Source organism: Astatotilapia calliptera, chromosome 23, assembly GCF_900246225.1.
Source record: "Astatotilapia calliptera chromosome 23, fAstCal1.2, whole genome shotgun sequence".
NCBI classification, from domain to species: Eukaryota; Metazoa; Chordata; class Actinopteri; order Cichliformes; family Cichlidae; genus Astatotilapia; species Astatotilapia calliptera.
The window spans coordinates 33914637-33986725 of NC_039323.1; the positions used below are offsets into that span (position 1 = coordinate 33914637).

General features: G+C 40.4%; 2 protein-coding genes and 2 long non-coding RNA genes across 8 annotated transcripts; 2 read left to right on the top strand and 2 right to left on the bottom strand.

Moving 5' to 3' along the window:
* Positions 1–18378: 18378 nt before the first annotated feature.
* On the bottom strand, positions 18379–22498 carry LOC113016459 (uncharacterized). Of its 4 annotated transcripts, none has more exons than XM_026159297.1 (6): positions 22385–22498; positions 20005–20073; positions 19662–19838; positions 19365–19472; positions 19039–19246; positions 18379–18848 (listed from the first exon to the last, which is right to left on the bottom strand). In XM_026159297.1, exons 3-6 carry the CDS (start codon positions 19835–19837, stop codon positions 18384–18386), a joined length of 957 nt encoding a protein of 318 aa, XP_026015082.1. In that variant the 5' UTR covers position 19838; positions 20005–20073; positions 22385–22498; the 3' UTR covers positions 18379–18383. The 4 variants fall into 4 exon arrangements, with proteins under 4 accessions (XP_026015082.1, XP_026015079.1, XP_026015081.1 ...); XM_026159294.1 differs by having other exon boundaries at positions 20005–20076; XM_026159296.1 differs by having other exon boundaries at positions 22371–22498.
* Positions 22499–25445: 2947 nt separating this feature from the next.
* LOC113016916 (uncharacterized) lies at positions 25446–28622 on the bottom strand. Its single transcript, XR_003271330.1, has 3 exons — positions 28209–28622; positions 25913–26059; positions 25446–25574 (listed from the first exon to the last, which is right to left on the bottom strand). It is a non-coding gene; the product is annotated as an uncharacterized LOC113016916 (long non-coding RNA).
* Positions 28623–28627: 5 nt separating this feature from the next.
* Positions 28628–31604, top strand: slitrk1 (SLIT and NTRK like family member 1). Its single transcript, XM_026160105.1, has 2 exons — positions 28628–29153; positions 29294–31604. Exon 2 carries the CDS (start codon positions 29354–29356, stop codon positions 31457–31459), a length of 2106 nt encoding a protein of 701 aa, XP_026015890.1. The 5' UTR covers positions 28628–29153; positions 29294–29353; the 3' UTR covers positions 31460–31604.
* Positions 31605–54853: 23249 nt separating this feature from the next.
* LOC113016580 (uncharacterized) lies at positions 54854–55764 on the top strand. Of its 2 annotated transcripts, XR_003271262.1 has the most exons (3): positions 54854–55323; positions 55408–55538; positions 55621–55764. It is a non-coding gene; the product is annotated as an uncharacterized LOC113016580 (long non-coding RNA). The 2 variants fall into 2 exon arrangements; XR_003271261.1 differs by lacking the exon at positions 54854–55323 and having other exon boundaries at positions 55334–55538.
* The last annotated feature ends 16325 nt before the right edge of the window (positions 55765–72089 follow it).

Consider the following 72089-nt stretch of genomic DNA (forward strand, 5'->3'; position numbering starts at 1 on the left):
TACAGAAAATGTAGCACAAAGTGCTTTACATAGTTAAAAGCAGCCCACCCCACCCTTCAACTCACTCCCCACACTCTCATTAACATAAATGATGTGAATACACACATATCCCCCCCCCCCCCCCCCCCCCCCACACACACACACACACACACGCACACTTAAAGAGTAAGAATTGGGCTGGATTCACATGAGCCAAGTGAGGAAACACTATAACAGGGAGCCATCTGCACCGGGAGCCGGTCACAGACCGCAGCCTCCAGGCTGGGCACACAGCAGGAGGGAGGTAAAGGAGCCCCCCAGCCAGGCTGAGAGGACCCCAGAGACCCAGCAGCCACGGTCGATCACAGCCCTGGTGCAGAGAGCCCCCTCCGAGGAAACACTGGAGATATGACACAATAGGCTATATACAGGGTAAAATGATAAAATAAATAAGAACGGGATACAATATAAATATAAATATAAATAGAGTAAGGAGATTAAAAAATGAATAAGAATAAAATCAATAAATATTAGGTAAAGCCTAAATTAATAATAAAATAACAGGATAGAATAAATAAGCATAAAATAAATAAACGCTAAGTAAAAGCTAAATTAAAAAGGTGGAACATGTACGTTCTCTGCGGCCCTGAGCTCCTCCGGCAGGCTGTTCCACAGACGAGGACCATACCACTGAAAAGCTGCCTCTCCGTGAGTATGTGTCCTGACTTTAGGGACAATCAAAAGGCCAGTACCAGAGGACCTCAGGGTCCACGAGGGTTCATATGGTAAAAGCAGATCTGAGAGATAAGAAGGCCCAAGACCATTAAGACATTTAAAAACCAATAAAAGAACTTTAAAATCGATCCTGAAACACACGGGGAGCCAATGCAGCGATTCTAAAACCGGTGTATTGTGGGCCCGCCCTCTGGTCTTCGTCAGCACACGAGCTGCCGAGTTTTGCAAAAGTTGTAAAGTTGAAATATTCTTCTTAGGAAGCAGGGCATTACAGTAATCAATGCGACTGGTAATAAAAGCATGCATCAGCATCTCTGTGTTGGCCCGAGAGAGAATAGGGCGGACTCTGGCTATATTTTTTAGATGATAAAATCCAATTTTGGTTACATGTTTAATATGTGGGATAAAACCAAGCTCAGAGTCAAAAATAACACCCAGGTTTTTCACTTGTAGCGAAGGACATAGTGAAAATGCCTCTAATTTAGACAAGAGTTTCTCTCTCTGAGCCTCGGGACCGACGATTAAAACTTCAGTTTTGTCCTGGTTAGGCTGTAAAAAGTTTTCTGCCATCCAAGATCTTATATCTAAAATACAGTTAAAAAGGGCATCCATTGGTCTGGTGTTATCAGGAGACACAGAGATGTACAGCTGAGTGTCATCAGCATAACTGTGAAAGTTCACTCCATGCCTCCTGATGACACCGCCGAGAGGGAGCATATACAAATTAAAAAGTACAGGGCCTAGAACCGACCCTTGAGGCACACCACATGTCATTTTATGGATCTTAGAGGAGCATGTATCCATACTCACCATAAAAGTTCTGTCAGAGAGATAGGAAGTGAACCAGTTGTGTACAGCACCAGAGAGGCCCACCATGTGTTTCAGTCTGTTTAAAAGAATAGCGTGGTCTACTGTATCAAAGGCTGCGCTTAGATCCAGTAGCACCAGGACTGAGAGCTTTTGGGAGTCCCAGTTACATCTAAGATCATTTAAAACCTTTAGGAGAGCCGTCTCTGTGCTGTGGTTCACCCTAAATCCAGACTGGAATATCTCCAGGATCTGTCTATCATTTAGAAAATCATTAATCTGAGTAAAAACAAGTTTTTCTAAGTATTTAAGTGAAGTTATTAAGAATCTTTTAAAACGTTTTAATTATATTGTTTTTTTTTTGTCAAAATTATATCACTGAGTTTTGAAAATGACTAAAGAGACAAATAAAGGACAAGTCCTTGTCTCTGATTGGCTATTCTCCCTACAATCATACATGTGATTTAACATGTAATCACTTGAGAGCTGCTTTTAAAGGTCACTCCACCAATTAGCTCTGGAAAGGAGTGAGTCGCTTGATAATGTGTCTCATTCATCTGTTTCAGAATCTTTTTCTGTCTCCTTACTTCCATCTAAAAACAGTTGGCTAAACGAATAAAAATAGAAAAGTGCTACAACCCTGAGGTCAGGCATTCATAATTCATGTGTCAGTGTCTGAGATGTGATCACATTTTTGCAATTCTTCAGCAAATGTCCGACTGGGGCACTGAGGCTGTCAGGATCATCAAAACCTCAGATGGGAAACAAATATCCTGTTGGACAGGATTTTGTCAGGGATCACAAATCGTCTCTATGAAGCTGCGGCTCGGTGCTTGTTCACATTTGACTTTCGGGTCAAAGTGAATCCAAGTCAGAACTGATCTAATTGCTGACATGATAAACAATTTACTGATGAAGACATAAAACAAACTTTAGCGCTTATTTTGATCCCTTATCTATTGAGTAGGGGTTCTCCGTAACATTACTTGAAAACAAAAATCCTTTAGGCAGAGAAAAAAAAATCCTTTTGATCTTTGACAATCATTTTATGCCTATAGTTAAAAATTTATACTTGAATCTTAGGCTGCAAAATCACCCCCATGATGAATCTGCTATCTTTTGGTGCATTGTGGACATTTTCTGTCACCAGCCAGCTAATTCAGACAAACATCTACTAAACACTTGTCCTATCCGGTTATAACTGGCTCTTAGGCACCAATTTATCATGAATGGCTTATGGAACTAAGGAGCACTTCTTTTCATATGATTTCCTGCCAATTACCAAGAGATCAGGGCTGCTCACTGACTCTTACTGAATTTCTGTTCCAAGAGGGGGAGAGGAAAAAAAGAGACACTGATTCAGCAGAGATGAACTGGCTACCATGGTAACAAGCCACGGTGGCATTAATTGTGGCATCTTAAAACATAGAACCGGGGCTCTGTCACTTAGAAGAACTGTCGCTTGTTTCACCTTGTCACCAAATGAATGGATTTTTGATGGCTTATTTTAACCTTATAGGGTAATGTGTTTAAAGTTTAATTGGTAAAAAATGTATTTTGAAGAGAGAGGGAGAGGGAGAGAAAGAGAGGGGCAAGCGGGTAGAAATACATAGGCTGGTCTGACTTCACTGCCAGACATTTAAAAGGCCACAGAAGCAGGCGCATCACTTTCTAAATAACAGAAAGCAAAAAATAAGATTAAGGCTGTGGTTTTGATCGTAAATGTTTATGTAGGCAGATATATAAAAGACAAAAAACTGAGAAGCAGCTATCACTCAGGGTGACTGAGAAAAAAAGCAATAAAGGGTAGTAAATCAGAATTTCCTGACATGGTAATGTATTCATTCTCTAAACATTCTCCACTTCCCTACAGTTTCGTACTTGATGTGACGCATGATACAGCAGTATGGCTGAGAGGTTGAAAGAAATATTATTTTCCAGTGTAACACTGTAATTACACATTTTTTGTGGGATTTTTTCACTTCCTTAAAAAAAGAAAGAAAATAACATGAAAAATTGTCTACTTGAAAAATAAAATCTTTAGTATTTTCTGTAGAACCACAACTTTTACACTGGGAGGAGGAGACTGAGGTGAATAAAACAAAACAACAAACAATCTAACATAGAATATAACATACAAATATTAGATCACACTGGTATCTCACAGACAATATGCAATGCAACAACAAAATAGGAGATGTATGTAGGGGTAATATTTTTGTTTTTAAGATGTTTGGCCATAGATTTCATTAAGTAATAATAATTAGCTTGTGTCGTCTTTTTATTGGTCTATCTAACCAATAGATTTTCTTTCTTTCTTTTTTGTGAATCCCAAAAAATCTTTGCAGCGGATCATGTTCCTAGATTTCTAATCCTTGTGTAAGCAATGGATCCCTTATGTAGGTAATCAGTTTTCCTATTAAGTTCCTATTAAGTGCTGATGCTTTCATTATAAGATTATTAAAATGAATCAACTTTCTGCCACTTATAATGCAACATTGCATTCAATGGAAGACTTGCAGATGACAATGCAACTTTTTCTGTAATTACTGAGAGTTATGCATCACTAATTGTTGCCCTTCAATTTGTAACAACAAGAAATGCACAAGATCTTCTTGATTAAATATTTCTAGTATAATTATGAATGAAATTATGATATTGATGTAACTTTAAAAACTCATTGAAGGATATTAAAGAAATTCAAGGATTCAAGCATTATACAAAGTTGATTATTTGTGTTCCTTAGTAGGTAATTTGATGGTGAAATTAGAACTCTGTGTTTTCAGTCACTGGGATGAAAATCTGGCACGGGTGAACATCTGATGAACAACAATGCATGGCCTGACTGCAAGGAGAAAGCCAATGATCCATGCTGCTAAAGATGAGCCAGAAGGCAGTTTGCTTGTGGGCGGATGTGACAAAAATAGAAACCTTGGTTTTAAATGAGAAAACATTCAAAAGCGTTCTAGTGAAAGAACCTTATTCCATGACATGGTGGTGGTACTATCATGGTTTGGGCCTGTTTTAGTGCTTGTGTCAAAAAACAGTGTTTACATGCATCTTCCTCCAAAAGGATGTGTATATTGTAATACTCATATTTCTGAAGAATACATTAACAGTACGGAGTATATGCTATGTTTGTCTCATTTTACAAATATAAATAAATAAATAAACACACACACACACACACACACACACACACACACACACACACACACACACATATATATATATATATATATATATATATACATACATATATATATATATATATATATATATATATATATATATATATATATATATATATATTATATATATTAGGGATGCACCGATACCGGTATCGGGTATCGGCCTCGATACCACATTTTCTAAAGTACTCCTACTCGTTAAAAGTCACCCGATACCGAGGACCGATACCACGGTCTGAGACCTGTCTATGTAAGGGTTAATCACAGGTGCCGAGTGCCTGCCCCCAGGCCCCGAGTGCCCACCCCCAGGCCCCGGCTGCAGCTCAGAGCGGGGAGAAAGCGAGGCGAGACATATCAGCTGTGTGGAGCTATTTCAAAGTGAACGAAGGCGTGAAAACAAAGGTGGACTGCAAATTGTGCTCAGCGAAATTGTCCAGAGGAGGCTCGAAAGGTAGTGCATTTAACACAAGCAATTTAATCAAGCACCTAAAATCCCAACACAGCAACGAGTACAAAGAGTTTGCCCACGCTTATTTACCCATGCTTATTAGCACAGAGGAGCATAGCTGATGCTATAGCAGTGGGACGGAAAATAGTTGGGCATTTTAAACATTCCGCCTTAGCCTACTCCCGCCTCGAGGACATTCAGAGACAGCTCAACCAGCCAATAAAGAGACTGCAGCAGGACGTACAGACGCGCTGGAACAGCACGTATTACATGCTCCAGTCCCTCATTGAGCAAAAACGAGTGCTGGGCGTGTATGTGTCGGAGCATGAACTCCCTGACTATCTCACCGCTCACCAATGGGCTCTTATGGAGACGACTGTTGCCATCCTCGCCCCCTTTGAGGAACTAACTAAAAAAGTGAGCAGCTACGACGCACTAGCCTCTGATGTCATCCCAGCTGTGACTGTGCTAGTGAGACTTCTAAACAGAGAAACAGACGAACAAATTTAAAATTAAATTTTGTTTTTTTATAATTATTTATTCTGTCCCTTGTTTGTTTGTTTTTTGTTAAATTATAGGACTAAAGCTGTTACCTGCAAATTTAAATCATGTTTTTATTAAGTACTCGGTATCGGTATCGGCGAGTACTGAAATGCAAGTACTCATACTTGTTTCCGAAAAAGTGGTATCGGTGCATCCCTAATATATATATATACACACACACACAGACATATATATATATATATATATATATATATATATATATATATATATATATATATATATAGACCAATTTTGTCATATGGTAAAAAATCCTTAATAAAGCTTTTCAATGAAGCAGATGATAACTGAAAGCTTTTTTCTTCTCCTGATTCACAAACATACATGCTTTCTTAGTCTTAGATTGCTAGACTTTCAGCAGGTCAGCTGTGACTTGTGTTGTGTTGGTGGTTGGAATTTGTGGATAGATGTGTATGGATTTCAAGTCAAACATTCTGCTGATTCCTACATATGGCATCACTGATCAATGCATCGGGAGAGCTGCTCCTGCTGCCGCCCCTGCCAATAGCTGTATCGACTTCCAGTCTGCACTTGACCAATCTTTTTCTCTACATGACACATCTGCAAGACCTTTGCTGCATAATTACAAAGAGGAGGTGTACAAAGAGATTCAGAAGAAGTCACTACAATGTGAATCTTCAGGAATAGAAACACCTTCGGTCTTTAGTAAAGAATAATACTAGCTTATATTCAGTAAAACTAATATTTTAGACCTGATTATTTAATAGCTATGTTGTTTATGGCTTAACTTAGACCTCGCTTGCCTTGTGTAGTAATTTGGCCTCCAATTGTCCTTTTTTAAAATCTTACTTGTGAGAAATCTCTGTGTGTCCATCTGTTCAATTTCTATTATGATAACTGTTTAGCTGAACTACTTTAAATTTGGGAAGTATATTATGGGGACTTGAGTAAGTACAGTGCCAGCTTATTTTGGCAAAATGTTTTGACTGCTGGCTGCTCCACTCTGTGTGTAGGGGGAGGGGCACAAATATGCAAACATGCATGTATGTTTTGGCTATCTTTGTGAGGACAGTGACAAATTACTTGATTTAGATTCTGTAGGACTTGGCAGGTGCATCCATTTTCTATCACCAGTCATTGGCAGCACTTAAATCCAACTCTCCTCTCCACTTGTCACCGGGTTGTTATCCTACTCTGCATGGTAGTGTCGAGGAGGGAAATTATTTTACTGCTATTGTTAAATAATTGTTATTGCATTAATAATATAATTTGCAGCATGGATATTGCATTCCAAGGTTTAGACAGTGTCTCTTTCAGAAAGACTGAGTTGCAGGCTGACAGGAAGTTGTATGCAGAAAGAAGCAGGAAGTTATTTTGAGCCGCAGGCTAAGACGAGGCTTTAACAATGTAACAGATAGCTTTATCATTTTATATTAAGGTTTTAGTAGAGGTTCTTGATTAAAACATTTATTTAGTAGAAGACATACACATAGTCTCAGTGAGCTTCTGGTCTGGTAAAAGGTCAGAAGTGTAAGAGGTGACACAAAGAGCATGTGAGGTCAACACACACACACACACACACTTTAAATTAGATTTATTTAGAGGAGAGGTTAGTTATGTTTGGCTGTAACTGCAAAATTGTCTTGGTAAAAGAGGAACCGTTTCTTGGTGTCTCGGCAAGAAAGAGGAACAAGACAAGAACTGAAAGGTAGACAGGAAGGGCTAGCCATGAAAATAGAAGATGATTTTCTAGGTGAAAAGTCATGATATTGATCTGATCTATGTATAAAATGTATCTGTGACGTATGAAGGGGCGTCAGTAAATAAACCCTGATGCTATAAAATATCTGTTCATGCTTTGATTAAGTCGAAGACTACTTCCTGTCTGCGTACAGAGTTCTCTTCCCACGCGTGTATTCATTAAAATCATCGTTTGACTTTACCCGGCCGGATCGGTGTGGTTATTCTTCGATCACCTCTTGTACCCTTCCTCAATATTGAATCTTAACATTTGGGGGCTTCGTCCGGTTATTGAGGAGGGAGAGTTGGAGGTTTGGACGGAGAAATCCGGGGTCTTGGGTGGTCTGACGGGCAGACGTGAATTCCAGTGGTCTAAGTGAGTGGGCATAAGCCGGCTTATCCAAAAGGTAAGGCACTACCTGTTGAATTATTTCCAAAGTGTGCCAAATTGGACATGATAAAATTTAAGTCTACTCACTGAAGTTACTGGTGGATGTCTGTTTTGATTTTGATGAGAATGTCATGACAGTACTGAGGATTTAAAGCAGTTGGACTGCTGGTAATGATTGAATGCGGTTGGACCGTTTAGTATGTTAGGGAATCTGGTTATTTTTTGGTTATAAGGTTGGACCTGCCTCAGTCTTACACTTGGTTGGGTGTTTTACTGTTGTTCCAAAGTATTATAAATTACTCAAGAACGCCAGTTGGACTGGTAGGAAGCGCAGTTCTCGGAGGTAACGCTCCCTCCCGGCCAAGGACGCTTGGCCCTGACCTATCGGCGAATAGGGTTAGTACGGTTGGCAACCGGGGAGAACTTGGGAACCTCCAAAATAACTAGGAGTTAGAATCTCCTTACCGTTTGGAACGGTATCTGCGCTTTTTTGGGCAGCAAAGGTTGGACCTTGGGTGTTGGACACTTTTAAATTGAGTTAGGGACTTTAGAGATGAGGCCAGAAACTGTTGGACAGATACTGGTTAATTGATTACAAAAAAGTTGGACTTCTATCGGTTAGACCGTTAACTTAAATTTTTCGAAATTCGGTAGGTGTTAAAAGGTTTAAAATCTGTGCAGTTGTAAATATAAGACGTCTCTGTATTAAAAAAGATCTCTGTGGGTCGAGTCAGCAATGCACTGACTGCCTGCTGCTATTCTTAGATGAAGAGTGTGTGTGCATGCAAATGAGGCAGCTGATGCAGAGCGCATGAGAGGACTATGCTTTCGGTTTTGTGTGTCATTCAGCTCTATAACTATTGTTTGCAAATGTGGATAAATGTCTGCAGTTAAAATGCTGGCTTAGTAAATAACAACATTGTAAATATATGAATGGTGACAGCGTTTCAAAATAGAATATAAGAATTGTTTGTGTTTAAAACCAACGTTTAGGTAAAGAAGATTTAAGGTGGATTTGAAGGCATAAACAAAAAATAAAAGGGTTACAGTCTGCAAGGGTTGTTAATTCATGAGCTGACTGGATGCAGAGTAAGTGGAGTGGTCATCCTGAGAGGATTGAATGATGCTCTAACTCTGTGGTCAAGTCAGACATAGGCTTTAAGCAACCATGAGCCACTAATAAGCGTGACAGATTAATGAGTATGTGTAAATTGAACTTGTTAAATAGTTTTGATAGGAGTAACTCAATGAGCACGCAATAAAGTGGACTTTTTAGGGGCAGTTTATCACTGACACCATAAAAAGCAACTTAATTAGTAGTTCAATAACAAATTGTAAAGATAACCTTTGTTATTTGATAAGACAGAGAAAATTCAGGTTACATATAGTGAATAAATAAGGAAATGTTAATCTCTGCGTCATTCCACACTGAAATTTCAATTGTAGGGGATCATTTGGAGGTGAATTGTGTAGGACACGGGGAGACAGAAGAATCTCCCCATGAGTTTTCAGTGTGCATAGAAATTGAGGAGGCTGAACTGGAAGCCTGCCTGGGTCGTTGTTTTTGTTTATTTGAGGGTCTGCTGGAAGTTTGTGAAAACGACCACCTTGATATGTGGGAGCCTTCTCGGGCAGCGATTTTTTTGTTAGACCTGTGGCAGGCTGTGCAACATGGAGAAAGCTTTGACATAATGTCATAAAGGTGATTTCTTGGTTTTAGACTTATTAGTACGGGACAAGTTGAGGGACCCTTGAGGGTGTGTTGCTGTAAAGTATATAAGGGACGCGCAGCGCCGTTAATGGGTTTAAAATAAATGAAAAAACACTAATCCGAGGAACTATTGGAGAGGTAAGTATACGGAGGTGAGCGCGTTGCGCATAAGGGTTGCTGGTGTCATATATTAACACTTTGAGGGCGAATAATTTTGATTGAGTGTCAACGCTTGAGAACGCGAGGACAGCGTCTAAAGGGCTGGGTTAAACTTTGTGTATCACCGAGCAGGGGAAGAGGAGCCAGTGGTTGCGAGAACAGCGAGACGAAGACTGAAACTGAAAGTTAAGCGTGTCTGGGTGACCTAGACCAAGAAGGTGGAGTCGACCAACGCCATTGGAAGAGGTAAGTCTGTGTTTCAGAGAATGGCTGACAGCTCGGGTGCGACACCTAGTAGGAAAAGGGGATGCAAACCTCTGAAGGATCAGCTCGAACAGCTTAAGAAAGCTGTTCGCTTGGCTTCCCCTGGAGTATCAAAATCAGCAGAGAAAGAGTGCCAAGCGATGGAGGTTGAGGTAAGTAAACCTATTATATCCCAACAGAAAGGGCTGGGTGATAAAATACCTCTGAGCTTGGTGTTAAAAACTGAAGGAGAAGTGTATGGACAAATGCATGAGGTCCTACGTGCGTCCATAGAGGCATTAACGGCATTGGAGGTTATAAAGCAGAGAGTAATGCAGGGAGGGCCAGAAGAGGAGAATGAAGGCCGTGCGACGTCATCAGGAGAAGAAGACGATGAGGAGGACGAAGATGGAGGAGCTGAACCCCAACCAAGTACAAGCCTAATTTTGAGGAAAAGAAGTGTGAAGAGAGACCAAGCACAGAGACAGCCCATATTTAAGAGCTCAAAGGGGAAAGGAAAGTTGAGGAAGAGTAGAAGAGTGAGTTTTGAACAAGGAGCTCCTGACCCTGGTTTAAGTCTGCCTCTAATAGCAGGTCCAAAGAACGAACCAGTTTATCGCGCCTATAAGGTGAGAGATTTGGAAGCATTGGTTAAACAACTTCCACCAATAACCAAGGGAGAACATTGGGAAGGAGAAGAATTAGCGCTGGGCGACTTTCGCACTTTGGCCGGACGTTGTATGCTGGGTGGTGGGTTAGCAGATGTAGAGCAGATAGCTCAAACAACCAGATATGCAAATGACCTGAAATATCATGAGGTGCAGAGTGACTTAGCAGATGCAGTTCGGGAGAAGGACCCAACTCCTAACTTTGGAGCCATTCCAAAAATTATTTGGGATCCCAAAAACACACCCAGAGAGTGTTTAGCTAAAGCAAAGGAACAATGGTTGTTAGGAACAGGAATACATCCGGGGAAGGAGGGTGAAAGTAGAGCGTGGTGTCGTTCGGCAGTGCTGGCAGGGCTGCCCAATCAGGTTGCAGTTGACTTGGAAAAGAACCCAGATTTTGCCGTTGCAGACTCGGTGCAGTGGGAGAGACATGTGACCCACAGACTTCAGCAGGAACAGGATTTGGCAAACAAACAAAAGAAAGAGTTAGATGAAGTACAGGCGCAGCTGCTTAGGCTGCAGCTGGGTGAGGCTCGCGAAAAATATAATGCGAAGAAAAAAGAACCGAAAGAACTAAATAAGACTATAATGGTGGCAAGGCCTCAGCCCGATCCTGTGCCTGACTGGCCAGATCAGCATCCGGGTCTCTACCCTGATGACCGTTGGCCCGCCAATGCACCAAGGCAGCGTCAACCCGTAGGGAATTGGGGGATCGGTGGACCGCAGAGAGGGCGTGGTGGATCCGTGAGGGGAGGACAAAGGGCTCGGAATCCGGGGAATCCTGGCAGTGTGTCTTGGACTGCCTGTTACAGCTGTGGAGCAGAAGGACACTGGTCCCGAGAATGCCCTGAATTGCAGCGAAATTATCAGAGGCGAGGCTATCAACCCCAGGCACAAGGAGGCCCAAGACAAAGAGTTGCTTACAGGGGAGCACATCAGGCTCCAAACCCGAATGCAGCACCAGCCCCCAGTACCCAGTAGCCGACTGGGGCTGGGAGGGGGAGCAATACTGATGGAGCCCGGAGAAACTGTACAGCGTGGGGACGGCAGAACCTATGCTGTCAATGATGATGATCCAGCATTGACACAGCTGGGAAAACAGACTTTGAAGCACCAATATGTGGTGTCCTCACAGGTGCCTGGAAAATCTCATGGGCAGGGACCTGCTTGTGAAACTGGGATCACCTTCAAAGACTCAATATCTAGTCCAGAACTCTGAACAACCCACTGCCAAAATCTACTGGGGGAGGCTAGTGGAAGAAGGTATTCTGAGACATTATCAGCTGTGGAAACCCTGGATAATGAGCCTGGCCGTCTATTCCCCACCGCGAGATCCTTTCCACGTTACACTCTTTTATGATAGGGAAGATAACGATATCTATTGGGAACAGTTCCAGTCTGATCTTGAGGGACAGACGTGGAATGTGCAAACACATAACATTTATGTTGGACCAGAAGGTGTGGCCGCGGCTGTGAAATTTACTGATGAACAACTGCCTTGGTACAATGTGGGAGAGGATTCAGCCCCTCACATTACATTGGCGGTCCACGAGGGTCATGGGCCAAGAGATCTGGGACCAATGGTCAAGCGGGCGCTGGACAACGCATGCTGGCAAGGCACCCAAATTCCAAATGTCTGGTATGCACCAAAATGTAAAATATATCGCATAACTTGTTTGTCCAACGATGTAGTGATCTTAGAACATAAAGAAATCTCCAGAATACATGGCAGGGAAAGAATGGATCATCCTGATGCAGTAGCTGAGCTCTCAAAATTGCCTGGTACTTTATGGTCCGCAGGGCCCACAGATGTGGGTCTAGCTAACTGTTCGCCTGTCCTGTTCCGGCTGAAGTATGACATACCATTTAACAGACCATAATAGAAGCACAAAACTGAAGACCAAAAGTGGTTCACATGTATTGACCTAGCGAATGCATTCTTTTGTCTCCCACTGCACGAGTCACTCAGAGACATTTTCTCATTCACATACAGAGGCCGCAAATTTAGGTACACACGCCTACCACAAGGCTTTGCACTCTCACCAGGAATTTTTAATCAGGTGTTGAAAGAGGCATTGTCCCCATGTCAACTGCCAGGGGGCTGTAAATTAATACAGTATGTTGATGATCTTCTTATTGCAGCCCCGTCAGCAGCGGCCTGTACGGCAGCATCGCTCGTGGTGTTGAACAGATTGGCGGAGTGTGGCTTCAAAGTGAGCAAAGAAAAACTGCAGTTGGTCCGGCCAGAGGTAACATTCCTGGGCCGGGTGATCGTACACAGATCAGTGGGGTTAATGAACACACACAGAGACCAAATTCTGACACATCCAAAACCAAGAACTGTGAAGGAGTTGCTTTCCTTTCTTGGCTTGACAGGTTACAGCAGGCAGTTCATTCCGAACTATGCGGGTAAAACGGCCCCTTTAAGGGACTTGATCAAGAAAGTTGGTGTTCGAAATCTGAAGGCTGAATTGCCTTGGACGCCGGACACAGAGACAGCGTTCATTTCACTAAAATAGGATTTGTCAAGAGCCACAGATCTGGCCACACCTAACTATGATGAGGCATTTTATCTTGATGTTTCAGAAACAAAGGGAGTTGTGAATGGTGTGTTGTTTCAGAAAAAAGGGGGAGGTAGGGATGTACTTATGTATGTCAGCATAAGATTAAATTCAACAGAAGCAAGGCATCCCACATGCACACAACACGCAGCAGGAGTAGCAAAGATAATTCAGAAAACAGCACATATAGTGAGGGAACACCCACTGAAAGTGCTTACTACACACAGTGTAGTGGCCTATGTGAACTCACAGGCATTCACAATGACTCCACTGACGCAACAAAGGTTCAGCAAAATTTTAGAGGCGCCAAATCTGATATTCACACATGAAGGAATAAATATGGCAGACCTAATGGGGTCAGGAGAACCACATGACTGTATTAAGAAAGCCCAGGTTGAAGGAAAAATCGAGGGACAACAGTCGGCCCAGAGAGCTGAAGTGATAGCCCTAACTCGAGCCCTGAGGTTGGCTAAAAACATGAGAGTGAACATCTACACTGACTCAGCATATGCGTTTGGAGCAGCTCATGTGGAACTGGCTCAGTGGAAGAGAGCCGGGTTCAGAACGGCCACTAATGCACCCATCTGTCACAAAAAGGCCCTGGAGGACCCAGACGAGGTAAGTATTATAAAATGCAAAGGCCACTCACAAGCAGACAGTATGGTGGCAAGAGGAAATCAGAAAGCTGACGAAGCCGCAAAGGAAGCAGCGGGCTACAAAGGACAGAGACAACTGGTGCAGGTAACCCCAGAAGAGGAGGTTAGCACTAACAGCATGGAAGAAGTTAGACAGGCTCAGGAGGAGACATCCCCAGAGGAAAAGGGGGTGTGGGAAAACAAAGGAGCCTGGCAAGATGGCGGTTTGTGGAAGGGGCCAGATGGGCGTCCCGCTTTAACGGCCAAAAATGGCGGAACAAAAGGTGAATGAGGCTCACGGGCTTGGTCACGTGGGAGTGAAACAGATGGAGAGAAATTTGTGCCGATGGTGGCATCCTGATTTGAGAAGGATGATACTGGAAAAGGCCAGAACGTGCCTAATTTGTGGGGCACACAACCCAAAGCCAGCAGTAAAACCTGAAGCTGGTAAGTTTCTCATGCCAGGAAGGCCAGGAGAAGAGGTCGTGATTGATTATACCGACATGATTGATACAGGCCCAGGTGGGGTGAGGTATTTGTTGGTGTGTGTGGATGTTTTGACTGGATGGCCCGAAGCATGGGCGACCAAATGTGAAGACGCGAAAAGCGTGATTAAGTGCTTAATCATTACATTCCAAGGCATGGGTTTCCCAGGAGAATTAGATCAGACAATGGTACTCACTTCAAGAATAAAGATTTGCAAGAGGTAGAGAGGATGAACCTAAATTTGGAAAACAAATTGGCTAAAATTTGTGCGCAGACAGGGCTAAATTGGGTCGCAGCCCTGCCCATTGCTTTGATGACCATAAGATGTTTATGATGATGTTAACTTTGTATTTCAGGTGCAGTTATAACTATTTTATACATATTGCATTTTGTGCTTTTAAAGGAGTTGTGGCTCAAATTTGTCTCTGGAGGGTCATGAGCCTTTGGCTAGCGCTATGATTAGCCAATCTACTGTGAGGATAATATGAGTTCATGAAGGATTGCACACGCTTACAGACACAGAGTTAAGAAACACACATGACAGTATTGATTCCAGGCAAAAGGCCCTAAATTCATTTAGCTTTTAACTGAACTTAAAGAAGGACCAAAGAGGAAGGAAAGCATATATTTTGGTTAAGTCTGATACATTAGAATTAGAAGGTATTGTTACATTAAGGGAGCAAAATGAAATAAAAAGGTTATACCAAAACAGGTGATAACATAGGAAATGTGAGGTTTTAAAATGAAGTTAGTGTTAACACATAGGAGTTGTTTCAAGGCAGCATTTAGCTATGATGAAATGTATACAGGAGTAATTGCTTATATGCTTAAACTTAATTGATTGAAGTGGTTGTTTTCTTTTGGAGTTGATTAACTTGCAGCAGCGACAACTTGTGCATAGGATGTTGATGATCAGATAAGGGAAAGTAGAGCGAGCAACTGGACGTGAAACCAGCGCTTAAAAGAATTTTAAAGTGATGAGTAACGTTGAAGAGTATACATAAATACAAGTCAATAAGTTAAGAAGATAATTAGGATCAGGCTTTTAATTAAAGAGTCCCAGATAGGATAAGTTAGGGAGATGCAAGAAAAGGTGTTTTGTTTCCTTTGCAGAAGACTGATCTCGGCGACCACAGGAGGGGCGAGGATCCTGGAGATCTCGAGGTTCGAGACCACCAGAGAAGGGTCTGCGTGAGGACACAATGTATTGTGACCTCTGGTTTTCCAGAGGTCAAAAGGGGGAGTGTCGAGGAGGGAAATTATTTTACTGCTATTGTTAAATAATTGTTATTGCATTAATAATATAATTTGCAGCATGGATATTGCATTCCAAGGTTTAGACAGTGTCTCTTTCAGAAAGACTGAGTTGCAGGCTGACAGGAAGTTGTATGCAGAAAGAAGCAGGAAGTTATTTTGAGCCGCAGGCTAAGACGAGGCTTTAACAATGTAACAGATAGCTTTATCATTTTATATTAAGGTTTTAGTAGAGGTTCTTGATTAAAACATTTATTTAGTAGAAGACATACACATAGTCTCAGTGAGCTTCTGGTCTGGTAAAAGGTCAGAAGTGTAAGAGGTGACACAAAGAGCATGTGAGGTCAACACACACACACACACTTTAAATTAGATTTATTTAGAGGAGAGGTTAGTTATGTTTGGCTGTAACTGCAAAATTGTCTTGGTAAAAGAGGAACCGTTTCTTGGTGTCTCGGCAAGAAAGAGGAACAAGACAAGAACTGAAAGGTAGACAGGAAGGGCTAGCCATGAAAATAGAAGATGATTTTCTAGGTGAAAAGTCATGATATTGATCTGATCTATGTATAAAATGTATCTGTGACGTATGAAGGGGCGTCAGTAAATAAACCCTGATGCTATAAAATATCTGTTCATGCTTTGATTAAGTCGAAGACTACTTCCTGTCTGCGTACAGAGTTTTCTTCCCACGCGTGTATTCATTAAAATCATCGTTTGACTTTACCCGGCCGGATCGGTGTGGTTATTCTTCGATCACCTCTTGTACCCTTCCTCAATATTGAATCTTAACAGTAGCTAAGCTCCAAACCATTTTGCAAACTTTACCTATACTTACCTGCTTGTCTTCTACTCTTCTTCAGTAGAAAGTCCTGCTGATGTGCTTGCTGAAGTCCTTACTTGTGAACTTGCTGGATCCACTCTCTCACGGCCTCTTTTTTGGAAACCTATCTGCCCTGGAGCCTCAGAAAAAAGAAAGGAAAACTTACTTGATTTGAGTGTATGCAGCCTTCATCGATGTAAATTATCTTTGAAGTTGTTCATTAAATGCTGTGGAACAGATGTCATTGGTCTTTTTTGTTCTCCATGCCTGTCTACCTGTTCATTACCCATCTCAACGTGATCTTTGCTTTTGACTTGTGCCAGTGACAGTAAGGTGCAGTATTATGTTTGACTTCATTTTAATGAATCATTCTCAGGTTTTAGCAAAAAGTTTTTCTGTTAGCAGTTAGCCTGCTCCACCCCTTGTGAAGAGGGGAGGGGCAACATATAAACACAATCGCTTTGTTAAACTTTCTAACTGCAATCAGATGAATGTACTCCCAGGATTCTTACCCCTACATTTAAAACAATACAACTAAGTGCTAAACCCTTAAATTAACCTAAACCTAACAAGTATATATGTTTCACTTGGGTACCACTTTACAATAAGGCTCCCCTTATAGATGCTAATAAATAGTTTATAGCTATATTATTAATTAATCTGTAAATGCTTTATAAACCATTATTAATGGTTTATTATGCATTAGTTAAGGGTGAGAAAGAGGAAAAAAACTTACCGGTTTCTTGCCAAATAGTGAGCCAAATGTGTTCACCTATATATTTCATCTAGAGTTGCTATATTAAACATTTCAGACTAAGTTACTATCCTGTAAGCACAATCAGCATTTGTAAACATATTTTTTATCATATAAAATTGTACTTCAGAAATGCATTATAAATATCCACAACTATCAATCAGAGCTTTGGTGTAAAGTGTAAAGCATAAAACCATTTATTAATGAATAATAAATATTTATAAATGCCAAATGGGAGCCTTATTGTAAAGTGTAAAGCATGACACCATTTATTTATGACTAATAAACATTTATAAATGCCAAATGGGAGCCTTATTGTAAAGTGTAAAGCATAACACCATTTATTAATGACTACTAAACATAAATGACAAAAGAGAGTTTTGTTGTAAAGTTTAAAACATGTCAACATTTATTAAGGACTAATAAACATTTATAAATGCCAAATGGGAGCCTTATTGTAAAGTGTAAAGCATGACACCATTTATTTATGACTAATAAACATTTATAAATGCCAAATGGGAGCCTTATTGTAAAGTGTAAAGCATAACACCATTTATTAATGACTACTAAACATTTATAAATGACAAAAGATAGCTTTGTCGTAAAGTTTAAAACATGTCAACATTTATTAAGGACTAATAAACATTTATAAATGCCAAATGGGAGCCTTATTGTAAAGTGTAAAGCATAACACCATTTATTAATGACTACTAAACATTATAAATGACAAAAGAGAGTTTTGTTGTAAAGTTTAAAACATGTCAACATTTATTAAGGACTAATAAACATTTATAAATGCCAAATGGGAGCCTTATTGTAAAGTGTAAAGCATAACACCATTTATTAATGACTACTAAACATTTATAAATGACAAAAGATAGCTTTGTCGTAAAGTTTAAAACATGTCAACATTTATTAAGGACTAATAAACATTTATAAATGCCAAATGGGAGCCTTATTGTAAAGTGTAAAGCATAACACCATTTATTAATCACTAATAAACATTTATAAATGACAAAAGATAGCTTTGTCGTAAAGTTTAAAACATGTCAACATTTATTAATCACTAATAAACATTTATAATTGCCAAAAGTGAGTCTTAAATGTATAATGTCACCATTTATAACACTTAGACCTAAATTACAATCAGTGCTTGAAATAACATTTAACTACTGTCAAAAATGGCAATGTATTGTAAGAGTAACACCTGTAACATTAAATGTGTTTTTTAAAACACCAAACAGTCACCCACTCCAAAAAAAGTTCATGCCAGACTGGTTCAAACTGGAAATATTTTTTGTGTGTCCTTAAATAAGCGTCCCAGTGGTCCATCAGGGTGTCGTGAACCAAGCCAAGATGACCACTCAAGAACCATCAGGTGTTCCTCCAGCAACTTCTCAGTGCGATTTCCTCTTAGTCTACGGACATGTCCTTTGATGGTCATCCAAGCCCTTTCGATATGCTGTGTATGACTGCCAGATTGAGGATCTACAAACCACCTGCTGTGATTTACAGTGTAATGTCTGTACCCTATGTTTGTCAAAACATTCTTGTAGGCTCTCCACTCATCACTGATAATGGCACTACCCAACTTAACATGCTGTCTGATCAGAGGAACAAGGTGGCGCCTTGATCGTTTTTCAACAAGTTTTAACACGAGCCTTCGCCTTTTGTCTTTAATTCCCATCATTCCAAATACCCATTTCTTCCTTTTCCATGCATTTCCAAAGCGTCCACGTGCATACTGAAAACAAAAAGAATAAAATTAAACAGAATTAAAATGAAAAAGAATGAAATTAAATATCTACAAAGAAACATTCAAAAAGATGGTTGCTTCTACTATGTTTTTTTTACTTATGGTAAAGGTTTCCATGTTTAGAGGACACAGTCAGATCTGCATTGGTTCTAACAAACCTGTCTGAGAGTTTACCAACCTTTCGCTGATGACGGAGACAGCTTTCATCTATAACCACAAATTCTCTGTCACCACCAAGACGGTGTCCATTGTTTATTCTGTGTCTTTTAATTGCACGTATACAAACATGTCGAATGTGTCTTGCCATGCTACTTAGTGTTCTGGAGCTGCCAGCCACTTCATCATCGATCAAATCTATTTGTCTGAGCCTGAGCCCTTGTGAAAATCTGTGATAGAAATTGAGGCAATTATTACTTACTGAGGCCCTAATTTTATTTCACAAGTCTCGTATTGGTGTTCAATTATGAAAGGTGCATTGCTATTAATGTCTACATCTACATATACCTGTAAATGAACTTCATCCAACTGAAAAGAGATGTTTTTGATTTCTCAAAGAGGGAGCCAGTTCTAATTGTTCTGGAAACTTTCCTATGACTTGCTCTTTTGCAGCACCTGAGAACATATCAATGAGTTAAGTAAAGAAATGGACCCTTAAACAAGAGCATTAATTAAAAAGATAATCACAAAATTAAGTATGAAGAAAATAATAATGAAAAGAGGTTAATGCTCCCTCTTGCATTGATAACCGAAATATTTTGTTATATTTACTACATGCACTACATTATCATGCATTATACATACCACATATATTGGTCTTTCTTCACCACGGAAATCATTTTCATCTTATGGTGACAAACAGGACATCTAAGCTTCTTTTTTAGCAGGTGTTTCTTCTGCAGCCATTTAATGAGCCTTAGTGCCTTATATTTAGTTTGTTTTCCTTCTATTCTGGCGCGCAATCTCATTCCCAAAGACATTCTGGTGGAAAAAAATGAGTAATTTATTTTATTATCACCTCGAAACACCGTAAAATACTCTATGGGAGTCTAGTGCAAATCGGTTCAGAGTTAAAGAACTTCACATGCTATATAAAACAAGCCCTATAATCAAAAATAGTCCCACGCAAAAAAGAGGATTGTCTCACCTGTTATAATGTATCTCCGACTTTGTTATGTAGATCTAACCCGCTGGATTCATGCTAAAAAAATATGTTCTGCTGCCAAAGGGAGGGAAAACAAATTTAATTTAAACGCAGAGGAGCTTATACAACCATCCAATCACAGTTAACTTTATTAAGGAAAGCCCCTCCTCTCAGAGCGCGACAGGCAGTGGAGCGCTCTGGAAGGTCAAGCCAAAGGGGCACGAACAGACAAAATTTGTGTGCGTCTGCGACTTACACAGTTAGCACACATTCGAAGAGATACAAAAAGCAGAGACTGGATGATCTAGATTGCACTAAGCCAACGACGTCAGCAGTTAGACATGAAGGTGAGTATAATGCTAGCTAGCTAGCTACCGAGCCATTTGGCTGCTAGCTACAGTGGCTAACTAACATAACATAACATGTGAATAGCTCTATTACTATTGGTTATTCCAAACGATTGATATCACTTAGTTGTATATTTTTAGTTTTGTTTATGTGCATCATTAAATTTATATTAAACACCCTGGTAAGGCAGTACACATAAGAATTATTTGCCTTGTTTTAGAAATGTCTGAACCACCACATGTGTATATAACATAATTTTTACAAAGTGGCTTTTTATAAATTCAAGTTGTAACCGTTTTTAATCAATATTTTATTTGAGTTTCCCAAGTTTCGATTATAAATAATTTTAGTATTGTAATTTAATAATTGTTTGTTCTTTAGATTCTTCTTCTAATCCTGCCCCTACTGCAACTGCCCTTCTTAACAAGGAGCGAGAGAAACTGACTTTTCTTAAGGAGGAACTGGAGCGCGACACCCTGATGGACCACTGGGACGCTTATTTAAGGACATACAAAAGATATTTCCAGTTTGAACCAGTCTGGCATGAACTTTTTTTGGAGTGGGTGACTGTTTGGTGTTTTAAAAAACACATTTAATGTTACATGTGTTACTCTTACAATACATTGCCATTTTTGACAGTAGTTAAATGTTATTTCAAGCACTGATTGTAATTTAGGTCTAAGTGTTATAAATGGTGACATTATACATTTAAGACTCACTTTTGGCAATTATAAATGTTTATTAGTGATTAATAAATGTTGACATGTTTTAAACTTTACGACAAAGCTATCTTTTGTCATTTATAAATGTTTATTAGTGATTAATAAATGGTGTTATGCTTTACACTTTACAATAAGGCTCCCATTTGGCATTTATAAATGTTTATTAGTCCTTAATAAATGTTGACATGTTTTAAACTTTACGACAAAGCTATCTTTTGTCATTTATAAATGTTTAGTAGTCATTAATAAATGGTGTTATGCTTTACACTTTACAATAAGGCTCCCATTTGGCATTTATAAATGTTTATTAGTCATAAATAAATGGTGTCATGCTTTACACTTTACAATAAGGCTCCCATTTGGCATTTATAAATGTTTATTAGTCCTTAATAAATGGTTTTATGCTTTACACTTTACAATAAGGCTCCCATTTGGCATTTATAAATGTTTATTAGTCATAAATAAATGGTGTCATGCTTTACACTTTACAATAAGGCTCCCATTTGGCATTTATAAATATTTATTATTCATTAATAAATGGTTTTATGCTTTACACTTTACAATAAGGCTCCCATTTGGCATTTATAAATATTTATTATTCATTAATAAATGGTTTTATGCTTTACACTTTACAACAAAGCTCCGATTGATAGTTGTGGATATTTATAATGCATTTCTGAAGTACAATTTTATATGATAAAAAATATGTTTACAAATGCTGATTGTGCTTACAGGATAGTAACTTAGTCTGAAATGTTTAATATAGCAACTCTAGATGAAATATATAGGTGAACACATTTGGCTCACTATTTGGCAAGAAACCGGTCAGTTTTTTTCCTCTTTCTCACCCTTAACTAATGCATAATAAACCATTAATAATGGTTTATAAAGCATTTACAAATTAATTAATAATATAGCTATAAACTATTTATTAGCATCTATAAGGGGAGCCTTATTGTAAAGTGGTACCTTCACTTGTTATATAGTTAGTAAGATAGATATGTTTAGAACATGTCTATAAAGTGTAAAAACAAAAATATGGGTTACACTCTATGAGAAGGGCACTGCATTAAGAAAAAAAAATTTAATCTAAGGTTTGGTATAATATTAGATGGCACTTAATTTTGTATTAGCGCCATCCTCCTCCTGTTCAACTAATCTACTCTGTGATGAAAAGATATTTACTCCCTACGCATGAATCACCACAAACCCTAAACAGCCATGGCTTATTTTGAATGCTGTCCACACACACTGAGCTCGACATGCTGATGTGAAAACAAGCTTAACATGGTTGCTGACCTTTCTGTAATTACCTGAAGAGTATTTCAGTCTCTCAAAGCCTCCTGCCTCTGAAGCCTCGGGAGAAAGTGCATGTCCTGGTGATGCACATCTGGAGGACATTGGGGGCAGTGCTGATGCGGCACATGTTTAGTCTAGAGAATAAAGTGATAAAAAATTAAAAAGAAAAATCTCAGCTTCCGATTTGGACGCTAAAAGCAAAGATCGTAATTGCTGTTTGACAAGATGATTTGCTGGAAACCGCTAAAGGGAGAAGTTTAGATAAAACAGCAAGGTTTTGTTGATTTTGCACCAGGCCAGCTCATACACCCCACAAATGTCTCCATCAGCTGAGATTTAAAAAAAAAAAAGTCTTGAAATACAAGCCCGAGGGAAGGTCAGGTGGACTTTCCAAAAAAATAAATAAAATACTGTCTCAGCCTGATAAAATCCCTGGATTCTTTAAATACGCAGTATCTCTTGGGGAAGGATTAAACTCAGAAAGGTCTCTGTTAAGCAGGTATGAAAAATGCATCAAAGTTTATTTAAAAAGACGTCTTTTTGATAAATACATTTACTCAGGGAACCATAAAACACTTCAAAGTATGACACTGCACGTTGCACGACAAATCGTAGGTGATTGCCAATTATGGCCAGTTAGAAATACTCATCAGATATGAGTTTCAGAATGGGAGTGGGAAATTGCAAGCAATCTTGTAGCACAGCATCACTGCCTGACTGAAAGCTATTGATTGGCTTCACTGTTGGTTTTTCTCTGTGGGAATTGCGCCATGTATACAACAATTACATGAAGCATTTGAAAAGCAATAGCTAATACGCTTTCTGAACTATGGGATTTCATGAAGCTCTATAATTATCTAGAAGGCAAATTCTATAACAGTTATCCCTGTATGTCAATAATAGTATGAAAGGTATCTCAGAACACTCATCAGGAAAACCAGACCTTGTCAAAAGAATGGAGAGTAGTTAAAGTAAATCTGACCTATTAAACTATAAAATTCCTCTTGACACACATGCACACACTCAAGTTTGGATGTGTTTTGCTAGCAGCTGCTAATGTGATGCCCAAGATGCTAACCTCAAGCATGCAAGGATGTCAGGAGAGGGTGACCTCACTTACAGCCGTATATCAGACTTCATGCAAATCCCTCTGGAGCCACTAAAGGCCACTTGGCAGAGTTCTTTGCACATTTTACTCATATTTACTAACAGCTGTTAAATGACATTTACCTCCATTTCATCACTGCGGTTCCAGTGATGTCTGCCTTGGTGCCTTTTGAGAATAGGCCAGCATACTGACAGGTTTCAGGACTGTTTCAAAGCATGATATGGTGGAAGTTTGACTTTCGAGGATGAGACAAAACTTGCCCTTAAGCAGGAATAATGATTTGCAGGTAAATGGTATCAAATATGACAGGGGAACAGGTCATCCAATTCTGAAGTTCTAATCTCACATAGTGTGTGTTGTCTGTAAAGTATGGTGGTCCTGACAGTTCCAATTCATAGCACCTTAAGAAAACACCAGGAAACAGAAAAAATAAGCGCACAAAACTCAAACATAAAGGGAATTGAATAAAGCAAAGTGGAAATAGAAATAAATACAAAGAAACTTGTATAAAACATAAAGGAAGTAGATAAAAAGAAATTGGGAGCAATTGTTTTTGGGAAAAGCTGTTCCCAAAAAACAAAACATGGGACTGGGACATTCGTAAAAAGTGCAGGATTCATTGTTGTTCATCGGGAGAAAAATATGCCAGGTAATGTGTGTTTTAATTGCATGAGTCATATAATACTGTAGATACAAGTTTGCTATTAATTGTTTATCGTTCTCTTGTCACTTCTATCACATTCCTGTCTCCTCAAAAACACTTAATTTTTTTTGTTTTTGTTTTTGCAGCATTTTTCTCTTTTCTCGTGTTTTCTTAAGTTGCAGTGTGTTTGATTCTTCAGGGCCACCGTAGTAGAGTCAGCAGTACCAAAACACCCAGCACCAGGAGCAGACAAAGGGAATATTCACCTAAAGGCACAGCTAAAAGTACAAATCCAATCCCTCCTCGTCACTACCAGTGAAACTCTAGGTATCTTTAACTCTGCAACTCTGCAATTTTAAAAGTATGATACAAATTAATAAAAAAGTGTTTTGAATGGAACATTGCACTGGTGCTCCCTGATGACAGTGGCCTCTCCAAACAGATCAGTGCACAGCAACAATCCCTAAACAGCTGTGGAATGGTGCAAGAGACATAACAATTTAAAATCGAGCAGCCATGGGATGGACCAGAGCAAATGCACAGGAGCCAAGGGAGCCATGGTGGTTCATGGCTGTTTATGGCAAAACAACTGGGATTAGCCCATTAGGTTTTAATGTGGCCTATCCCCACGGTTGACCCTAGTCATAGTAAATAAACACAAGCACGTCCTCACCTTTCTTGCATGTGATGCTGAGCCCGACTTGCACTGCAGCCCCGGCGACTGTGTATGCAAGTGACGTATGAGCTCATCTGTTCCCGCATCACACTAATGCAACCCGACAGTATCTGCATCACATCATAATGCTGAAACCCCCATGCAATTATTCCTTGGGATACATTCATATTCATAATCCAATTAGTTTTGACTTCAAGATGAGGGCTTTTTTTTTCCTGATACAAATATGATTTATCCTGTTTGGGGGATTATATCAGAGTCTAAATGTCTGCCCTACAAGGACTGAGTCAAGCTAAAGTAAAGTCAGAATTGTTTATCTCTTTGTTTTCTTTAGTGGAAACGAGACGCTCGAGCGTAACTAAGCTATGTTTGTACTAGTCCACCCACCTGCTGTAAATAAGAGGAGGCATTCGCTACATATGATGCATGCACGCAGGAGGTGATCTTTTTTCTTTTCTTTTTTTTTACGCTTTCAGGAAGCGCACTTCATGTGCACCAAAACAAATCAGTAGGAATTTTCTCTCCAACACCCTCCTACACATTAACACCCCCACACCACCCACATGCACACCCCCTCCACACACACACACACACACACACATATATCCAATTAATTAGTGTGAATGAGTGATGTGTCCTTGCCTTGGCCGCCTGACCGTCCGCCCTCAGCCTGTTTGCTTTTTGCATGCCAGGGACCCGAGCTGACAATCAGTTACTTAGTTTGGATTGAACACATCGCTCGCATGGTTTGATCGGCCCCACAGCAGGACTCTGCGCCTATTTGAAAGATGGCAAACAAAACATTCATTAAACATAACAGACGTGCCCTAAGAGTGAAGGAGAGTCTGGGATGAAGGCGAGGACGGATAGAAACGCAAAGCTCTGCTTACTCCACAGCACAGGAAAGACTCAAATCTTTAGCAAACTTACGTAAAAGGGTGTGCTGCTTTAGTGAGGAACTTCACTGATGGACATGATCTGTCTCAAATATCTGATTCTGCACTGCAGCAATGATATGTTGGAGCAAAAAGTGCACTTTTTTTTTCAAAAAACTGGAGATAATTTATCTAAATTTCTTGAGCTGTCATTTCCCTTTCCCCTTCTTGGTGTCTCACCTCCTCTTGTCAGTACTAGGACACCCATCCTCACCAAAGACTTCCCCAAGCTGCCTGGATCTTGTTCGTTCCGTGTGTCGTTCTCCTTCAGTAAATATTGCCTGATCATATTTGAGGTTGTGGTTGCTGCTAGAGGGGTTAATGTAGCTGGGGAGAGGAAGAGATACAGGAGAATTATCCTCCTGAGATCCAGAAGAAAAAAAAGTTTCATATTTTGAATTTTCTTTATTAATATGGTTGAAAGAAACATGCTACAGTATTTTTTTTTTCAAAATTGTTTTTTTTTTTCACTTTTTATCCTCTGTTTTTGCAGTGGACATGGGGTCTTGCTTGATTACTGAATGATAGGATGTGATGTAATGTTTTCATCTGGATTTCTGGTATCAAACCTCAGAATAGGACATACCAACACTTGAAGAGCTTGTAGGAAGGAGCAAAATGATGATCTCTGAAGTCCATTATGGATTAGAAGTAAGGTATAAGCTGCAACTCTGAAGGTATGAGATTTCATAGCAGTTTGTGTCAGGGAAACCCAATGCCACAACTTCAGAGGCACAGCTTATACAGTGGGCACCTCCTCCAAGCTGCCACCTACCTGCTCTTATGTCTGGTCCTCCTCCACCTCATCTCTGAAAGCTCAAAGTCTGACTACCCTTCCACAATTCTGAATAAAGTAATTTGTGCCTCATTCAACCCTTCCTTTCCTGAATCATGGGCACAGGTTGAGAATGAGAGGTAGTGAATCCTGTTGTCCACTGCAAGGGACACTAAATAAAAGTCTCGCTTTGAGAGGGTTAAATTTGTTTTAGTAAGATTTTGGAAACTTGCAATTATTTTAAGACTCTGATGCGGAAGAAAGAATTTGGGTTTAGCATCAGAAACGTAGCATCTGTTAAAAAATGTGGAAACTGCAATGTCTGCCATTTTGAAAAGAAAGCTAATATGCTGTGTTAGCTACACCGCCACAAGTGTGGCATTACCAGAAAGCTCTGGTAATGCCACACTGTCCTCTTGACAGGATTGAAGAAATCAACCAAACTGCATAAAAGGTGCTTGACCTACAAGTCTCAGAGTCATGTCCCCCACAGAGGACAAAAATGAACTTCTGGGTCAGCAGTTTGAATCACTTCAAATATCACGAGTCCAAATACTGAAGGAAGTCACATATGTGGCAGCACTTTGTAACAGTGGGTATTGAGTAAAGCAAATTCTCTCCTCAAGCCACCGATAAAGAGATCTGAGAGAGAGAGACATACCAGCAAGTTCAGACAGACAGGAAGAAACAAAAAGACAGGAAATGAAGGAGATGGGCAAACCAACACGTATGCAGACCAAGTAATGCCAGGAAAAACAAAAAAAAGAAACAACGCAAAACACAGGCAGACAGATAGACAGGTGGGCAGGGAGGAACCATAAGCAGTCAACTGGCCATAATGGGAACACTTTCCAGCCACATGTAGGTGGCCCTAATGATGTGCTGATTATTTGTGAGGCTTGCTGGAGTCTCCTGACTCCTGGGCTGGTGTCTCATTGCACGTGTGTGTGCGTCTGCATTGTTTCCTCTCTGCACAAAAAAAAATGGTGTCAGAGAATGCGAGACAGAGAGAGAAAGACACACACACAGAGGAGGTGTAACTTAGCATGCCCATTTTCTGTCACGCTCTCAATTCCAACTGAGCACTGCAGATGGAGGAGGGGGAGGGGGATGGGGTGGAGGGTGTGTGTGTGGTGGTGGAGTGGAGGGATAACTACCTCAACTGTCCTGTGCTCCCCACACCCCTCCCCAACATCGCCCCCTCCCCCCAAGCCCTCCTACAGCTGATGTAATAATCTTAAACAGTGGAGTGTAATATAACTCGATGGTAGATGAGAAAATGCTGAAAACACTCCTGGCTTTGTGTTTTTGTTGCTATTCCTTTCTACTTTTTTTGTAAAGGAATTTCTGTGTGTGTGTGTGTGTGTGTGTGTGTGTGTGTGTGTGTGGGGGGGGGGGTGATACAGAACGTCACGCACACATGCGCATATAGGGTTCCACACTGACGCATCGTTTGTTGTATAGTCAACTGTTTCTCTGCTGATTTTTTTTTTTTTTTTGCTTTCTTTTCCCTCCCTGCGCGGGCTGAGCCATGCCTGTACCGGATAATTGTTTTTACTGCATTCAACAGTGTTTCTCAGAAGCAACGGGTCGAAAGTCCGGACTGTGACAGTGGAGGCTCTGCAGGGACAAACTAATGCCTCCTTCTTCTTTCTGAGAAAGAAGGCTGAGCTATCACGATCCTTACTGTGAAGATCTCACCCGTGTATTTTTCTGACGATGCCGGGTTGGACACTTTCACCGTGTAGCTGCGAGCTGTGAGAATTCTCGTGGAAGAAGCATCTTATTGTGCGTGTTTGATTTTTGTGCCGCTGGATGGAAAATTCGAAAACACCGAAAGCCCTAAAAGCAAAAGAAAGAAACAAAAGTGAGTTTTCTTCTTCTTCCAAGGGGGTTCGAAAAGCGATCCCCCTCCTTTCTCTCTCTCCTCAGCATTCCCTCAGTCAGTCGACGGATTTTTTTTTTTCCATTACAGCTCAGTAGAGGGTGTCAGATCTTTCTTAGAGCACCGCGCTAGGATGAACGCAGTCTCCGCGTTCCTCTTTTTGTGATTCCTGAATTTGCCACAAAAAAGAAGAAGAAGAAGAGGGGGGAGAAAAGGAGAGGGAGTGAGAGAGAGAGAGGTTGTAGTTGGTACTGGTGTTGAGGAGAAGAAGAAGAAGGAAAAAAAATCGGCGCAAACGAGCCAGGCGAGACGCCGAGGGATGTGAGGGGGGGATGCCGGTGTTTTGCAGTGGTGGGACCGCCTGTGAAGCCCCAGCGCTGGGAGTGAATTCAGCACCGGGGGGAGAGCGGACAGCTCCCGACGAAGCCGCCACCGCCGCCGCAGCGCTCAGTAACACAACCGGTGGGAGGAAAAAGCCACGGATTTGTTCGTTTTTACCCCCCCACCACCACCACCTTCCCCCCTCTCTCCATCACTGCCAAGGTCAGTGTTAAACGACCTGAAAAAGCAAAGAAAAAAACGAAAAGATGAGCCGGACTCCGCTGACGCTCTTTTCTTTCCGCTTTTCTTCCGATTATATCCCCGAACCCTGCGAGGCTGTGAGGACTCGGTCGACTTGAAAGAGACGTTTATGTTTGTGTTTTTGGATTCGTGGGGGGAACAGAGAGGAAACAAAACTGGAAGAGTGGACACGAGAGCAGGTTAGACGCAGCGTGGATGTGTGATAAAAAGACTGCCTTATCTCTCTCCCCCCTTCCGTAAATATCTGTATTTCTCTCTCTCCCTCTTTTCTCCCCCCCCCCCCTTTTTTTTTTTGCTTCCCTCCTTCCCGCTGATGCAGACCAGACCCCCAGCTCGCGCCGCGTCTTGAATCCGGGAATGAGTCGTCCACGTTGAAAAAATGCTGCTTTGGATCGTCCTGCTGAAAGCCGCTCTTTGTCTCGCCAGTGGAAACGTTACAAGGGACGTTTGCAAGGAGCAGATATGCTCCTGCAACGAGGTGGAGGGAGACCTACACATAGACTGCGAAAAGAGGAGCTTCACCACTCTGCAGCAGCTCACCGGCCCCAGCTCGCAGTTTTATCACTTGCTGCTACACGGGAATTCTCTCTCTAGGCTCTTTCCCAACGAGTTCGCCAACTTTTACAACGCCGTGAGTCTGCATTTGGAAAACAACGGCTTGCACGACATCGTGCCCGGCGCCTTCCTGGGACTTCAGCTGGTTAAGCGGCTGCACATCAATAACAATAAGATCAGATCGTTCAGGAAGAGCACGTTTCTGGGCTTGGACGACTTGGAATATCTCCAAGCTGATTTTAATCTACTGAGGGATATTGACCCCGCCGTTTTCAGGGACCTAAATAAACTTGAAGTGTTGATACTTAACGACAACCTCATCAGCGCCTTGCCCGTGAACGTGTTTCAACATGTGCCCATTACGCATCTCGACCTGCGCGGAAACCGAATCAAAACGTTGCCTTATGAAGGGATCCTGGAGCAGATCCCGGGCATTGCGGAGGTTTTGTTGGAGGACAACCCGTGGGACTGTAACTGCGACCTGGTTTCGCTCAAGGAGTGGCTGGAGAACATACCGCGGAACGCGCTCATTGGGAGGGTGATATGCGAGGCTCCCACCAGGCTGCAGGGCAGCGACCTGAACGAGACGTCAGAGGCGGATCTGTGCCCCTCGCAGAGCGCCGGCGTGGACAGCAGCCTGGTGGCCCCTCCCACCCAAGAGGAGACCTCCATGGCCCGCGACACGCACCCGACGCCTTACAAGCCCAGCGGAAATGCCAGCAGGCCCCCGACGCCAGGAGGCCACGGGTCCAACAAGAACCACTCTAAATCTCGTGAGAACTGGCAGCTGAAAACGAAACCCACTCCAGTGGCGGCAGGTGTGGACAGGGAGCAACAGCAGCTGCGCAACGTGACGTGCCCCGAGCCGTGCAAGTGCAAGCTGGTGGGCTCCAGGCAGGGGCTGGGGGTCAACTGCGAGGGCAAGAAGATCGAGAACCTGTCCAACCTCAAACCCAAACCCCTGGCCGCTCACGAGCTCAACATGAGAGAAAACAACATCCACGCGGTGAAGAAAAACCAGCTGCTCGGCTATGCGAGCCTCAACTTGCTCGACCTGGGCGCGAACAACATCAAGGTGATCGACAACGGCACGTTTCAAAACCAGAGCGAGCTCAGGTGGCTGTACTTGGATAAGAACTACCTGGACGCGCTGGTGACGGAGATGTTCGTGGGCCTCGTGAATTTGGAATATCTCAGTTTGGAATACAACGACATCCAGCTCGTAGTTGCGGGCGCGTTTAGCCCCATGCCGAACCTGAGGGTTCTCTTCCTCAACAACAACTTGCTCAAATCGTTACCCGCGGATGCTTTCCTTGGGATTTCTTTATCTAAGATCAGCCTGCACAACAACTACTTCCCCTATCTCCCCGTGGCAGGCGTGCTGGACCAGCTCAACTCGATCATCCAGATCGATTTGCACGGGAACCCGTGGGATTGCTCGTGCAAAATCGTGCCCTTCAAGCAGTGGACAGAGAAGCTGGGGGCCGACGTGATCGTGAGCGACCTCAAGTGCGAGTCGCCGGAGGAGTTCTGGAAGCGAGACTTCCGCTACGTGCGGAACGACCTGCTGTGCCCCAAGCTCTACGTCTCCCCGACGTCGCTGTCCAAAAACAGCACTTTCGCGCAGGACTCGGGGACGCGCTCGAACTCCTACCTGGAGCCCAACAGGGTCTCCATCTCGGTGCTCGTGCCCGGTCTGCTGCTGGTGTTCGTCACGTCCGCGTTCACCGTGGTGGGGATGCTCGTGTTTATTTTGCGGAACCGAAAGAGGTCGAAGCGGAGGGACGGAAACTCCTCCGCGTCCGAGATCAATTCCCTGCAGACTGTGTGCGACTCTTCGTACTGGCACAGCGGGTCTTATCACGCGGACGGGGGCGCGCACCGGGGCTTCGACTGCAGCACGCATCTCTCCACGACAAACGATGCGTAAAAAGGAAAGATGCCCCCCTCCCTTCCCTGGATTACAAACACACATACAAAGAGACAGATACACATACGAACTTTATATTTTATCCATTTGAACCAAGTCTGCTGCTGCTGCTTGCACAGCCCCCCTGCCCCTCCTCACCCCACTCTGTAATATATGTATATGCCAAGCCCCCCCCCCCCCCCCCCCCCCAAAGAAAAGGCTACAACCCATCCCTCCCCTTTTCTCTCTCCCTCCCAGTAGTCGGATTTTTTTATTTTGTTTTTGCCGCAATCGGACCACAGATCTCTGCAAGACAGAAACGAGGGGAGAGAGAGAGAATAACAACAGTAATATTATTATTATTATTATTATTAATAATAATAATAATAATAATAATAATAATAATAATTCAAAGAGCGAGCGCGTGTGTGTGGATTCAAGGACCGAGGACCCGTCCCCGAGGGAATGGTGCACGAGCGCATGAATGTAAATGTAAATACTCGGACCCGATGTATCATAATCTGCATGAAGATATTTCGCATGGTTTCAACACACACACACACACACACCTACACACACACACACACACACACACACACACACACACACACACCTACACACACACACAGCCAGAGAGACGGGCGCGCGACGGAGAGGGGAAACCATAACCACCACAAACAAGCGTAAAAAGGAGCCAACTCGACCCCTTCTCATGTTATATCAATATGACGACTATATATAGATATTAAGAGTTATATATGACTATTACAAAGTGCCATTTCTCTATTTTTTTGTGAACCTGCAGTTAGGATTTGTATTTGTTGTTTTGAACTTGTTTGGCGAAACAAAAACATAAAAGGAGGGATGAAGAGGAGGAAGAGGAGTGTGATGGAAGTGAAGCTGTCAGTGCATGTTCTTTTTTTCTGTTTGTTATCATTTTTTTTTGATTGTCGATGAATATTTGGGGTTATTTATACTTAAGTGGCGCAGATTTTGAACAAAAAGAGAGAAAAAAAAGAAAAAGAAACCCACGTCTGCGCACTCATCATCTTCTTTATGAATGTAAAACTGTGTTATTTTATGGTGTGCCAATTGTTCAGATATTCCGACATGCAGATGAGCATGACCAATTAACGTCACTCAGATGCTTATGCTGCAAAGTTAATGTAGCTAAAAATAACAGTGTGTTTTTTTTTAACCTTATTTTTTTCTTCTTCTTCTTCTTTTTATTTATGTGTCAATGAATATAGCCTGCTTTGGGTGAGAGGAAGAAAACAAAACAAATAAATAAACAAAAAAACATTGCAACAAGTTAAAAAGTTGGGGGTATGGGGGTGGGGGGTTTATACTGTCATATTTTTTCAAAAGCAAAGAAGTGTTTTCAATTGAGCTAATGCAATTCGATGTAAACAGCGAAGGTAGACTGACATAGATAGTACGCTGTTTTTTAATGTCAGGAAAAAAAATGTATTCCTCCACATAAAAGCTTATGGCTATGATTCACTTTCATTATATTGTGAGCTTTTGTAAAGCCATCTAATCTTGTCCAAATAGGAGAAGTCACTGTATTTAGGACAAAACGTGCTTGAAAGAGGCGGGGTTTTTTGTTTTTGTTTTTTGTGGCTGGGAGAGAAGTGAGGCAAGCTGGAGCATTTTACAGCAAGAAAGAAATCAAACAAAGGTACCTACATACAAACATAACGCAGAGGTAACTACATAAAGCAAGATGTCTTTTTTTTGCTTTCAAATTATTCACTTTTGAACTTGAGCTACTCTTCTTGAAGGGGCCGCATGGTTTTTGTGAGCTCATGACAACAATGCCATGACTGAATACCTGTTTTATTGCTATTTTCTCTTCCCAGAGCTCAGCTATTGTCATGGGATATGCTGCTTATAGCCTATATTGCTTTACCTGAATTTAAAACAAAGAAGAACGATGACCCCCCCCCCCCCAAAAAAAAAAAAACCCAAACAAACAAACAAAAAAACAAAAACGAAACAAAACCCAATGACAACAACACAAAAACAACAACAAACAAGCATTAAGATAGCTGGGGCTTGTTTGAAAAAAAGAAAGTCAATTCTTTAACTCTGCAGTAGCTCAAACAGAAGCGAGGAATGTGCAATTAGCATTTTTGTCTTTTGACTTAATGTTTGTTATGTAAAACCCTAGCACTGGTTTTCACTTTGCCAACTGATTTTCTTTTACAAAACCCACTCCAATATGCTTAATTTCGACACGAGTTCAGGCTAATTCGGTCAAAACTTACCATGGCCACGATGAGAGTGTACAGAGACGATGTTTAGACGGGCTTACATCCCCCATACTGCCCCTCACCTTGCCTCTTCTTCCCCCCACAAGTAGGCCTACAATTCAAGCTAGCGCTGTTCATGGTGCTGAATCATTTTTCCTGCTTTTTTTTCTTTTGTCTGTCGGCCCCCTTTGTGCGTGCGTGCAGGACCGCGCGTGCACGGTCATGCAGCCCGCATGTGTGAAGACAAATCAGAGAGAGCGCGCGCGAGAGAGCAGCTGCGTGACCATTTGCATGTACGTGTAGCCGCCCTTACTTTCCCTCCCCTCTTTACCCCAAACCACATAATCATACGCAGCTTGACCTTGGAGACTAACATCTCAGCAGATCTGTGACAAACCAGTCACCACCCTCATCACCATTTTCGTCCTTGCCCCCCCCGAAACACGCCACCACCTCCACCAGCTTCCCTTTCCTCGGTTTTCCTGTCCAATCACAGGGAGGGGATATATTGGGGGTAACTATGTGTCTATTCTGTGGAGTATTTACTGTGCCACAGTCCACTGATGATTTGTCATAACTTTCAAACGCTGTGTTTCAAAGTTACATTTATATGCTTTGCGATATTTGACCTGCTTCTATTTTGTTAAATAAAGTGTGGTTGAGGTTGAGTAAAAAAAACAAAGTATTTGGTTTTAGGTTTTTATTTATTGGAGCTGGTTTATTGACAAGGTTGATTTATCATCTGTTGTAGTTTTGCATAATTTACATGCTGCAGGATTTCCACATACTTAGCATGTTGAGGCGCACCAGCTTCTGGGTTTCTTCTTAATTACTGTAAAAATTGTTATAATAATCATTGTTCTTATCAGGGTGAGTTAAGGGTCCTTCCACTCATGAGTAAGAATGAAAGCTACTTTTTTTTTCTTTGCTAAGCTCTACCTTTCAACCCACATAATTAAAACAGTGTGCCTGCATCAGTGTCATGGTATAGGCCAGTTATGCAGTCAAGCACTGTACAGGAAGTTAACACTAAATGTCATACACCACACAAGTTTAAGTAACAGACACCGTTGATGGGAACATCGATATGATGGAAAAAAAACACGACACACAAAAAACAAACAAAAAAATCAATTTTATATTTTGTTTTTTGGAATTAGGCTTTTAATGTGCTGAACAGTGGGGCAGTGCTCAAATGTTTGATACAAAATAATCACTTGAATGTTACAAAAATGGTTTGGGGATTATTTTAGATGAAATGGTGTACTTCTCCTTGAAAAACGACATAACAGCCATTCCACCTCAGATTCATCATCAGTGTTATGTAAAAATTAATTATTTTAAAGCCATAAATTCAAATATTTTCCAAAACTGCCCTTAATTCACCCTATATTTTTTACATTTTAGAATCCCTAGAAAGACAATCACACATTTTCATGTGCTTTTGAACTTACAGCTCTAATATCACACAATATCAAACAAAGCAACAATTTAGGTTCATGATTTATTTGGGTAGTAAAAGGAAAATTTGAAGATGACTGATACCTGAATAAGGTAGACCAGAGCAGTTGTAGTTGCAAGGTTGAGATTTTGATTATATGTTTTTTTTTTCTTTTTCAAATGTTTTTTTTGTTTTGGTGAGAAAACATGCTCTATGGGGAAGCTTATGATACTTCTATTTGTAAGTAACACATTTCTTTCTAAGCCTTATGATTTTGGAAGAGTAAATCTAATAGCAAGAAGTAGCTAAAGCTGACCTATAAAGAAATGACGTCACAGTTGCATGACTTTAACCACTATGCTCCTGTGTTTGGTGTGCTGACAATGAATGTCCTCAACAACGTCTGTAGTCCCATTTAACAACGTGTTAGCAAACACCTTCTCTGGAAAATGTACTAGCTTCAAAATCTATAAGTGGGGTATTATTTATGTGCTTTATGTTGTAGCAAATGAAAAAAATCTCCATAAAAACACTTAAAGCTTGTGTTGACCTTATTTCAGGCTTTCAAAAACAAACAATCTTGGACTTCCAGAGAAGTAACAAGAAGTACAAAGGGCCAATTAATCTCCTGATTTTAGGACTCATTCCTACTGTACAAACTACTACTATAAACATGGTATGCACATGCTCAGTATAGGCATCTCAGAGGAAAGCTTGGTAGAAGTACTGAACAAACCAACAAACAAAAAGGAAAACGTTTTGTGGAAGTTATTTTTATGATGTATTATTTTGTCTTTTCTGCTGTGTAGATGTTTTAACCTTTGGTAAAACACACACTCGTGATGGCAAGCTACATTGTAGCCACAGCCACCCTGGGGCGCACTGACAGAGGCGAGGCTGCCGGACACTGGCGCCACCGGGCCCTCTGACCACCACCAGTAGGCAACGGGTGAAGTGTCTTGCCCAAAGACACAACAACCGAGACTGTCGGAGCCAGGGCTCGAACCAGCAACCTTCCAATTACAAGGCAAACTCACAACTCTTGAGCCACGATCGCCCCTATCACCTTTAACCTTACATCAATTTAACATTAGCATACTCGTTAATTTGGCAATTGCTGATATAAAAAAATCACCATGGAATCTGACATCTTGCACTAAATTGGAAATTTTGAAAATTTTAGTTTTTGTACTGAAAAATATAAAGTGGACATTTACAGCAATTGTTTTAATTTGCATAATTATGATGCAATTTATATGAAAAAAATGTATAATAACATATAGATAATGACACAGTTTATAAATATGAGTATTCTCAGTTACAATTGTCTTTTGACTCCCTTAAATTTGTTTCAGCTAATGTTATCTATGGTATAAATACAAATTTTACATTTAATGGATGGTGTGAATGCAGTACCTCATGCAGAGCGCTATACTGTGTGTAATCCTAGCTAACGTCTTCAAAACATTACACTCCATCTGTGTGAATACTTTAGAGACTGTTAGGTGATCCTGTGCCGCAGTCCCGTGTGACTCAGTGAACAACACTGGGACCCATTCATTAATGCAATGGATGATAGCTGTTGGAAACACAGCGGAGTGTTGTAGCCTCTTTTACACGCTGGGCACACAGCACTCCAACACTGTTGTGGCCCAGCAGGCCTGCCGTAGTTCGTGTGATATTCCCCCCGAGGAGCTGGCAGTTGATGCAACACTTTCAGCAGGGATAACATCATCTGTGCACCTCATAACACTCAGCCTTTGGTGGAAGTCTCAATGGTCTCGCTTTGGTTTAAGTTGGGGCTATTTAATCCTCTCGGTATTGAGAACATACTGCATGTGGTTGGTATTTGGAAGATGTGCTGTTTTAAATTTACTGTTACATTTCCTAGGTAACTAAAATGTGGCTGGTTTGGCTGGTTACTCATCAGCTGAAAATCCCATTAAGGCTTCAACACCCACTTCTAACATTATCTGTTTTTGGTGCCAATTCAAGCACATCTGCTGGGTTTTTTTGTTCTGTTTTTGTATGGTGATTGTGTTACAAAATAAGTGATTACCTCATTGGTAGCAACTTTAATTTGTGACCACAAGATCCCAGCTGGAAACAAAACTGTCTGTCATTTGGCATATTTGTCACTTTGTTCGCCTCAGATTTAAGCAAAATCACAAATGACAGGTTGTGGATTTAAAAAAACAAAATTCCAATCAAAAAAACTAAGTGCCAGCCTACCCTTTCAATTTGAGTTATAGTGTTTTTGCCTTAGTTTTTATGTGACTCCCAATGGTCAAATCCAATGTGTCAGCACTCGCTTAGGTTTTTAGCCCCCCCCCCCCAAAAAAAAGATTTTAAGCTCGGGTATTAGCTTTTGAAGCTGGCTTTGATGGAACTCCCATGTGTTGCTCTGAAGAGGTGCCAGGAGCTTTGCACTTCCAAACTCTGCAGCCATTGCAACCCTTCCTGCTATCCCATAGGGGTGTGTAGCAGTGATTATCTGGCATTATCCGCAGGGATTTCTTGGTGTTACTCCCAGATATTATTATTAGCCCATCCGCTGCAGAGCACTTAGCTTATAAGTCTCAGTGGCTGGTTTTTATTAGCCGTTCTTTGTGAGCCACAGTAGTTATAGAATAATGGCCATTCTTTAATGTTGTGCTTGCACCAGTGATTGAGTTTAGTATTAGCTTGAATACACTAGAGTGCAAGTGTTTTACATGAATGGAAGCACAGCTGTGGGACATGTAGGAATTAGCCCCTATAATCATTGAGCTTGTTAATATACTTTTCAGCATGCAAACACATCCTAAAAACACATCTCAAGTTTAATTACACTAGCAAAGCAAAATCTTTAGAGGGTAAAAATTTGTTTTGCCTGTTGCCTGGGTCAATGTACTTATTTTCAAAATGGCTAATCAGTCTTTTACCATCGTGTATTTGCTGTTGTGACACCTAAACTGGAGCTGAAGCAGTGTGGAGTGGTGCATCAAAGTTTGGCTATACCAAATAGCAGCAAAGCAAGTAATAACTCGGCATGCTTTTGAAGGAGTGATATGCGCTATACGTTCAAATGTGGGCAGATAAGTCAATCAAACCATAAGCGGTTCAAATATTTCAAGCCTTACTCACATTCCCACATCTGACAGACAGATTATGGTGCAAACATCCTAAGTAATTAAAAGGATGTCTACTCATAATTGACCCAGATCTGGTGTCAACCCACTGCAAACTGGCCCGCGTCAAACCACCAAGTGGGACCTTTAATCAAGATGAGTGAATGGCCTACCGAGTGTGTCCTCCAGCTCTAAGTAATCCTCTTCTTGCAGCCTCCACTTATTGATTATCTCATTGATTTGATTTAGGAGCCACACGCGCACCCATCCCTCACTGGCATTTCAAGCATTATGTGGCTGTACCTGATCTGATTACGCTGCTCATTTGGGAGCTACAAGCATAATATGGAATAAGGGTTTGTTTGCAATCATAAAGTTAGGATGTCCAGTCTCAAAGGAGGCCTTTAAGGATGGATTAGACCAGGGGTCTTCTACTCCAGGCCTCTAGGGCCGGTGTCCTGCAGGTTTTAGATATAACCCTGGGTCAACACACCTGAATCAAATGATTAGTTCATTACCAGCCTCTGGAGAACTTCAACACAAGCTGAGGAGGTAAATTAGCCATTTGAATCAGCTGTGCTGGATCAAGGACACATCTAAAACCTGCAGGACACCGGCCCTCGAGGCCTGGAGTTGGAGACCCCTGGATTAGACTTTCTAACCTTATTGCATTGCAGTTAACTTTTGCTTTGGCACATCTTGGTCCTGACAATGTTGAGCCTGGTTGTTTCAAGTCAGATGCAGATCCAGCTAATGTGAGGTGCTTTATTGTGAATATTTGGGAGACCAAATGTTACAGCCCTCACAACACATGCTGTAATACATGTAAAGTCTGGCTCATGAGTTTTGGGCCTTGTCTGTCTCTTGCCAATGCCCTAAAGTGCAAAAAGAAGGACAGATTAGGCCAAAATGTCTCTGCTATCTCTGCATTATTTTAGCACACCTCGTGCTGCACATATAAGCAAAAGGATGTAGGTTCACACACACATGCACGCACTCCACCTCGAAGGCTCAAAGGAATTTTAATTTCCTGAAGCTATTTTGGTCTGAACTCAAGGAAATCTGCCCTCGTCACTTTTTAAAATCATCCAGCCGGTCAGAGAACAGCTTGTAGCTGGGCCAAAGGGAGTTTGGCCTATTGAGCACACTTTAAGTGCCTCTTGAAGTCCAGAAATGCAGCAAAGCTATTTGTTTTATGTTGCTATTTCTGCATAGCTGTCCGTTAAGGTGCTGTTGATGATATGCAATGCAATGCTCTATGCGCCTTCTTCCAGGGATTCTTTTTCTACAACCAGAAAATGCAACCTTTTAACGAAAAGACAAAAACCATGGACAAGGCTTTCCTTCCCACTTCTAAACATACGAACACAGAGTAAAAGAAAATCCAGCTCATTTTGAGAAAAACTCAGAGGCTGTTTCAAGTTATGGCAGTTTGATTCTGCAGTAATTACTGGAGCTTTCAAGAATAACAAAAGCAAAAGTATGATACAGTACACACAAAGACCAGGACATCTTTGTCTACAAAAGCTTTGTGAGCTCTGAGACATTGGGAGAACAAAATAACCAAGGACACAACATGATAAAGGTTGAAAAACCGACTTAGCCTTAATGTTTTGTGGCCACTGCTCTCTGTAACGCCACTGCCGTAAATTTAAAAACATATACTTTTCTCTATATCTAACCTCATCTGTGCTGTTGTGGGACTGACTGAAATAATAAATTTTTTTGGTTGTGTTTTGGAGCTCTTTCATGCTTGAATGGACAGCCACAGGCATCAGTGATAACAGTCATAATATCGTTTAAGTCAAAACAGCATGGAAGGAGGCACTAGAGTGAAGGTTGGCTGCAAAGCGGCTTGCAGATGCACAACAACTGTGGGCAGGATAAAGAAATACCTTCTCCTATATGACATTTGCAAGCTGGATGCATGGAAGCTGAAACATCAAGTGATGTGGATGGGTACTGAGATTGTTGGGATTGTAGCAAGGCATGACGTTGTAGTCCCCTGAAGTAACACTATGACATTTTTAGAACAGCACATAGGTGATTAATTGATTAATTTAATTTAAATTCAATTTATATGTCACATCATATCATATCACATTTGTACTAAATCACAACAACAGTTGCCCCAGGCACTTTATATTGTAAGGTAAAGACCCTAAATAATACAGAGAAAACCCCCAAAATCAAATGACTCCCTGTGAGCAAGCGCTTGGTGACAGCGGTAAGGAAAAGCTCTTCTTTATATCAAGAAGAAACCTCTGGCATAACCAGGGAGGGCAAGCCATCTGCTGTAACATATAGAAGAACAAATATATATAATATATCACCTTCATCTGAGAAATTATAGGGAGGTAATGTATTGATTTGACATTCATGTGCGTTGAGAAAGACCTAAAGGATTTGAAATCACCACTAAACGTTACACATGGAGGTCCTACTGATGTGACTGGCAGCTGACATGCAGTGATGTGGAAGTCCTTCAGAGAACTGCCAGTAAGGATTATTCTTTCCACATTGCTGGTCTGCATCTCTGATAATCACAAACTGACAAGAAGAAAATGGTCAATTAGTCTCCATAGGGGTAAGTGTTGAATTCAATATCACAAATCCAAATAGATTTATTTGGCATTTGAGTGGGTAGTTCCGTGTGAAAAGTACTACAACACCAATTGCTGATATAAGTGTGTAAAATGCACTGTATTCATCAATCCCAATTCCTAGACACCCTGAGCAGAAGTAATTTGAGAGGCAATTTTCTGTTGAGATAACATATCACAGGGGAAGAAAAAATACATTAACAAGCAATTTTCATAATATAAGAATATTCTATGAAATATCAAGGTGATAAAACAATGTCCAGTAAAGGTCTCCAAGACTCTAAACACAACATTAATTCAGTTACATAACATTTTCATTCCTAGTAAAGTACACTGCAAGTATGCTGTAGAAATGCAGACACTGCATACAGTTTTGACATAACTAACTGCAACTTTGTTGCCTTATAAACTTAAAATGTAAGCATTTAAAGTGAAAGAATGAGACTTGGTGTACATTACTTCAAAATGATGAGAGATCACTCCAAATCTCATTCTTGGAGTATTAAGTGAAGAGAATGTCATCCTGCAAAGAACAACCTGATAAGTCATTTGTGTATAAGCAATTTTTACCACTACAACTTGGAAAAAGTTGCAATATTGTGTAAAATGTAGCTAAAAACTGAATGCAATGATTTTCAAATCCAACAAACGCATATTTTGTTCTCAATAGAACACAGAAAAAAATCTAAACTGAGACAATGTACCATTTTAGGAGAAAAATGCTATTAGCTAATTTTGAATTTGATGGCAGCAACACATCACCTCTTCTCTTAACAACTGTCTGTAAATGTCTGGGACCTGAAGTGAAAAATTTCTTGACATTAGAAAGAGGCTTATGTTAGCTTGAAATTGTTAAATGTTGTCATTGTGTTACTTAAATTTGCAAGTCTTGGTTCAAACTATATGGTCAAAGACATTCTCCTGTTTCTATTGCCCTCCCCAGGCTGTTGAATGGTGGGGGAGGCTATAGTGTTTTATTATAGGCACATCCTATGTGAAGGTTCTGTTTTCTTGTTTAGTAAACTTTCTGCCTTTATGACCCTTTTGGTGAGCAGGAGGTCACATAAACACACCCCCAAACACTAACACCCACTCGCACACACACTCACATGCACATGCATACACATACACATACACATACACACACAGTGACTGGTACCAGGAAATTTTGCCATATTACTCCTGTTCTAGCTAGCTTGCATTGGCTGCCCATTCAATTTAAAATATTACTCCTTACTTTCAAAACTATTAATAAATTAGTGCCAAGTTATCTTAGTGAACAACTCAAACCACATACTCCTGCTAGAACACTCAGATCTGCCACTCAACTACTTCTGACCCAACCCAGATCTCGACTGAAGTCCCGGGGTGATCATGTGAAAAAACGTTTGAGCTGTTCGTCTTGCTTTGTTAACGGGAATAAGACTCTGAACCAGCGGGGCTGCTGAAACGCAGACCCAACAGCTTATTTTCCAATTTTTGTCTGACTCAACAGTCATCGTTTTTTTTCAATCATATCTTTCATTTCATGTTGTGCCAAATAGCTTGAATTGGTATAATGTCTGGACTGCTGACATACTTAACGTTACTAGCTCCACTAGCATTGATGCACCATCATACCATCAGAGTTTTGGGCTGTTAATAACAAACCTCTCCTCTTTAGTTCAGCGGGCATGGAATCCAAACTTTCCAAAACCAATTCAAATTTTGATTAATCTGACCACAGATCAGTTTTCTATGTTGAAATTTGCAATTACTGCATTCTGTTCTTACTTACATTTTTACACAGTATATCAGCTTTTTTCCATTTGTGGTTTTACAAGCAACATATAGTTTTTAAAGTAAGCAACTTCTAGCATTCATATTAGCTGTAAGCTGCATTAGAAAGCCAATACAAGCTGTATTAGAAAATTTTGATTTTAGGAACTTATAAATATGGACTCAGACTTGCAAATGAGAAAAAATTCTGATAAATGTTTAATTGATTCTTTACTAAACTGTTTCTTTACTGAAATGTTAGCTTATTAGCATAAAATCTGCAGCATGCACAACATTAGAGTTAAAATGCTGCAGAAATTCTTCCTTGTATAACACTTCAAACCATGAGGCATCGAAGTTAATACAACAGTATTAACTTAACTTACTTATGATGATTGTACTTTGTCATTGATTAAATTCAAAGAAAATATAAGTAGTAAACTTAATATAATGTCGTTAGATGAACACATCATTTTTAATTGTATTTCTTTAATTGTTATTTGTAAATTGTGGCCCTGCATTTATTTATTTATTTATTTATTTTTTAACTTTTCTCAACATTTTTCAAAAACAATATAGAGGGTGTTCTTATGATGTCTGTCCTTATAAAATGGGGATTTTGGTGAGTTCGGTTCTAGAGGTTTTCTTTCCTTCAGCATTTTCCAAACAACAGGAACACATTTAAAAAATGGAAATGAAGCTCGGCTGCGTTATCTGTAATTTCCAAATGCTGCTTCAGGTTAGCGTCACACAAGTGCACAATTTTTTGTGTGAACATATTCAAAGTTTCATGAATTGCAAAGTAGCGCAATTACACTTGACAGACACATAGGATCCTTTGTTACCAAAGCGGCGTCATTTCAAGGTTGCTTTGCCTTTGTTAAACGACTCATTTGTTTTCCAAAGGGAATATAATGAAGTGTTTTTTGAATAACCTTTCAGACATGTTAATTACAGAAAGCCTAATTAATCTCAACACGCTTTTAAATGCACCATTTGCAAAACAACATACTGTACAGTTCACTTTTTTTTCCTCTCAAACTGCATTCAGCCACATTAGCATGCTCAGTGGCTCTAGCTACTAGTAGGTAACTTTGAACTCCACTTTAGTGAGACATTAGCCCAAAGCAGAGTGAAAAGATAAAAGATGAAACAAAGCTGCATCACTGCAGAGAGCAGCACAGATGGGGCTTTGCTACCATTAGATAGGCACATGGCAGAATTTGATATGTCGGTGTCAGCAGTGGGCTACTGACCACCATGGATGTAGGTTTGTTTTAGGTTTGCACTGAAAGGGATGTGAGGAAGTGTGGAGTGTGGGAGGTGAGCTAGGGGGACGCCTGCATTACGGTGAATTTTTATGCTCTAATTTGTGCTTTTAGTATATCAATATAAACAAAGGAAAACAGAACACTCGTTCACCAGGTAACAGCTCAACATATAATGAAACAGAAGCGATCCAGCCCTTTCTTTTGCCTCCAAATAATCAGTCTCCACTTTTGGTCTAATATTATTCGTCCAATGCTTTTTGTGTCTTTTTCGTTTGGGAAAGTAACCTGCTTAAATATGCTTATGTAACCTTTTAACATCACTATTTCTTTTTATTTGCATAAACCACAGTGACTGTAATAGCTCAGGTGTGTTGTAAAACTCAGTGTACATTCAGGTGGACCAAATCAGAAATATCTGTGCAGCGGGATGAATTATGCTTAACTTGACTTTCTTAATGAAGCAGCTTGAAAATCAGAAGAGCCATCTGAAGTGCAGACTGAAATCTAGCACACGACATTTCTAAACTGGACTGGTTATTCCAGCCTACCTTTGTGCACAAGCTGTTGCTGACTGAGATGACAATACTACAAGTGTGCGTGTGAATTTGTGTGTTACTGTGTTGTCAGGACACTGACTAATACCATAAAAGGTTTTGTGGTTGTGTAAACTCATAATTCGTACTTCAGAAAGAACTGCCCATAACACTTTATTATGTCTAATAAAATCTAAATGGATAATTAAACTTTTGTAGTTACTTATTCTAATGTTGATACTGAAATGATTATTAATGCTTACGCCTTATTAATAATGTTTAATAATTTGTTTTTGTAATTTGTGATATTATTTTATTTCCCTTATGTATTGTAAAAAAAAGGTGATAAGATCCATTCTGATAGCAAACATTAACATTTTATATACCATGTTATGTGTTTGTTAATGAAACCCTAATGTCGCTGTCTTTATATAATACAGCTTTAATTAATGATAAGCAAACATCTTCATTACCTAGGCATTAGATTTTGCTGTTATTTTCCATCCATCCATCCAACCACACTGTACATCCTGGAGGTCCATAATCTCTCCAGCATGTGTTGGATTTGCCTATGACCACCTCCTAGTTAGATGCCTGAACCACCTCAGCTGGCCTCTTTCAGTGTGGAGGAGTGGCAGCTCTGCTTTGAACCCCTCCAGCATGACTAAGCTCATCACCCTATCTCTAAGGGGAACCCAGTCAGCCAGTAAGAGAAATCCCATTTCCAACACTTGAATCTGCGATCTTGTTCTTTTTGTCACTAAGCAAAGTTTGTGGCCACAGGTGAGAGTACGGAAATATGTCAAAAGCTTTTCAAGTGTCTCGTTCATGAGACACTCTCAAAGCTGTCAATAAATTCGCTAAAACCCCTCCACTTGGGGCAGTGACTCCTCCCCGGTTGTGTTATCAACCTAGTGCTGAGGCCATCCTTCAATTTACCCCTTCAGTCAAATATAGTACTATTTAATTTTTTTCCAGATCCTGCAAAATATGTTGATCAGTGTCGCAGATTAAGTCATACACGGTCTGCAGCCAAACAGATGGCTGCAATTCATATTCCCTGCCAAAATAATGATACAGCACGGTGCAGGCATAGATGACATAAATGGCAACTACACTGCATGTGAGTCATGAAAGAATAAACTACCTTGACCAATGTTACATGACAGAGCCTCCTTGAGAAACAGGTTGATGAATCAAATCTGTTTGGGTTTTTGGAAACACAAGCTGAATGGTGCAGAAGGGTTACAGTAAAAATCATCTGCATTTCTTTTTTTTTCACCTTTGCTCCACAGTTTGCTCCTCTTTCTGAGTGAGCTCAGGTGGCAGTGTTTTGATTTGTCATTCTTTGATGACTGGCAAATCGATATGCTCTTAAAGACAGGGTTAGGGAAGAAATTGACTTTCTTTACACCCACTCTATTTAGCCTGACAGTCCATGGCAGCTCGCAACAAACACATCATCATCCCCATTAACAACAACAAACATGAAAAAGAGGACATCAGCTATCAAGCATTCCTCTCTATAAAACAATATATGAGACCAGTTGTCCAGATGCGCCGCCATTCCTCTTTGCTGTCATAGGTTAAAGCTGCATTTTTGCATCTTTGTGCGTGTGCTTGAAAAAGAGAACAATGTGTGGCAAAGACTTGCATCTTTGCTTTGCGACTGCTTTCCAAGAAAAGTTCTGCTTTCCAATCTTCTCACTGCCTAAAGGACTTTTTTTCCAACTCAAGAGCATATTCTTTCTCTCTTGCAGTCTCTCTCATATTTAGGTTTAGACAGAATGTTGAGTTGTTGCTTAGCACCTCGGGCGACGGCGCGCTGTTATAGTACTCATGCACAAGGGATGAGGGAATAAAGGTTTGCTGCACAAAAACCATGTGACTAGAAACTGGGCAACTGTTTCAGAAAATGTTACTGGCGATTAATCCATCGTTTGGCGCACAGGAATTCTGGTTATTGCTGCCAACCGCTTTTTTTTTTTCTTTTGGCCCTAGCAGTTAAATAACGTTTACAGATTTTTCTTTTTTTTAAATTGTTCCTCACCAGAATTGAGAAACAGTAGAAATCCTACCCTTGACATAACCCGGCAGTGCACGAACACACACTTTCACACTCTTTCTCACACACACACACACACACACACACACACACACACACACACACACACACACACACACACACACACACACACAGATACAAATGCATGCTGGATAAATGTTGTCCTTAACCTGGCGTACTACAACCGCTCAGCAAATGCCAGCTGGGTCAACAGATGCCCTGGGCCTTCTAGCCTGCTCTCATACAAAGAATGCTGGAGCTGTCCCTTCATCTATGGAAACAAACACACACCCACACACACAAACATGTGCACACATGCCCGCACATTTTGAGCTGTAGTGACAGCAGTCTACAAGCAGATTATGAGGTTTTATCTTGCTTTGTGTTTGCAGCGCTCGAATTGCAGCAAGCAAAAGGGTAGCAGGTCAGAGTTGGTGGGCTGAGGTGGGGGAGGTGCATTACATCGTACAAAACCAATTCTGTAATTGCAAAATGTAACAGGTCCACAGTAGAATCATGTTGCTGAGAGACATAGCTTGTGACACTCTTGCAATGGAGATGAAATTTATGAAATTAGAGAATGGAGAAGATATATGTGTGTGTGTGGCTGTTTTCAAAGGCCTAACATTTGACCACCAGCTTAATATTATGTTGGTTCCACTTTTGTTGCCAAAGCATCCCTGACCCATCAATGCACAGCAACCTGAAGGTTTGCTGTGGTATCCGCGCCAACATGTTAGCTTAGCGACAGGTCCTTTAAGTCCTGTAAATTGTGTTCCCCAGGTAAGCACCCCACATGCACCATCCACATCCAAGGGCCAAATTGTGATGGCTACATGGCTAGGTGAGCATTTCCAAAATTGCAGATCTTGTGGGGTGTTCCTACATTGCAGTGTTCAGTATCTATCAAAGTGTCCAAGGAAGGCACACTGGTGAAGGGTCATGGGTGAATAAGGTCCAGTTATTGTAGCTCAAATTGCCAAAAAAGTTCAAGCTGGTTTGGATAGAAAGGTGTCAGAACAGACAGTGCACATCAATTAGTTCTATATGGGGCTGCAGACCAGACAGGGTGCCAGTGCGGACTCCTGTCCACTGCCGAAAACACCGACAATGGACACGTGAGCATCAGAACTGGATCACGGATGCTGTTAGCAAAAACTTCAAAAATGTGTTTCTTTTTGTTATTTTACATACTTGGCAGAAAGGAAAATTAACAAATTCATGTAAAGAAAAAAGAAAATGCTGACTGATACTTTTTGACACAATTTGTGTTATCCATTCTGTAAGGGCCATTCTCTTACAAAATGAGAAAACAAAGGAATTAAACCAATTTGTCTTCGATTCTTTAAAAGAATGACAACTAATATGGTTAACACATTTGTAAGTAGACATCTACATAATGTCTTGTTAATATGCACATACTAGAATTGCCAGTGCCTGCTTAAAAAAAACAACACTTTTAAGGTACTTAAAGTTTTTAACATTTAAATTTTATTTTACTGGATTAGTCAACAAGCAGATTGGCTCAGTAAGTTAAGTCAGGGATTTAAAAGAAAGAGGTTGAGGATCGTTCAAATTTTCTTCATTTCACTTTATGCCAATTAATAAGGATATACTAAAACAAAATTCTTGAGCACAGTTTTTTTTCTAATAAATCCAGCAACATCTAGGTGACTGTGAAGACAGCTCGAACCAATGTTGTGGCAACATCCACAACTCTGTTTCAAGTTTCAGTTTCGAAGTGTTTCTCAACCATGACTGTGAAAAGACTACAGCTGTTGAAATGTTTACTGGGATGACACTTTGAGCTCAAAAATAATGATTCCACATTTAGCGCACATGTCTGGTATATTCTCATGAGACACTAGCTCTTACACTTTACACATGTACATTTCAAATAAAGACATTTCAACACAAACTATATATATTCATGAAATTATGTAACTTATTATAAATTAGTCATCTACATCAAGAAATCTACACAGAACGTTTTAACAGCATTTACATATGATAATCTGTATGTATAAATTGTGGGTTTAGGAGATTTAAAATATTTGCAGTAATTACAATGCTTTGGCTGTCCAACTTGTAAATTGTTTCCAAAGTTCTGACAGAAAGCGATGTTTGTCTGACAGCCAGTGTGGTTAGCTGGTCTGGTGAGTCGAGCCAGCCCGCATCAGTGTTTAACAAATACAAGCAATAGGAGAAGACCTGTGGGAATAGCTGTCGCCAGTTCTGAGACACAAGGAAAACCTGGAGAGGTAGGAGTGGGGGTAGGGGAGTGTTGTTGGAAGAAGCATTGATTGGATTCACTGATGGGGGATAAGGAGGAATGCACAGATAGCAAATGATAGAGAGAAAAAGCGAGGTTAGGTTGAAACAGAGCAATCTAGACTTCAGTTTGAAAACACTTCATAATGTATATTACTCTAGTGCCTCACCTCGCCAGCTCCCCCACCTATATTTCTTATTTGAAAACTGCAGTGGCAGGAAATGGAAACCATATCGTATGTATAAGAGGCAAAAGACGCTTCTCTTCCGCACTGTGAGTCAGAATGAATGTGAGACTGAATTACGTTTATCTCTGCGTGAGGTATGTATAGAACGGTGGAAGATCTGTTACGTGAACTTACAGTGCAATTGTTTTGAAATGGAAATTTTAGTTATGGTTCATTCATGAAACAAACAGATCTTTAGATTTTGCAAGCCTATATTGTATTTAATTTTTCATACCCAATTCACTCTATGAAACAAAACAAATACTTTAATAAATCCACATGTGATGGCAAGCTGCTGTTACCATACATCTTCAAAAAAGTTACTGATAAGGTGGCTTAATTAACACACAAATTTGTTATTGTAAATCATGAGTTCGCACTGTAGTGTGGTTGCTTCACAGTGGGGGGATGGGATTGTTTTACCTCATTACTCAGCTGTTAATTAGCAAGAATATGCATTGACTTATGACTTAGCGCTAGCTTAGGATTTGCTCCAAGTATATACATTTAAGGTTTATGCTACAGAAAAAACAGTAAAACAGTAAGTACCTGTGTCATGTGCAAACCTACCTCTGCTTGTTGTCATTCCCCCAGGTTATTTGGACTAATTGCTACAGAGAAGCTACTAACAAGGATGAAATGAGGTTTTTGTATAACTGTAAATTCAAAACTTTAAATTCATTGGACTCACATTTTAACGGTATGATTAGCAAATGCCACATCCTAGGAGCTTTGGAGAGTGAATTTACACTGGCAACCTCCCCAGAGTTAGGGTTTGAGTTGGGTTGTGGTTTAGCTACATGCTAAGTAGGCTAATGTCTAGAAATCAGAAGATACATTTCAAACAAACTCTGAACACATTTTGGTATTTTATATTAAGCGGTTCCAAACCATACCCCAGCCTTAGATTAGTTGCCAAAGACTTGGTGGATGCTAGAACATTAAGTGAAAGTGATGACACATCATTTTAGAGAACCAAACCAAAGGACCAGGACTGACCTAAAAGATAGTTGCACATACTCTGATCTGACCAGAGTATTATGCTAGATGGGACTGAAGTACGAGGGAAGACTGGCGCTTCTTATAAAACCTTGATCACTCCTAAGAAACACACTTTAATGCAATTTAAAAAAACTTCAGGGTTGGGGGGGTGTCAAAAAATATTAGTATGCTACTTTTGCCATTCATTTCTTTTTTCAGTCTTCATCATCATAGATCCTTCATAAATGACAGTTTTATTGATGTATGATGCATTCATAAGGGTACAGGCATGCTTTCATTCTTTCCAAGCCTTTGCAGAATTGAAAATAAAATAGTCGAGTAATGTATGAAGCACAACACTCATTATAACATGGAAGGGTGGATTAGTAAAACGGCCACTCTCTCTTTCCCAGTAATGAAGCACATTACTGTTGCTACTGAAATAAAAAGCCTCTCGCCCCTCGTCACTCTCCATGTCTCCATAGAGAAAGACTCACAACAAGCAGCAACAGCTATTTCATCTGTTTTCTTCATATTAGTAGGAACATTGACAGCCAAATCAAGCATGTAGTATCTCAGAATTATGACCACATTAAAGTAAAAAAATGAAGGTGAGCACCCAACATCTTATCAGCAGTGTAGTGACTGATTTAAGCTTAAAATGTCAGATCAGCACAATAGATTGTGCCTCAGTCCCAGTTTGACACAGGCTGACATTGCACTATCTTTCTGTTTGAGATAACATTCAGATCAGCCCCACTCATTTAAAAACAAGTCCCGCTGTAGCAGCTAGTCGCCCACAGATTGCATACAAAAGATGGATGGAGCTTAGGATTCTGAACTATGAAGCAAATGTAGAAATTATTGAAATGACCAGCAGGGGGCAATTCATCTGAATGAAAAAAAGGCAGACTGTACAGACTGTAAAAGAGTCAGAGAGGAAAAAATAAATACATTTGTTATTTCTCTGACCTTAAGACTTTTTTCACAAGTTTATTGTCTCATTTGATGGTTTTAAGTTTTACTGAATACAGCATGATTTTTATTTTGTAAGTTATGGTCCCCATCTTGGTCAATATACCTTGTGACTGACCACTTGGCACCTTATGTGTGCATTTACTTTGAAGCACCAAGACGGTGGTAGTGAAAATACTCACATTGATATCACTGATATTGTTTAGTAAACATCACAGTGGCTGTATCTATCTTAGATAACGTCTCTCTTAGAATAAAGTCTTACATGTCACATTTTATTCATAAATGATAACCATTAGACGACAAGATTGTTGTCATGGATGCCAGGCTCTGTATAATTATCTTCTTATCTCAAGGAAATAGGCCAGGTTTTTTTTTTCCTTTTTCCTTTTTTAATGAATCTGTTGACACTGGAAAATTACCTTTGCTATAGAGGAAAATCTCTGCAGGAGTCACATTATTTTCACAGGAAGTGATCTTTATATGGAAGCAAACCAAATAGGCCAGTCTATGATTTAAACTGCTATAGATTTGTGTTGTTAGACTGTACAAGAGTGGAATATTGTATATACTCTCAGGTTACTTTGGACTGGATACAAACTCTAGCCGTGAATCAACAGCAATTTAAAGTTTGGTGTTTGTAAGTTCAGTCAGGTCACTGTACTGTAATTATGTAGCCAATATCACAACTCCCAAATTTTCCTCACGGGGCTTTACAGTCACATAGTAATAATGTTTTTTTTCCAACAGCCCTTGCTCTAGTGTCCAGTTCTGCTCCCCTAAAGGACAATAACAGCAGCAATAATGCTGAAACACATTAACAGACATATGTCTATAATTCAATTCCCCCAGTGCTGGCAGGAGTACCGTTACACCTACCCTGAAATAGCTTTGTTTTCAAAAGTAGTACAAGGCACAAGAGAGCAAGGCATGGACAATGAAACAGATGGTACAAACAGAAGAAGGGGTGTAAATACAAGTCACTGAAATGTATAGTTGATATGAGGATGAACTTTGTGAGTGTGATGAAGCATTTGCAAGGGAAAGATAGAAAAAAGAAAGAAAACCAAAGTGATTTACCCCCATAACATTAAAGATGCAGGCTTGTGAACTGAGCGCTGATAACAAGCTTGATTGTACCGCTCCTCTTTAGTCCAGATGAAGCGTTGTCCATGCTTTTAAAAAGAATTTCAATTTGTCTTACCACAGAGCAGTTTTCCACTTTGAGTGCATTTTAAATGGGCTTTGACACAGAGGAGACAGCAGCATTGTTGGATCATGTTCAAATATAGCTACTTATCTACACAATAGAGTGTTAACCTGCATTTGTGAGCGGCACAGATGTGTTCACAGGTAATGATTTCTGAAAGTGTTCCTGTGGCCATGCAATGACCATGATAGAATCATGCCTGTTTCATTGAAGTGCTGTGTCACGTCACAAAGATCACGGGCATCCACTTCTGATTTTCAGCTTTGTTCCTCGTGCAGAGATTTCTCCACATTTTCAGAATCTTTTGATGACTTTATGTACTGTAGATACATATACATACTGAGCTAGTGGAAGTTTTCACAATCTTATGTTGATGAACATTATTCTGGAATTGTTCCACAATTTTTAGAAGCAGTTTGTTTTTTCAGATTGGTAAAACCTCTGTCCGTTTTTACTTTTAAGAACTTTTTTTTATCTTGTCATGCTACTTACCTGCTGCTAGTTAACTTACTTATTTGCTAAATGTTTGTCCAGCTGTTTCTTTACAGTACTACTTATTTTTCCAGCCTTTTGTTACCCAAGACCCAACTGTTTTGAGGCATGTTGTTGGCATCAAATTCTAAATTAGCTGATATTTTTCATGAAATAGTAAAATGCCTCAGTTTAAACATTTGATAAGTGTTCTTTTTTCTATTGTGAGTAAACTGTTGGTCAATGAACTTTGCAAATCATTACATTCTGACTTTATTTACACTTTACACAGCTTCTCAGAGTTTTAGTATAATTGTTTTTTTCATATTGATTGCTTCAGTCAGACCGTGTGCCAGGCCTCTGTCCAGAAAGGAGAGACTAGAATAGAATAGTTGTTATACAAGTACAATTAATTTTAAACTGGCATGTTTCCTGTGCCCATCACAAAAAAGTAAAACATAGTAGACAATAATAACAATAATAAATAGATTATGGCCCTGTAATTTCACATAAAACGACCATGCCACAATACATGATTGCTGTCACTGAAAGGTTATTCATTAGGATACTAAAAAGTAACTCATTAGAGTGCTTTAGCTTCACAAAAAATAAATTCCCTTCAGCTATTAGCTTGCGTATATATGACTTGATGTATATAGTCCACTTTATGCTCCAGTCACACAGGAGCTGAGACCAGTTGGCCACTATCTGGTAGCCATCAGTCACTTGGGAAAAATGTGTATCCCCGACTCTGTTGACTTTACCTCATTGCATAGCATTTCCTCACAAGCTTGTTAATTTGCATCAGAGTGACAGCTTTAGCTAAAAGCTAGCTCTTGTGATTTGGGAGCTGTAGCACTGGTGCAATTCTTAGTAGGCTTTCAATATGAGTGCTATGGTACCATACTTTAGGTTACAAATGCTTCTTTAAAAGGTGAAACAAAGCTCTTCGCAGTTGATAGACAGTTAGGGTTAGCCTAGTGTAAAATACTACAAATGCTTACACATCCTCTCTGCGTCTTGATAGCTAATCTTTACATGTGCAACAATGCACCATGGGACTGGTTACATTTAACTGTACAGTAATGAGTCAGAGGGACACAGTGTGCAATGAAATCTTCTCTTTACTGGTTATAATAAAAAAGTGATCTGACTACTCTTGTGCAGTACTTTATAATGTGCTACAACTAACACTGGTCACAGGGAAGAAAAAAAAAGCCTTGGAAAAAGCCTGCAGGTGTGACTCAGTGTTCACTGTACCACTGTATTCCCCAAGATGGACAGAAGGCTGGGTATTGATTATGTGGAGCACATCTTTTGTCCCATGTCCCTTCTCTGAAGGAAAAAAAAGAGAGAGGGAGAAGAGAGAGAGCAAGCCAATCTATAACCTGTCACTGTCTCTCCCTTGATGGCTGGATGATGGATGACTGCATCCTCTCTAACAATGCTAAAGCACTCCCTGTGTGGGAGGCCTTTTACACAGGGGCAAGGTAGGAACTATATGTCTCTCTGTGTGTAGGGGGAGACAATTAGCACCTTTTTTTGCACATTACCTGACAGCTGACATTCAGCCCTCACATGTTTGATATGACACTGAGATTGAAGGTCAACCATTTTGGACTGTTCTGAGTAAAGATGTACTGAAGGTTAAAGAACTAGTTTTTTTTTGACTGTGCTCCCTCTTTTTGCTCTACACGCCACAAACCTTACAAATTATGTGTCTCAGGCTTTGTGATCTCTACAATATCCACAGTCACTGATGCGATGCATCTCAAATCAGAAAATCACCCCACAAAAATCAGAGATGATGAAAGCCTTAAGCGCTTGCACAGTTGGCAGAAGGGGGATGGAGGGGAAGGGAGAGCGGGTTTCTGCCTCCCACTCCTTCTCTTGTTCAGTCTTTGGGGCCTCCACTGGGTCTCTAGGCTTCATGTCTTTGCTCCCATCTTCCTGTCTTCATTTCTGACTCCCTTACTCGCTCTGTTGCTTTTCCTCTCTCAGCCTTTTTCCTTGTTCTCTCTCACCCACTCTTTATCCCTCCCTATCTGGTTGTTGGTTGCTCCCAGGGGCTTAATTTATGGTTGTGGAGCTACAGAAACACAGGGATGACAACCCACGCTCTCCTTTGCTTTGTTAGCTAGCTAGCTTGTTGGTTGGCTCGCTGACTGGCTGGGAGTACAGAGTGTGTGTGTTCTATATAAAATGTTTTTCCTTCTCTAACATTCCAGTCTCTCATTCTCTTTTTTTCCTTTTCAGATATGTGCAGCTGGTTTTATGATGTTACAATCAATGTCAGCCGATTCATGTAGCATGTGCACCTTGAAATTTTCCATAGAGAGGCTTTTTTAAAGATAAATGTTATTTGTACTACAAAAAAGGCCGGATCATTCCGATGGCTATGTAGCACAGTCTTCTATGAGACATAACTGCACTGTATGAAGAGTTTAAGATGAAAAAGGATTACATCATATAGTTATAAAGTCTAGAGGATGCAGATGTGCAAGGCAGTTTGTGTAAAAGACAGAATTTAGAATTCTATATAGCCTGTACTTACATGGTCCGCGGCCCGGCGTCCGGGGTGCTGTTGGGATGCCCACGCCCACGGGCGTGGCTGCTAACCCCACACCTGCATCCCATCCCAAGCGATCACCAGGTGGACTATTTAATCCTGCCCTACCTGCTGCTCCACGCCAGTCCGTAGTCGCCTCTCAGCGGTAACGTACACCTGTGGGAGAAAAAAAAAACCCTTATGACAAATTGTCCATTGGAACTGACTCTGTTTAACCCTGTGTACTCAGATCACAACTCGGCGTTTTTGCGAGCCACCTGCCTGTCCACCTGTCCGCCTGAGATTCGGAAGCACTATCAGCCTCGCCGTCTCGACCCTTTTGGAGCCCCCCCCTCTGGTTCACTCAGCCCGGCTACCTCCGTAAGACGTATACTCCACCTTCCCTCGTATGCTGCCTTTTTTCCGCACCCCAGTAATCTGTTTCTCTTTTTTTGTTTTGCAGCTTCTCACAGCCCCGCTCTCGGCGTTCCCTGCGCAGTTCACCTCCCCAGTCCCTCGGTTTCTTCTGGTTCCATACGTTGTTTTTTCGGCTACCCTCACGGGACACCTTTAGTTATAATAAATTTGCTTTCTTTATTCCCTCCTACCCTGGTGTGTGTGTTCTGCTTCTGGGTCCAGCTTGCGCACGGAATATCGGTTCATTACATGTACTATATAACAACGGCAGCTAATATTTCCTTCACACCAACATATAAAGTGGACATTGTAATCTAGGCTAGACTATCCACATGTGAGCTGACAAACTAGTGGTGGTGGATTGCTCCAAATATTGATAATATAGATACAAACTTTGAGAATAGAAACAAAGTATTGATCCAATACCAGTACCAAAGTTGTGAATTGTCTTAAATTAACTATTTCTTTGGAAATTAAAACATATACATTTGACTGTCATGTCTATTTTATTTATAGTCCATAGTATACTTAAATAACATGTACACTCCAGATCTACCAAATGCCGAGTTTCAAAAATTAAATTCATGTCATGACTCACTGCTCTCCCCTACATAAGATGCCTTTATAAGTTAAAAGTATCGGTATTAGTATCAGCAATACTGGCCCATTATTTACTTGTTAGTGGATCAATACTAAAATTTGCAGTATCACACAACACTACCAGAAACACCTAGACACTAGGCAGATATGGATATAGATATACAAAGTTAATGTCAATAACTACATGTAAGGACAGGCTAGGGTAAGTTTTGTACAGACTGTATTAAAAAATAGTCCTGTAAAAAATGAAGTACACCCTCACTCAGTTTTAAGGTTTTATGTTTCAGGACTTATAATAACTCAAACTAATTATTTTTTGTATGACTTTATCAGTCTATCACATTGTTACACTTTTTCTGTACAGCATTGCCTCAGTTCAAATGAGGTTTCATGCACAGCTTCCACAGCATTGTAGTTAGCCTGAGGTCCAGTTTTTGACCATTTGACCATTGCAACAATTTGATTTTTTTCTTTTTCAGTTACTCTTTTGTTGATTTCCTGCCGTGCTTGGGATCATTGTCCTATCGCATGACTCAGTTTTAGTCAAGCTTTAGTTGACAGACACATTGCCTCACATTTGACTCTAGAATAATTTTGGTATACAAAGAATCCATGTCCAACACAATAATTGTAAAGTGTGTAACTGAACACAGTAACTGAAAACCTGTATGCAGGAAAAAAGACAAGAAAGCTGAAATTGGGTGAAGCACATGAAAAAGAGCCCTCTAGGCCATGGCCATTAAAAGGTGGCTTCCACTTCCTATACAGTGTTATGCTGTGTGTAAATTTGAAACCATAAAATGTACAAAATGTACACTGTAAGGCTATATGTTTAACTTATACAGCTCTGACAAAGAATATGTGCTTCTGAGACCAGAGCAGGAAGAGCTGTGATATTGTTCACCACCCTAACAGTAGCAACCTGTAAGCTGACGCCAGGGGCTGGTTGGGCCAAGAGAATGCTGGCCTCTGGCTCTTGTCACAAGTCGTGGAGCTTATCAGGCTCCAGCCTCGAGAGAAAGTTCAAGCAGTGAGGGATGATGTGGAGGAAGTAGGAACAGGTGTATGTGGAAATACAACAGCAACAGTTGTTATAAGTGGCTTCCTCTTAAGATTAGCATTTTATTGTTTTGGAGTCTGAGACGTGACTTTACAAGATCGATCCTGCTTATCTTCCCAACTTTCCAAAGTGCTTCAAAAGATGTGCTGTGCTGCTATGGAAACACAGTTGAAACAGCTCATCAAGGGATACCATCGAGGAGCTCCCAAATGATTTGTGGGGGAACTGGAGACTTATAGAGCCAGATGTTATTCTTTCCCTGCCGTGACATGATTGTGGGCAAGGCCATCTCTGAGTCAGTGGTGAGGACCAGGAGGGCCGTTGCTGCTTAATTGACGTTTGTGGCTAACTCTGGGAAAAGAATACGGGGCTTTAGGGGTCACAGGGTTGTAAAATGATAAATGATAGACATGTTGTCTGTTGGTCATAATCTGTTTCAGGCTAGAGAGCAGGTGGAAACTCCTCTGCTGGCAGTTTGATGCCATTGCAATCTGTTGCCACCTTATGCTTGGGTATATGGTTAGCAGGTTGATGCAGAGAGAGACAGCGCTGGTGTGGACACTGTGGAGACAAAGAAAGCCACATATGTGGGTCTGTGGATCCCCTGTCACCAGAGCATTGAGAGCCAGAGAGAAAGCTTGTAAATAAGGAAGCTGAACTGTTTAGGTCCTCCTTTAGGGCTTCTGGAAGTTTCTTAACCCAATCGAAAATTTGTAGACTATGCTTAAAAACTAGGTCTGTGCCAGGAAACCCAACACTCTGTCCAAGAAAAGTGGTCAAATATTCAGCCAGAATTATGCCAGAAGCTTGTCAATAGCTACCAAAGTTGTCTGGTCAAGGTGTAACTTGCTAAGAGACATTTAACTAGATATTAGCGGTATTATGTTATGCCATGTAGCAAGCAGGTTTACTAATCCAAATTCAAAACTCAGGACTTGGGATAAAAACAAAAGTCAAGTCTTTTTTGTGCGATTGTTCAAAACATATTTAAAATAATCCACAGGAAAACTATCTGGGAAAATATGCTTCTAGAAGAACAGAAGCCTCGGTAAACTCAGAGCAACAGAATACATTGCAATGAGGGCAAATACGAACTACAGGAACACGGAGCAGAAATAAAGAGTTGTATCATTCATTGACTGAAACTTTTCCTGGGTGAACCACTTAGTCCTGCATCTCTTAGGGGTAGGTGAAAGTGCTGTCAATGGTAATGGGTAACTGTCTCTTCTGCCCTTACTTTCTGTGTTTTCTGGTTCATCAAAACAATGTAAGAAAGCCCAGATGAAAATTTAATTGAAACTGTGTGTCTAAACAAAGCCTCTAGCCGAGGGCCCGAAATGATCAAGGGGTCTTACAAAGTGACTCACACGAAGGTGGAAAGACTGTGATGTGTATTATACAGTCATACATTTCACTGCCAGATGTATTATATGAAAACAAAGTGGTGGGTGTCTGTATACTGTAAGAGCCTTATTCATGAATGAGCAGTTATTATACATGACCTGGGAGAAATGGAGTAAGCTGTCAAACACAGAGCGGAAATCGCTGAAAATAAGGCGCGATAGAACAGTAGTAAATACTAAAAAAAGCAACATGCCTTACAGGTCATTTAAAAAGGCAAACATAATCAGATTTCTAGGTAAAGTGTTGAGTTTGTATCCAAAAAAATATGTTTTTTTTTTTCAAATCTGGTCAAATGCTCAGAATCTTGAGGTTTCCTTTATCTAAGTGTTCGACTCGGATGGATGTACCGCTTCCTCATCGAGCGAATGCCTGAAAGAAATTTCCCACTGTGGTCTCTCAGCTGCACAGCCAGGGTTCTGAAAGCCCACACATTTCTGAAAGGCCTTGTTCTTAAAGATTAAGATGAACTAGACAAGACGAGTTTCAAAAATACTGTGGTTTGTTTGAAAGCTAGCATGCGAATGGCAGTTTGCGAGTGAATGATGGCGAGGAGCGAAATCTGAATTCAGGATGAGTGTCAGGTTAATATTCTCCTGCTCTCTGCCTAGACTATAATTCATTCTTGAATCGCTGCACGGCGAGAGACATGAAAGCCCTTTACTTCCCTCTTCTCTGTTCTCATCAGTTGGAGGCTTGTATGCATCCTCTCGATTACCATCGCTCATCTTTTCTCTTTTGTTTCTCCCCTCGTGTCCCCATTCAATCCATTTTCATTTCCCCCTCAGTTCCCTTTACAGCTGCTTTCATTTCATCCCAATCTCTCAATCTTCCCCAACTGCTATTCGACACCATTTTCACCAGCTCTCCAACAAGCCCTGTCTCACTTCCTCCAACTGTCTGTCATCTTTCTTCCCTTTTCTTTTAACCTTCTGTTCTTTGTTTTTTTCCCCACGACTGCTCCCTCCCCAGACTTCCCCTCTCTTATTGGCATATTTTGTCTGCTCCTTTCTCTACTTCCATCCCAACACACGCACTCGCCTCCACTCTGTCAGATGCATTCTTCTCTCCTCTGTCTCTCGCTCTCCCTCCGTTCTTAGCAAAGCCCTCTATGGACCAATTAAGTCCTCCAGCTTGATGTCTTTCCCAACCCTATACTCTCAAGCCGAGTGGACAGTTCAAGTGGTTCAAGGAGGACCTGGGCGCTAAGACACACACACACACGCAACACAGTCGTAAAACTTCAATATATTTCAAGTCCTTGTTAAAAGTGTGGTAAGTATTTGCAGATTTCCAGTTCTTTTACATGGAGTCGTTAAGCCATCAGACAGCCTCATCTCTACCAGCGCAGTCTCATGGGAAAAATATGAAAGTCAAGAAAATGTCTATTTGTGTAAATGAGCCAGTCAGTATGATTTTGAGGCTAAAGATTAAAATTGGACGAATCTTTCATAACTGCAATTGCGTACATTTTCAGGAGCAACCAAGACAAAGACACAACCATTGCATTTCAATCCAAGCCAAGCTCTTAATCTAACCGAGTAGTTTAATTGGGTAACACTAACTCGGTGTCTTCCACGAGTAATGATGACTGCTTCCAAAAAGCTGTCTTCCTCATGTACTGCAAAAAAAGAGTAAGAGAAATATAAACAAGCTTTAAGCACTTTGAATTAGTGTACTGTGCAGTGGCAGAATTGCCAAATGAAAAGGTCTGAATCGTGAAAGAGGCCCTAACACAGCAGAAATTGCTGTGTTTGGTGGGGGGAAAGAAAGGGATAAAACTCTCTGGGCATATTACACAACACACCAGGGTACTGTCACATTTGTGTGCAGCTCATTTCTCTTGCAGTTCTGGCACTAACACTAAGAAACATTTGTGTGTCAAACTTGCATGCGGTGTCAGGCTTGGAAGTTTTTCAAGTGACATTCGAGGCTTAAAAATAGCTTTAAAAAGAATAAATTGCTGTGCATTTTCACTGGTATGGTAATGTGATCTTAAAGACGAAACTGGTGGATAGAACTAAACCAAAAATATTAATATTAATATTAGAATATTAATATTAAAATGAATATATTAATATTAATATGTTCATATAATAGAGAAATATCCTAGCAAGTAATCAAACCCTGCAGTTAGTTAGAGCTTTTTAATGACGTAAGTTGCAGCCTTCAGAATTCTTTGTTATGTACTACTCGCATTGTTGAAAACCCACACCCGACCCCCACCCCTGTTCAAAAAAAAAAAAAAAGACTGATCTGACAGTTCTAGAACTGAACTTCTCTGTGTTGCTCAGCTCTCCCTCCACAGTCAGACAAGTACCTGCTGAACACAGATGACAGACTGTCTACCATCCAAAAACCGTCTCACGGCAGCAAGGATGAGGCTGCATGTCAATTAGCATTGAGAAATAAAATGAAGTCATTCAGAGATACTCAATAGATCTTGATTGGGGTGAAGAAAAAAAACTGAATGAGTCACCCTTAAAAAATAAAGGTAGGCACATTTCATAATGCCCAAAAAAGAAGGATTTATCAGAATTAAATGGGCATTATGAACTAAAAGCCCCATCAGTGTATTTATGCTGAAAGCCAGCAGCTACAATGGCACCATTAGTAGATTGAGGGTGAGGCTGAAATGGGTGAGATATGTAATAGCTCTGTGTTCCATCATTGCTGGCTTTAAAATAAAACTAAGACTGCAAGGTTAAAGTGCTGACTGTCAGTTGCAATTTAAGGGTGTTTACATCCATGTTGGAAGAACTATTTTGGAATGGTAACGCCTGTAAAACTGGACTTTCCCTGAGCTTTCAGTTTCGTCACAGTTGATGGATGCTAATACAACTACTGCCCATTAACCCTCCCAGGGTATGGGCCGCCCAAGGTAGATCTCAAGAGATTTCTGTCCTGGGCCATTCTTTCCAGATTGGTCCAGGTGTAGCCCAACTTTTTTGCTTCTATAGGTTTTCCTGGTCAAAAGTAGAATTGGTTCAGTGGCTTCCTTTCGCCTTTCACCACCTAGCATCATTTGTTCCTGAGCGGCTGGGGGTCCTCCATCTTCCAGAAAGTTAGTCTCTGTTTTTCTGTTTAGCTTTTCTGTAGTGGTAACCCCACACTCGACCCTTCTCCTTTTTCATCCGAGCTTGGGACCGCCAATGGCGGAGTTAGATGATGGATGGTCTGGAGCTATTTGTTTTCCCTGAATATGCCTGAGTCTGCCAAACCTGCTTGGTTTTAGCATTTTTAAGCACAAGCAAAACTAACGAGAAAGTAGTCCACAAGTCAACTATAATAAAACCGATTGGTAGTTAGCATCCAGAATGTCATGGATTCATAGCCACTGGCCACCTGGGGCCTTTCTATATGTCTGTTCTCCCCTGTTCTCTGACTTCCTCCCACAGTCTAAATGCATGAATCAGTTAGGTTAATTGGTTTATCAAGGTTGGACATAGGTGTGCAAGTGAGTGTAAATGGTTGTCTGTCTCTCTTTGGCAGCCCTCTGATGCCTCTAGGCCACTATTTTATCCTGATAATTGCCCAGATTTACTGTCCTAAAAGAAATCATAGGATCATCATTAATAATAATAATGATTAATAATAATAAAAGAAATAAATGAACGCATTTTCCTTTATTATTGTCAGTATTGTATTATTGTCATTGATGTTCATGCTGACAGCTCTGTGAAACTAGGGAATGAAACACTGTAAAGCCCATTTTATTTGGGGGTGTCACTCATTGCAGTTTTGCAAAGGCATTCAAACGGTTTTCTTTACACAGAAGGTGGTGGAGATTGACATCCTGGGTTATGACATTAGCGAGACAGGTCTGTTTCTCTCAACTCATGTTTAATATAAGGGTTACTATTGTGAAGAGGCGTATTTGATCCCAAAACAGATTCCTTATCCCTAAACCTAACCAAGCAATTTGTAGTGCCTAAACTCAGAACAGCAAGTGAAAATGAAACAAACCAGCAAGAAACATAACATAAATATAAAGGTCCCAATAGGACCCTTGGCTGGCAAAGTTATTCCACTATGATTCCACTCCAACATCCTAATGAAGACTGTGAAGGCCTCTGAAAATGGGACAGTTCTCTCTTGGCAGCCGATATTGACACAAGTGGTACGTCAAGGCACTGCCACCAACAGGAAACCTCATGCATAAAAAGATAGGCCTTTTGAACTATAAGTAATTTCTTATATTAGAGTTTTACCTACTAGGAAAAGTGTATTGTCAGAGTTCATTTACACAGCAGTGCATCGTGATTAATGACAAATTCTGAACTTAGAGAGTTCTACAGGCTAGAAATAAGATAGACATGAGTAAACACAAAAAAGTTCAGATATATTTCATAGTGCTTGTGTAACCCAGCTGGAGAAACGGGTAAAAATATGATAAGCTTTATAATGTATTTGTTTAGTTGCAGAATCGTTCTTTTATTTGTTTTTTATTTTATTGTCGCAAGAGGTGATAATGTGAAAAAATTTGTTTATTTCCACACTTCCTGCTGTGCCGAGCAGGAACTTTTATTTTGAAGGTTAACAGGAAGTTTTGTGTTTTTACATGGCGTATTGTTACCGGCCACTCCAGGAAAAAGAAAAAATCAGACGCTATCTTGATTAGCAGCAGAAACTGTCTTGGTTACGGAAGCAAAGTTTCGTAAAAGTTGTTAAAAAGTGTTCAGAGGTTTTCGGCTAACATTTCAATAGTGAGTTGAATGTTAGACAGAACTGTCGAAATCAGCAGAGGTGGTGGCTACGTTAATAGCGTTCCACGTGTCTCAGTAAGCTAACTGATTTACCTTCTATGTTCAATGATCATGACAATGATGCTAATCATAGTAGTTAATGCATATTTCTCTACTGTGTCATGTCAATGATGAGTGTTTGTGTTATGAGGGAACAAATACAATTTGATAGCTTTTGTGCCAAATTTAGTGTAACATATGTTCTGAAGAAATTTAAGCGTTAACATTTGTATTTCATTTGTCTAATAATTGTGTTAAGTGTGTGTCTATTGCAACTATGTTGGTTAGACAGAAGTTCTAACATGAGTTACAATTTAATCTGTTAACTGAAGAGTACCACAATTTTTCAGGATGTAAGTAATTGCAAATTTCAGTTATTGTTGTTGAGTTTATGATTAAGTTGAATGTTGAAATAAGTGATAGATCAGAGACTATAAACCTGTTTTTAAAATACAGGTTAGGTCTTTTAGTGAGCTTTGAGCTCGACGAGAAAAGACCAGTGATTCCAATTGATGGCGAGCCTCCCAGTGTGATTTCCAGGACCCAGATCTGCACAACCAATCAGACGGCCAATGGTTTATCTGGTTTCTGGTAGGATTCCACCAGTCACTCCAACTGGCAACAGTGAACAGATAGAAAGAGTGCACTCTAGACTATAAAAACACTAAGTGTGAAACTTCACTGGACCCCTTTTTTTTCTGACTGACAGATCATTGCAGATCATTCCCTCATTCAATGTGTGTTTTGACTTGACTGACCCTCTACTCTACAAACTCTGAGGAACAAACCGAACTATAAGGTTGCAACCTAACAAATACTTTCAAAGGGTCAATTTCAATAATTAAGGACAATGCATTTTATTTCTATTTCTATTTTAATTTTATTTTCTAGTTGTTTTTCTATGAAAATGTTGTGAAACTGTTACTGTTGAAACTAAAGTCACAGTTAACTGAAATTTCTGTGTGTTATGATTATTCGCACTCATGTCCAGCTCCTCCCCGAACCTAGAGTGAGGTGTACTTACCCAGGAGTGGGTTACACTTGTCTTAGGTATGTTTCTCTTTAGAAAAAACAATAATAAAGTAAAACTTTAACACAATTCAGCTACATACTAAACTTAGGGGACAAAATCAAAGTATTGTTCCTATTGCACTAGCATCCATATGATACAAATACCAGCGGTGGTATACTATTGATATTTGGATCAACCTGTATTGATGTCATAGTGACTTCGGCATATAGCAAGCAAGCTCATGAACTTCTTTTGGAGTCCAGCTTTAGTTAAACTAAAGGTTTGCTGTTTTGGAGATTTAGCCCTGGCATCATTCTCCTCTTCAACGGGCCAGCAGTGTTGCTGATCTGAGCTTGCAATTTCTGTTTTCCTAGGTATCCTTTTTAGCATTAGCATTCAAATCAATGCTAATGCTACTACAAATACACTGAAGACATACATTTTCTTTATTCTTTTTCCCCCAGTGCATTTATCACGCATCAAATAATTGATGCACTGGGAGAATTTTGTGACTCAATCTCTTTGCCAAGCACCCTTTGACACGAAAACTGGAGGAGCAAGGATCAAATAACTAACCACTTCTACCTTTTAAGCCACAGCCAATCTATATCAGGGTTTAGATTCTTACACAATACTTGTTAGTAGCATCACTTCGTTGTTTTGGTCTCTGCGAATAAGTACGGAGAACATAGAAAACAGCCAGCCTTATCCTCAGAGGATCTCAACTCTAACCCTCTAGTCAGTTTCATTTCCAACACAGTCTCCTAGAGTAGAGACAAATAACACCACCTAAAAGAAATCCTAATTGTTTCTGACTGACTCTTGTCAGGATTTATTGCAGAAGCATCAAGAAATTTGAACCTGCATGTGTAAAACAACAAAGGATTATTGATGATATTTGTCCAACTGGAACTTCAACAGACATGCACTTTTGTCTTTCTTCAAACATCCAAGACGAAGCTCCTCATAGGCATGGGGACATGCAACATCATCATTTTCTTGTTTTTGTAATATGCTGAGACATATCTACAACAAAAACAAAACCACTACTGGGTTTCAGCAAAATATAACCCACAAGGTTTCAAGCTAGTAATTTAGTAAGTCAAACTGTGAAGAAAACACCAAAGCTAATCTCTTTCAAAAGCCTTGAGTCACGAATAAGCTAAATCTGTATTTAGCATGAGACTTATAATTCTAGGCAGGCGCTGCTGTGATGTCACATCATCGATTTTCACTCCGTGTCTTTCAGAGCAGACGGAGCTCTCAGAGCTATTGTTTGTTTATTTACGGTGGTCTTTTTTCCCTCCATGTTGGTTGAAAAGAAAAAAAAAGATACAGAAGACCGGCGAAAGGGATGATAAGATAAGGAGTAAGGCGGTTATACAGAGAGGCACATGATATGGGCACATTTGTGCACATGCACTCATGCACACGGAGAAACACACACACACACACTCAGACACACAGACCATCAGCCTAATTACTAGCGACAGGAAGGCAGCTAGGGGAAACGGCTACAGCCATGGCCACTTCCACTGTGGTGCACTGCTGGCATTATGCCCTATTTATGCATTTAACACACACACACACAAGCACACATGTGTATATATACACATTAAAATGCTCTCATTTAGCACACATTCACACACACACACACACACACACATCAGTGCAGAAACAAGAACAGCTGCATTCATGCACATAATGGGCTCTCAGATAAAGAAATGCACCAAGACGCATGCAGAGACATGGAAAAGGAAAATGAAATTACATGGTTGGTAGTGTTATCACTTACAGTGATTCAGCACCATGGACCTAACCACATGTGCAGTAATAGAGATAAAAACAGACACACTTGCACTCCACATACAGACAGATATGCAGTCGTACAATGGCAAGTCCTGGGGCGCAGGCTTCTTAGTATTTTAATTGCATGTGTATTTTGACAGGATAATTTCAAGAACAGGACACTGTCTGCCCACTAGTGCCTTTCTGTATTCACTTAACGATCACTCAAATGCATCTTTAATGACCTGAGAGACGCATTTATTCAGTTTTATAACAGTCTGATGCATGCGTCTATATTTGTGCACGTATCTGAGCTTTGTATTTAAATGCAGGATCACCTACACAAATGGAAACTTTCAGAGGTCATCCACAGTGTAATATTTGTGAATCCATTAGGCTGTCACAGGGACTGATAGAGTCCCCATGGAAACAATTACTGAATAATCCAGCTATTATATTTTTAATCTCTAGATTGGAGCTCATAGTCGTTTATTGCATGGATTCATTAAGTTGACTTATGAATTATGTTTTATCTTGGGTTCTATATCGGTGCTCATATGATAGATATGTGATGATTTGCGAGAAACTAGAAAATGTTTATTGTAACATACAGGGAGTGCAGAATTATTAGGCAAGTTGTATTTTTGAGGAATAATTTTATTATTGAACAACAACCATGTTCTCAATGAACCCAAAAAACTCATTAACATCAAAGCTGAATGTTTTTGGAAGTAGTTTTTAGTTTGTTTTTAGTTTTAGCTATTTTAGGGGGATATCTGTGTGTGCAGGTGACTATTACTGTGCATAATTATTAGGCAACTTAACAAAAAACAAATATATACCCATTTCAATTATTTATTTTTACCAGTGAAACCAATATAACATCTCCACATTCACAAATATACATTTCTGACATTCAAAAACAAAACAAAAACAAATCAGCGACCAATATAGCCACCTTTCTTTGCAAGGACACTCCAAAGCCTGCCATCCATGGATTCTGTCAGCGTTTGGTTCTGTTCACCATCAACATTGCGTGCAGCAGCAACCACAGCCTCCCAGACACTGTTCAGAGAGCTGTACTGTTTTCCCTCCTTGTAAATCTCACATTTGATGATGGACCACAGGTTCTCAATGGGGTTCAGATCAGGTGAACAAGGTGGCCATGTCATTAGTTTTTCTTCTTTTATACCCTTTCTTGCCAGCCACGCTGTGGAGTACTTGGACGCGTGTGATGGAGCATTGTCCTGCATGAAAATCATGTTTTTCTTGAAGGATGCAGACTTCTTCCTGTACCACTGCTTGAAGAAGGTGTCTTCCAGAAACTGGCAGTAGGACTGGGAGTTGAGCTTGACTCCATCCTCAACCCGAAAAGGCCCCACAAGCTCATCTTTGATGATACCAGCCCAAACCAGTACTCCACCTCCACCTTGCTGGCGTCTGAATCGGACTGGAGCTCTCTGCCCTTTACCAATCCAGCCACGGGCCCATCCATCTGGCCCATCAAGACTCACTAATCAAGACTCCATAAAACCTTAGAAAAATCAGTCTTGAGATATTTCTTGACCCAGTCTTGACGTTTCAGCTTGTGTGTCTTGTTCAGTGGTGGTCGTCTTTCAGCCCTTCTTACCTTGGCCATGTCTCTGAGTATTGCACACCTTGTGCTTTTGGGCACTCCAGTGATGTTGCAGCTCTGAAATATGGCCAAACTGGTGGCAAGTGGCATCTTGGCAGATGCACGCTTGACTTTTCTCAGTTCATGGGCAGTTATTTTGCGCCTTGGTTTTTCCACACGCTTCTTGCAACCCTGTTGACTATTTTGAATGAAACGCTTGATTGTTCGATGATCACGCTTCAGAAGCTTTGCAATTTTCAGACTGCTGCATCCCTCTGCAAGATATCTCACTATTTTTGACTTTTCTGAGCCTGTCAAGTCCTTCTTTTGACCCATTTTGCCAAAGGAGAGGACGTTGCCTAATAATTATGCACACCTGATATAGGGTGTTGATGTCATTAGACCACACCCCTTCTCATTACAGAGATGCACATCACCTAATATGCTTAATTGGTAGTAGGCTTTCGAGCCTATATAGCTTGGAGTAAGATAACATGCATGAAGAGGATGATGTGGACAAAATACTCATTTGCCTAATAATTCTGCACTCCCTGTACTCTAAAAAGCAGTATACCCACAATATACAACTGAGGGCTGAAACACTGACAAAATGACTAGCTATTTTAGATCCTCATATTGATGGAGTTAGTAAGAGTTGGTTAGCTTTTAAACAGTTCAAACAAAGAGACCTAGAGGCCATTAAGCGATTGCCTTACAACCATCAGTCACTAGGGAAAAACCTGTATTAACAGCTGGCTGGTGCAGATTGCTGGCAGTCGCTAGGTGGCTGTAAAGTGGTATACGGTCCTGCACCAAAAAACCTTGTGACTGCATTGGTAGCAGATTGCCACAGTTGCAAACTTTTGCTAAATATGCTAACTACTTGTAAAGCACTTTGAGAAGTGCAAATCAGAAAAGGAAAAGGTTTGCCTTCAAATTAGAATTTGGAATTTTTGAATTGTGTCGGTTTCATCAGTCAGACACAACCTTTACTTTGAAGGCAAAGTTTACATGCAGCATAGCATATAATCTCTTGTCTCGCACTGTTTTGTTGTTGTTTTTTCTTTTTTCTTTTTTGTGCTTACTGATGACATCATGAGCCAGTCTGAGCTCTAACCTCCCAGAAATAGTAAAACTAAAACAATTCACTGAAAATGTATCCAAAAATAAAACACAATTAAATCAGTATACTCCTTACAGATTTTCCACAGATTCATGAAATGTCCGTTTTCTAACCACTCTTGGATCGCAATACTAGCAAAACCGAAGAACTCACAATGACGGTTTTGGTGCACCAACCTCTTGGTGACTGATTTCAGCTAGTGACTATTCTCTAACTGGCTGCAATAGAATACACATTTTCCCTAGCAACTGGCATTTGCAAGCAGTCTCTACACCATATGTTTGGTTCCTGACGCAAAAATATATACTAATCCTCTGATAAAGCACACTTTGTGTAGCTAACTGTTAAAAAGATAATCTTAGCAATAGATTAGGAAGATAGTTTAGTTTGCTAAGGCAATTACAAACACACTGTTATTTATTATTCTAGTACATTACAATTTGTAATATTACCAAATGATTTAGGTACTTTGCAGAAATTTGAGACATTAAAGCTAATTTGATTTGAACCAAATGAGTGAACCAAGTCTTGCTGCATGTGTAGGCTAACTAAGTGTGATGATTCCACAGTTTTCCCATTCTTCGCGATGCCTCAGTGCTGGCGAGATCCACTTTTTTCTCCTAAAAGGCTCGGGTCTTTTGAATGTTTGGTTCTGGGTTCTTTGTCTTGTCTTGATATTATGCCACACTGCCTTAAGGGCCTTGACACCCTTGAGGCATGCTTCAGTTTTTGCTAGCAGAGAGATTTTGCATTGTGAGAAGAGGCCTGCATGTAAATTCTAAGGAGAGCCACAAGCTGTTTTCCCTTCCTGTGGTGGTGGTGGTGGTGGATGTTAATTAGGCCCGTCTCCATGAAAAATTGCCAAATAAATACATAAATAAGAGAGAAGATGATTGATTGCTGGTCACATCAGAGATGGTTAATGTCATTTGCATGTCCGTGATATGCCATCGGTTTGGAGAAAGAAACACTCAGTGATTCACTTGACTGAGACTCTTTCACAGGTTAAAACTGACAACTAGTAAACAAAACATATTAGCTCGGAAAGCAAATATCACAGAGCACTACAGCTTTTTAAGTTGACATTTTAAAAACAAACAAGATGACAACCATGCTGGTTACTCTGTGTGACTGCAGTTTGTTTAGATACTGCTTTCTGCTAACATTAGCCTACCTTTTATACAATGACAATAGCACTGTATAAAAAACATGATTGACATTATCCTGATATATTGCAGACATAATATGTTTGTGTGTGTGTGTGGGGGGGGGGGGGGGGGGGGATTGTGTTGCTTACATTGTTGAGATATACATTGCTGTGCTTGAGAGTCACCATCTACCGGAACCAAATTCCTTGTATGTGTCTGTGCATATACATGGCCAATAAATGCGATTCTGATTCTGATAATGATTAGCATTTCAACCATCATTTGCCATGCTAGCATGCTGACAGTGAGTAATTAGCAGTACACATTCTAGAGCTTTTAAATGTTTCCTTTTCAGCATAGAAACTCTGCAGGAAAACAAGAGTCTCTACAAAACACTTCAGCAATCAGTTACAAATATTTCAGTGTGGTAGCCCAACTGATTACCTTCTAAAACCCTGTTAATACTATAGCTAAAAACTTAGAAAAGGGGGATAAGTGAAATGACCCTTACTTGCATACGCTGCAGTGTAAATATTGAGAACAGTAAAAAGGAACCACAATGCATATATAGACAATGGCAAAGACAAACCCTCAGGTCGTCAACACTGTGACGCTCTCACACAATTTATTTCCTGGCAATAGCTTCAGACTTTCAACTAGAGCACATCTGAAAGCATTGAAGTGGAAAGTGCAGTCAATAAGGGTTTGTCAGGCTGGCACATACGATCCTCCATGCTGCCTGATGTAACATTGGAGTAGCAACTGATGTCCTTTCACTGTATTCAGCTGTCAATATAAAGGGTTTTATAGACAGCTCATACAGCGCATGCACAGCCAGTACCCACTGTTAAAGCTTTTCCAACATGCCTGTACCCAGCAAACTAAAGCTAAAAACACTGCCCTGGAGATTTACATCAAACTGCACTTTCTGTATTTCTCTTTGATTTGTGTCTTCCACCTGGAGCATTAGGAAATTTGGAACACTGAGCTCAGTTTCACTAAAAACAGTCTGAATACTGACAGACCTATTGAATCAAGAAATCGTTTAAATAGAACCTGTCTGACAAAGTGAAGCAGGCTAAAAGCAACACATTAGAGCCATTACCCACACATGGCGAACTGACCAAAATTACTCCAAGAGCACATGGATGACTCATCCAGGAGGTCACAAAACCAGGCTTCACATGTCTCAGTTAAGGTCAGGGTTCATGATTCAGACTGGGAAGAGACTGGGCAAAAATAACATCTATGGGAGCATTCAAGTAGAAAAACAGTGCTAACCAAAAAGAGCACAAAGGCTCATCTCACATTTGCCCTAAAACATCTTGATGATCCCCCAAGACTTTTGGAAAAAATAGTCTGTGGACTGATGAGACAAAAGCAGAACTTTTTGAAAGGTTTGTGTCGCATTAAATCTGGCATAAAACTAACACAGCATTTCGGAAAAGAAACATCATACCAACAGTACAATATGGTAGTCGTAGTGTGACTGTCTGGGGGTGTTTGCGGTGTCATGACCTGGATGACTTGCTTTGGTAAATGGAACCATATATTCATCAGTCAACCAAAACATCCCGAAGGAGAATGTCCAGCTACCTGTTCGTGACCTCAAGCTGTAGTGAAGTTGGGCAGGACAATGATCCAAAGCACACCAGCAAGTTTACCTTTGAGACTAGTCAAAGTCCTAACCAGAATCCGATTGAGATGCTGCGGCATGACCTTAAAAACACAGTTCATGGTCGAAAACCCTCCAATGTGGCTAAATTACAACAATTCTACAAAGAAGAGCGGGCCAAAATTCCTCCATAGCGCTGTAGAAGACTCATTGCCAGTTATCGCAAATGCTTGATTGCATTTGTTGCTGTTAAGGGTGGTCCAACTGGTCATTAGGTGTGGTTAAGTGTGACAGAACGGGGGCAAAAACAGTTTTTGACAGCACCGTATCTAAAGCAAAGACAGAGGAGTCCGATTGTGAAGCAGTAAGCTGAGCGATTTTCTGTTCACATGTAGGTTTTCAGGAAAG

Excerpts from the sequence above, each read along its gene's own strand:
- LOC113016459 (XM_026159297.1), bottom strand. The coding sequence starts at position 19,837 with ATGTCTTTGGGAATGAGATTGCGCGCCAGAATAGAAGGAAAACAAACT. Across the intron at positions 19,473-19,661 it reads AAGAAAGACCAATATATGTG|GTGCTGCAAAAGAGCAAGTC; the intron begins GTATGTATAATG and ends ATATGTTCTCAG. Across the intron at positions 19,247-19,364 it reads TGGATGAAGTTCATTTACAG|ATTTTCACAAGGGCTCAGGC; the intron begins GTATATGTAGAT and ends TTTCTATCACAG.
- slitrk1 (XM_026160105.1), top strand. The coding sequence starts at position 29,354 with ATGCTGCTTTGGATCGTCCTGCTGAAAGCCGCTCTTTGTCTCGCCAGT.